Source organism: Centropristis striata, chromosome 14 (assembly GCF_030273125.1).
Source record: "Centropristis striata isolate RG_2023a ecotype Rhode Island chromosome 14, C.striata_1.0, whole genome shotgun sequence".
NCBI classification, from domain to species: domain Eukaryota; kingdom Metazoa; phylum Chordata; class Actinopteri; order Perciformes; family Serranidae; genus Centropristis; species Centropristis striata.
Genome location: NC_081530.1, coordinates 37,057,921 through 37,125,939, shown reverse-complemented (window position 1 = coordinate 37,125,939; position 68,019 = coordinate 37,057,921). Strand labels below are relative to the sequence as shown.

The 68,019-nt window shown below is 44.9% G+C and overlaps 5 protein-coding genes across 7 annotated transcripts in view; 4 read left to right on the top strand and 1 right to left on the bottom strand.

Annotated features, from left to right (window-relative positions):
• The window catches only part of rnmt (RNA (guanine-7-) methyltransferase), a 14,717-nt gene extending 11,214 nt beyond the window's left edge, over nucleotides 1-3,503 (top strand). The window contains exons 9-11 of the mRNA XM_059350749.1: nucleotides 530-631; nucleotides 1,754-1,787; nucleotides 3,330-3,503. Coding sequence (XP_059206732.1) covers nucleotides 530-631; nucleotides 1,754-1,787; nucleotides 3,330-3,367 — 174 coding nt within the window. The 3' untranslated portion in view covers nucleotides 3,368-3,503. The remainder of the gene's footprint in view (nucleotides 1-529; nucleotides 632-1,753; nucleotides 1,788-3,329) is intronic.
• Nucleotides 3,504-8,513: 5,010 nt separating this feature from the next.
• Nucleotides 8,514-22,645, bottom strand: hsf1 (heat shock transcription factor 1). Its single transcript, XM_059350670.1, has 14 exons — nucleotides 22,171-22,645; nucleotides 21,573-21,681; nucleotides 21,229-21,365; nucleotides 17,640-17,764; nucleotides 17,410-17,485; nucleotides 16,933-16,994; nucleotides 12,695-12,773; nucleotides 12,490-12,608; nucleotides 12,235-12,404; nucleotides 11,398-11,524; nucleotides 9,937-10,042; nucleotides 9,470-9,523; nucleotides 9,262-9,310; nucleotides 8,514-9,170 (listed from the first exon to the last, which is right to left on the bottom strand). The coding sequence occupies exons 1-14, from the start codon at nucleotides 22,294-22,296 to the stop codon at nucleotides 8,995-8,997; spliced, it is 1,515 nt and encodes a 504-aa protein (XP_059206653.1). The 5' UTR covers nucleotides 22,297-22,645; the 3' UTR covers nucleotides 8,514-8,994.
• Nucleotides 22,646-23,964: 1,319 nt separating this feature from the next.
• On the top strand, nucleotides 23,965-41,748 carry bop1 (BOP1 ribosomal biogenesis factor). Of its 2 annotated transcripts, none has more exons than XM_059350599.1 (14): nucleotides 23,965-24,140; nucleotides 28,112-28,285; nucleotides 28,620-28,736; nucleotides 30,679-30,833; nucleotides 30,920-31,037; nucleotides 33,958-34,269; nucleotides 34,470-34,631; nucleotides 34,724-34,874; nucleotides 36,097-36,229; nucleotides 36,507-36,690; nucleotides 36,804-37,095; nucleotides 39,124-39,208; nucleotides 39,524-39,631; nucleotides 40,769-41,748. In XM_059350599.1, the coding sequence occupies exons 1-14, from the start codon at nucleotides 23,979-23,981 to the stop codon at nucleotides 40,920-40,922; spliced, it is 2,307 nt and encodes a 768-aa protein (XP_059206582.1). In that variant the 5' UTR covers nucleotides 23,965-23,978; the 3' UTR covers nucleotides 40,923-41,748. The 2 variants fall into 2 exon arrangements, with proteins under 2 accessions (XP_059206582.1, XP_059206583.1); XM_059350600.1 differs by lacking the exon at nucleotides 23,965-24,140 and adding an exon at nucleotides 24,431-24,554 and having other exon boundaries at nucleotides 40,769-41,747.
• A 1,406-nt stretch (nucleotides 41,749-43,154) lies between these two features.
• ntaq1 (N-terminal glutamine amidase 1) lies at nucleotides 43,155-48,890 on the top strand. Of its 2 annotated transcripts, none has more exons than XM_059350602.1 (6): nucleotides 43,155-43,281; nucleotides 44,646-44,745; nucleotides 46,031-46,072; nucleotides 46,162-46,313; nucleotides 47,197-47,321; nucleotides 47,435-48,890. In XM_059350602.1, the coding sequence occupies exons 1-6, from the start codon at nucleotides 43,244-43,246 to the stop codon at nucleotides 47,545-47,547; spliced, it is 570 nt and encodes a 189-aa protein (XP_059206585.1). In that variant the 5' UTR covers nucleotides 43,155-43,243; the 3' UTR covers nucleotides 47,548-48,890. The 2 variants fall into 2 exon arrangements, with proteins under 2 accessions (XP_059206585.1, XP_059206584.1); XM_059350601.1 differs by having other exon boundaries at nucleotides 43,200-43,281; nucleotides 46,031-46,081.
• Nucleotides 48,891-65,163: 16,273 nt separating this feature from the next.
• Nucleotides 65,164-68,019, top strand: part of lrp12 (low density lipoprotein receptor-related protein 12) — a 13,405-nt gene continuing 10,549 nt past the window's right edge. The window contains exons 1-3 of the mRNA XM_059350273.1: nucleotides 65,164-65,861; nucleotides 67,321-67,377; nucleotides 67,452-67,587. Of these exons, the coding sequence (XP_059206256.1) occupies nucleotides 65,819-65,861; nucleotides 67,321-67,377; nucleotides 67,452-67,587 (236 nt within the window). The 5' untranslated portion in view covers nucleotides 65,164-65,818. The remainder of the gene's footprint in view (nucleotides 65,862-67,320; nucleotides 67,378-67,451; nucleotides 67,588-68,019) is intronic.

Here is a 68,019-nt window from a genome sequence, read left to right as displayed (position 1 = left end):
TAACGCGTGGTAAACGCTTAGTTAACGTGTGGTAAACGCTTAGTTAACGTGTGGTAAACGCTTAGTTAACGTGTGGTAAACGCTTAGTTAACGCGTGGTAAACGCTTAGTTAACGCTTAGTTAACGCGTGGTAAACGCTTAGTTAACGAGTGGTAAACGCTTAGTTAACGTGTGGTAAACGCTTAGTTAACGTGTGGTAAACGCTTAGTTAACGCGTGGTAAACGCTTAGTTAATGCGTGGTAAACGCTTAGTTAACGCGTGGTAAACGCTTAGTTAATGCGTGGTAAACGCTTAGTTAATGCGTGGTAAACGCTTAGTTAATGCGTGGTAAACGCTTAGTTAACGCGTGGTAAACGCTTAGTTAACGCTTAGTTAACGCGTGGTAAACGCTTAGTTAATGCGTGGTAAACGCTTAGTTAACGCGTGGTAAACGCTTAGTTAATGCGTGGTAAACGCTTAGTTAATGCGTGGTAAACGCTTAGTTAATGCGTGGTAAACGCGTGGTTAACGCGTTCTGTTTTATTTCAGCCGTTTCCCTGTGAGGACGGAGGTCGACAGGCAGTAGACAGCGGTGGAGAGTACTGCCATGCTAAAGAGCACTGTGGCAGAGCCGGAGTTAAACTACCACTGGTGAGTCTGGTTCAGTCTGGTACAGCCTGGTACAGCCTGGTTCAGCCTGGTTCAGCCTGGTTCAGTCTGGTTCAGCCTGGTACAGCCTGGTTCAGCCTGGTTCAGCCTGGTACAGCCTGGTACAGCCTGGTTCAGCCTGGTTCAGTCTGGTACAGCCTGGTTCAGTCTGGTTCAGCCTGGTACAGCCTGGTTCAGCCTGGTTCAGCCTGGTTCAGTCTGGTACAGCCTGGTTCAGCCTGGTTCAGCCTGGTTCAGCCTGGTTCAGTCTGGTTCAGCCTGGTTCAGCCTGGTTCAGCCTGGTACAGCCTGGTACAGCCTGGTTCAGTCTGGTTCAGCCTGGTTCAGTCTGGTACAGCCTGGTTCAGTCTGGTTCAGCCTGGTTCAGTCTGGTACAGCCTGGTACAGCCTGGTACAGCCTGGTTCAGTCTGGTACAGCCTGGTTCAGTCTGGTTCAGTCTGGTACAGCCTGGTTCAGTCTGGTACAGCCTGGTACAGCCTGGTTCAGTCTGGTTCAGCCTGGTTCAGTCTGGTTCAGTCTGGTTCAGCCTGGTTCAGTCTGGTACAGCCTGGTTCAGTCTGGTTCAGTCTGGTTCAGCCTGGTTCAGCCTGGTTCAGCCTGGTTCAGTCTGGTTCAGTCTGGTACAGCCTGGTTCAGTCTGGTTCAGCCTGGTTCAGTCTGGTTCAGCCTGGTTCAGCCTGGTTCAGTCTGGTTCAGCCTGGTTCAGTCTGGTTCAGCCTGGTTCAGCCTGGTTCAGCCTGGTTCAGTCTGGTTCAGTCTGGTACAGCCTGGTTCAGCCTGGTTCAGTCTGGTACAGCCTGGTTCAGTCTGGTTCAGTCTGGTACAGCCTGGTTCAGTCTGGTTCAGTCTGGTTCAGCCTGGTTCAGTGTGGTTCAGTCTGGTTCAGTCTGGTTCAGTCTGGTTCAGCCTGGTTCAGTCTGGTACAGTCTGGTTCAGTCTGGTTCAGTCTGGTTCAGCCTGGTTCAGTCTGGTACAGCCTGGTTCAGTCTGGTTCAGTCTGGTTCAGTCTGGTACAGCCTGGTACAGCCTGGTTCAGCCTGGTACAGCCTGGTTCAGTCTGGTTCAGCCTGGTTAGGACTAACAGTTTGTTTATTTGTGTGCAGGGCACTCTCAGCAGATCTGAATGGGAAGCAGCCAGTAAGTTATTTAAAAATTCACTCATTATTTACTGTTTACATTGAGAATGACTGAAGTTAAAACAGAAGTTAACATAATAGAGAGAGAGAGTCATACTGCAGTTAGTCTGTCCAGATGTTACCCAGTAGTAGTCTGACTCAGGTCCAGATGTTACCCAGTAGTAGTCTGACTCAGGTGCAGATGTTACCCAGTAGTAGTCTGACTCAGGTCCAGATGTTACCCAGTAGTAGTCTGACTCAGGTCCAGATGTTACCCAGTAGTAGTCTGACTCAGGTGCAGATGTTACCCAGTAGTAGTCTGACTCAGGTCCAGATGTTACCCAGTAGAAGTCTGACTCAGGTCCAGATGTTACCCAGTAGTAGTCTGACTCAGGTGCAGATGTTACCCAGTAGTAGTCTGACTCAGGTCCAGATGTTACCCAGCAGTAGTCTGACTCAGGTCCAGATGTTACCCAGTAGTAGTCTGACTCAGGTCCAGATGTTACCCAGTAGTAGTCTGACTCAGGTGCAGATGTTACCCAGTAGTAGTCTGACTCAGGTCCAGATGTTACCCAGTAGTAGTCTGACTCAGGTCCAGATGTTACCCAGTAGTAGTCTGACTCAGGTCCAGATGTTACCCAGCAGTAGTCTGACTCAGGTCCAGATGTTACCCAGTAGTAGCCTGACTCAGGTCCAGATGTTACCCAGTAGTAGTCTGACTCAGGTCCAGATGTTACCCAGTAGTAGTCTGACTCAGGTCCAGATGTTACCCAGTAGTAGTCTGACTCAGGTCCAGATGTTACCCAGTAGTAGTCTGACTCAGGTCCAGATGTTACCCAGTAGTAGTCTGACTCAGGTCCAGATGTTACCCAGTAGTAGTCTGACTCAGGTCCAGATGTTACCCAGTAGTAGTCTGACTCAGGTCCAGATGTTACCCAGTAGTAGTCTGACTCAGGTCCAGATGTTACCCAGTAGAAGTCTGACTCAGGTCCAGATGTTACCCAGTAGAAGTCTGACTCAGGTCCAGATGTTACCCAGTAGTAGTCTGACTCAGGTCCAGATGTTACCCAGCAGTAGTCTGACTCAGGTCCAGATGTTACCCAGCAGTAGTCTGACTCAGGTCCAGATGTTACCCAGTAGTAGTCTGACTCAGGTCCAGATGTTACCCAGTAGTAGTCTGACTCAGGTCCAGATGTTACCCAGTAGTAGTCTGACTCAGGTCCAGATGTTACCCAGTAGTAGTCTGACTCAGGTCCAGATGTTACCCAGTAGTAGTCTGACTCAGGTCCAGATGTTACCCAGTAGTAGTCTGACTCAGGTCCAGATGTTACCCAGCAGTAGTCTGACTCAGGTCCAGATGTTACCCAGTAGTAGTCTGACTCAGGTCCAGGTGTTACCCAGGTTAGGGTTAGGTCCAGGTCCAGGTGTTACCCAGGTTAGGGTTAGGTCCAGGTCCAGGTGTTACCCAGGTTAGGGTTAGGTCCAGGTCCAGGTGTTACCCAGGTTAGGGTTAGGTCCAGGTCCAGGTGTTGGGTTAGGTGCTCACCTGTCCTCTGTCTTTCAGGTATCTACCTGGTGTTTGTCTTTCAGAAGATGTCTTGATGCTGAAAACAAACTGCTGCTCACCTCTTCTGCATCTTGTGTTTGTACTGTTTTACTTTTTTCTTCATGTCATTTTTTGATAAACTATGAATTGCGGATTTGTTGTGGAAAAGAATTAAATGAAATGTCAACTTGTTTTTTGTGTCTTTGACTGGTGTTATTCTTATTATCTTCTTCTGATGTTATTGATGTTATTATATCTTCCTTCCTCCTTCCAGAGGGTTAGGGTTAGACTTTGATTCATTCAACAAGTGATCAATGTCAGAGCGAGGATCCATATTCCCAACTGAAAATACTGTTGTTCTGATCCACATCTGTCCTTTTCATTCTATATTCTGTTGAGTCGGGCTTTCTGTGGTCGGGTTTCTCTCTCCGACTCGTCCGTCCATTCACCAAGGCATGAATTTAAATCTGGTTTTAAAATATTTCCTTTTTTTACTAAAATCTTCTTTCGTATTTGTATTTTAATCAGAGTTCTTCATGATGTTTCCACATTGGAAAACAGTTCCAATCTCAGATAAAACCAGAACAAACTGCTGCTGGTCAGACCAAAAAAGACTCAAAATTATTTTTTTTTTAAAAATACTGTTGTAACTACGCAACAAAAGAGATTAATAAAGCTCTGGATTGTGGCGTTGCAATTACCACTGACGTGGACTGATGATTACAACAAACACACACATACACAGCATGTACCGGTCACTTCATCACTGAAGACTGGAAATTGAAGAGTCGCGTCATAACGACAGCTGAATTTGACTCTACTCTTAAAAAGACACACTGTGAGCCACAATATGGAGACCCGGTGTTCATGGTTTATATCCAAGCATGGGCAATGCAGCTCTTAAACAAGAAATCACCCACAAGCTGGGGACGTTTCAAGTCCCTCAAGATGTTTCCAGCTGAGGAGAGAAACGCTGTCCACGACCAGGCCGGACGCCCCCCCCCCCCCCCCCCCCCCCCCCCATGCCACGGTCCGAGGTAGGTAGCGCCAGCGATTATAATAAAAGATCTAATAATAAATACTCTATAGGCCCAATTTCATAATTGCATTTATATAATGGTTTATTTATCATCAATTTCCTACGCCGGAATCATGTAAAACTATATTATTCCATTTTATTTTTTAGTTGAACCTGAGAGAGCCAAAAGAAAAAGGGATGACTGCAGCGAGTGGGAGGATTATGGGGAAGAAGATGGCGAGAAAGACGAGGTTCAGCGCTACATTGACAGCCAGTTCTTGTGGGATGGGGATGATCTAAGTTTCTGGGAGTCGCAGTCAAAGGCCTTCCCTCTGCTAGGGTTAGGGTTAGCAAGGCAGCCAGGATGATTCTCTGCGTCCCAGCAACAAGTGCATCGAGCGAGCGGACGTTCAGCTCAGCTGGCCGGGTGCTCGAGTCCCGGCCAAACAGACTAAACCCCGGCACAGTTGATGCTATTGTTTTTTTGCACAGTGCCGCACGTTAAATGCCCGTGCCTTCATGCCATATGTGGTACTGGGACACTGTTTAAGCCTATGTGCTTAATATGTTCTTTTATTCCTTTTATTACAAATAATAGCCTACCTACACAAATGCAAGCCTAATTTTATTTTATTTTATGATTTATTAATTGTTTATTTTTATACGTAGGCTATATATATATTTTTATACATAGGCTATATATATTTATTTTTATTAGGATTTGAATTTGTTGTTGCCAGTCTCCAATGCCACTGGAAGGGCTGTTTTCAAGCACATTTGTCAGACCAAATAAAAGCCTTATTCAATGACATATTTAACGTGTATTTAATAGCGGCGGGGTGAGGCGGGTTGTGAAAATAGATGCGATTGTGCAGGCGGGATGGAGCGGGTCAAATTATTAAATAAATGCCCGACCCGCGCATCACTACAGACCAGTGGACCTCCTGTGGTGTCAAGAGTGCCTTGACCAATGATGTGACCTGGAAGGTGTCGTAAAATGCAAAGCATTCTGGTACATGAAGTTCTTGAGGAGACAAAATGAAGGTGACCTGTCATTTTGTCCACAAATGTTAAAGTCCACAAATGAACCCAAGATTCACCTGTAGTACAATCCCAACAAGACACATTAAGACCAAAAAAGACACACAAAGACCAAAAAAGACACAAAATGATTATTTTTTAAAAAGACACACAAAGACCAAAACAGACACAGAATGACCAAAAAAAGACACAAAAAGACCAAGTAAACATGGACTTCAGACTTTATAGTCATTCAGTTACACATAAACACATTCTGATGCGTCTGTCTCTCAGTTATTGTATTCTGGAATAAAGTCTAAATGTAGAACTGCATCATGCATATATTCTGATACTAATAAAGATTTGAAATCAAAGTTTAATGATCGATTGATAGATACAGATAATTGTCCAGTTAACCCTTTGGAGTTTGGGGCTATTTTGTTGTGTTTTGACTCTTTTCCATTCTGCCTGTTCAGTAGTGATCAATATAATAGCAGTCCAATGTGACTAACCAGATTAATCAGGTTTTTAGTATATTTTTTATTGCTACATGGTAACCAGGTAACATGGTAACCATGGTACCTACAAGGTACCAGTAGGTGCAGCAGATTCTCAGAAACCAACCAGACCAGCGTTGGTGATATGCAGCTCTTAAGGCTGTCACATTGGGCAACTAGTTGAAAAGGCTGTGTTCAAAATATAGCAGAGCCTGCTGTTGACTTTACAAACTCAAAACTGTTTTGTACAAACTTTTTGTTTCTATGATTTATGATTTGATTCTGTGATCACTAAACTAATATTTAGTTGTATGACCAGTTTTTTTTACCAACTTGTGGCTCCTTTCAGCTGTTATTCCATCCAAGATCCTCTAACAACATCCATCAATTCACTTACATTTCCTGGTTTTGCTTCAGAAACAGCATTTTTGATGTCAGCCCACAAGTTCCCAACTGGATGAAGGTCCACTCCAGAACATCAATGTTGCTGGTCTGAACCAGATCCTGCTGGTTTACTGGTGTGTTTGGGCTCATTGTCTTGGTGAAACACACATTTCAAGGCCGTGTCCTCTTCAGCAGAAGGCAACATGACCTCTTCAAGTATTCTGACAGATCAGACTGATCCATGATCCCTGGTAGAGATCAACAGGCCCAACACCATAGTAGAGGAACATCTCATGATGCTTCATGTCTTCACTGTGTTCTGTGGTTGAATTCAGAGTTTGGGGCTCGTCTCACTAATGCTGGGCTTACACCAAACGATTTTCCCAGTCCCAGACTAAAAACTGAAAGTCTTTAGTAAATCTAGGAGTCTTACTGGAGTCACGGCGCTCCGTCATCCCGATCGTTAAGTGTAAGGTAGTAATCTGGTTCATATCAGTCTGTTCCTAGTCTTGGTTTGGATCATATCAAACGTGTTTAATATTATCTCAAGTCGCAGTGACGGAACACAATCACCAACCAATAGATGAGCGGTCCAGACCGGCAGTAAAACCACTTTGACAGGAAAAAGTTACATCACAATAATGTTAGTAAGCTCAAGCCTAAATACAAATATAGAGATGTAATATATTTACGGCCACAAGCGGGATTTTGGGGGCGCTGTTCCTTAGTAAAGAGAACAGTAAGGAGACCCAGTTAAAATGTATAAATAAATGTATACATAAATAAGTAATAAATAATTGATGATGAATGTGTGATTAACTAAATGAAAGTTGATAGAGCTGATAAGTATAATTATTATTAAACAAATAAATTAAATATAATTAAATACAACATAAATGTATATCATGAATTATTTTCTAAACATTCCTTTCCTTTATTCTTCCTTATATCTATTTTACTGTAAAATAGTCAACTTTTCATGTCTGAAAAACAGAAACCCCTTTTCAGCTTTGTGAGGGGCACTTTGTGGCGTCTTCTTTTCTTTTTCTTTTTCCAACACAAACCACTGCACACACAAACATTGCATGGTAGGTAAAAAATGCTAAAGGAAATCTAGTTGTAGTCTTGTAAATAGTGACCCTGCAAGATTCACAGTCTTTGTAGAATCTCAGTCTGAGACTAGGCTGGGACTAAAAACTCTCAACACTTGTCTTTAGATGTGAGCAGGTGTGAGCTGATGAGTCTTTCCAAATCTTTTCAAAGTCTTCTGGTGTAGAGGGAGCAGAACTGTCTGCGGCCCTAAGACCCAGAACAGTTTGACTCTCATCAGTCCACTAAATGTTCCTCCGTTTCTCTTCAGGCCAGCTGATGTGTTCTCTGGCAGGTTGTAACTCTTCTTCATGTCTTTTTTTACCAGAGGGACTTTGTGGGATTCTTGTAACTAGATTATCTTCACACAGACGTCTTCTACCTGTCTCAGCACTAACAGGTAACTCCAGACTGTCTCTGATCACCTGGAGCTGATCATTGTCTCTGATCACCTGGAGCTGATCATTGTCTCTGATCACCTGGAGCTGATCATTGTTTCTGATCACCTGGAGCTGATCATTGTCTCTGATCACCTGGAGCTGATCATTGTCTCTGATCACCTGGAGCTGATCATTGTCTTTGATCATCTGGAGCTGATCATTGTCTTGGATCACCTGGAGCTGATCATTGTCTTTGATCACCTGGAGCTGATCATTGTCTTTGATCACCTGGAGCCGATCATTGTCTTTGATCACCTGGAGCTGATCATTGGCTGAGCCTTTACCATTCTGGTTATTCTTCCATCATTCTGATGGTTTCTTCTGTTTTCTCTGGTTTTCTCTCCATTTTAAAGCATTAGAGATCAATCCAATCAACGTTTTAATCAGAGTACGCTGTTCTTCTGAACAATGTCTTAACGACCCATTTTCCTCAACAAGTGCTGCTTCATCCTTAAATAGAGGAAACCTGATTCACACCTGGTTCTTCACTAAACTGATGACCTCACTGATTGAATGCCACACTGCTATATTTGTGAACACTCCCCTTTCAACTAGTTGCCCAATGTGACAGCCTTCAGAGCTGCATATCACCAATGCTGGTCTGGTTGGTTTCTGAGAATCTGCTGCAGTTACTGGTACCTTGTTTACCATGTAGCAATAAAAATATACTAAAAACCTGATTAATCTGGTTAGTCACACTGGACTGATATTATATTGATCACTACTGTATATATAATTATTATATATATATAATATAATGGGACTGAAAACCAAAAACCCAATATGGAGACAAAAACCTAAAAATGTAATAATTAAAGAATAATGTTAGTAAACATTTTACCACAGCAGAAGGTTCAGACTGGATTTAATGTGTTTTGTCTTAACGAGTCGAACAAACGGCAGATATTGATGGTTTTTTGTTGTTGTTGTTTATTGTTGACGACCAAAAACTTGTACAACATGTGAGATCAATGTCTCCATGGTAACAGGGTAAAATGTGGCTAAAGGCTTTAAATTCATAATAAACTTTTCAAAAATATTCAGATTCTCTTCATTTAGAATATTTTACACATGAAAACAAAGACTGAACATGCTGAGCACATCTGGTCACGTGACCTCACCTGGGTCACGTGACCTCAGGCCGGCTTCTGATTGGACTAAAATAACAAGAGTAGAAGAAGACAGGGGTATATAAACGAGTTAATATTGATCTGTCGCCATGGTGACTAATGACGTCAGAGGTCAGAGTCCAGGTGGGCGTGGCTTAGCAGGTCGGGGGGGTCGTCGGCGGGCGGTCCGGCGCTGATGAAAGGCTCCGCCTCCAGCTCCAGCAGGGAGGGCAGGTCGGCCACGCCCCCCTCCGAGCCGATTGGTTCAGACTGGACAGGTGTGTACTGCACCAGCTGCTTCCCTGGACCAATCAGAGGACAGCACGGTCACCATGACAACGCCTACTTCAGGGTCACAGGTTCAGAAGATAAAAGAGAGCGAGAGAGCGTTACCTGAGCTGATGACATCATCGGCGCCATTAGGGACGTCTCCAGTCAGCAGCTGGCAGGAAGTGACATCATCAACAACAACAACAACAACAACAACAACAGGTGGATATGAAAAACAACAATGTGTACACACCTGTGTATGTTTCTATAAGTGTTAACTTTATATACGATACATAACTACTTTAACTACATATACTATATATTAACTCACCATGTCCAGACTGTCCATGTCCATGTCGCCGGGGAAACAGGACGAACCGAAGAACTGAACACAGAGACAGTAACCATGACGACACACAATAACTCCCTGAATATTAATGAGGATTGGTTAATTATTAACCCATTTAGGCCTAAAACGGCTGTAAAAACTGCCAGTAAAACCTCTGATTGGTGATTTTAAAATCAGCCCCTAAAACCTGAAGTTTTCCTGTAAATTCAACAGAAGTGTCAACTCTTCCTACTAAAAAATAGATTTTTATAGAAATGAAATTCATAAAGTATTTGAGAGCTTGTAGCTGTTATATCTGAGCTCCTCCGCTATAGTCGTACGCTTTACGCTATACGCTATACGCTTTAATGGTAGAATAACACAACAGCGCCCCGGCTTTAATGGTAGAAATGCCGTAATGCTTTCCCGCCTTAAATGGGTTAACATTAGTGAGTGAAGGAGCTGCTGACCTCCATGAGCGGGGACGCGTCGAAGGAGAACGTTTGTGCGTTCAGGATCCCCTGCAGGTTCTCCAGACTGTTGTCGATGCTGTCGACGTGGTGAGACAGTTCAGACCTGAAGACACGTAAACACCTGGTTACTGTTTACACTCAGCAACAACAACAACACGTCAACACGTTACTAACAGGCGTCGGGACAGTTACCGACGGGTGTCTGGACAGTTACCGACGGGTGTCTGGACAGTTACCGACGGGTGTCGGGACAGTTACCGACGGGTGTCGGGACAGTTACCGACGGGTGTCGGGACAGTTACCGACGGGTGTCGGGACAGTTACCGACGGGTGTCTGGACGGTTACCGACGGGTGTCGGGACAGTTACCGACGGGCGTCGGGACAGTTACCGACGGGCGTCTGGACAGTTACCGACGGGTGTCTGGACAGTTACCGACGGGTGTCGGGACAGTTACCGACGGGTGTCGGGACAGTTACCGACGGGTGTCGGGACAGTTACCGACGGGTGTCGGGACAGTTACCGACGGGTGTCTGGACAGTTACCGACGGGTGTCGGGACAGTTACCGACGGGTGTCTGAACAGTTACCGACGGGTGTCTGGACAGTTACCGACGGGTGTCGGAACAGTTACCGACAGGTGTCTGGACGGTTACCGACGGGTGTCTGGACAGTTACCGACGGGTGTCTGGACAGTTACCGACGGGTGTCTGGACGGTTACCGACGGGTGTCGGGACGGTTACCGACGAGTGTCGGGACAGTTACCGACGGGTGTCTGAACAGTTACCGACGGGTGTCGGGACAGTTACCGACGGGTGTCTGAACAGTTACCGACGGGTGTCTGGACAGTTACCGACGGGTGTCTGGACGGTTACCGACGGGTGTCTGGACAGTTACCGACGGGTGTCTGAACAGTTACCGACGGGTGTCGGGACAGTTACCGACGGGTGTCTGGACGGTTACCGACGGGTGTCTGGACAGTTACCGACGGGTGTCTGAACAGTTACCGACGGGTGTCTGAACAGTTACCGACGGGTGTCTGGACAGTTACCGACGGGTGTCTGAACAGTTACCGACGGGTGTCTGGACAGTTACCGACGGGTGTCTGGACGGTTACCGACGGGTGTCTGGACAGTTACCGACGGGTGTCTGAACAGTTACCGACGGGTGTCGGGACAGTTACCGACGGGTGTCTGGACGGTTACCGACGGGTGTCTGGACAGTTACCGACGGGTGTCTGGACAGTTACCGACGGGTGTCTGAACAGTTACCGACGGGTGTCTGGACAGTTACCGACGGGTGTCGGAACAGTTACCGACGGGTGTCTGAACAGTTACCGACGGGTGTCTGGACAGTTACCGACGGGTGTCGGAACAGTTACCGACAGGTGTCTGGACGGTTACCGACGGGTGTCGGGACGGTTACCGACGAGTGTCTGGACAGTTACTAAGTGACTTACCTGTCAATACAGGCGACGGTCTGGCATTTGTGCTGAGGTCTGGCGGGACGTGGGGCTGAGTTCTGGGTGAGATTGGAGGCAGGCGATTGGCTGGCTGGGGATGATGGAAACACAACGAGGGGAGGGGCTAAAGACAGAAACAGAATCATCATTACAGCTGAGAACCTTAAATAAACGACACACCTTTAGTAACCTCTTCTCCTCTAAGGTGTTGTAGGATTGGTGGTGTAAGTCGCTTTGGATAAAAGCGTCTGCTAAATGACTAAATGTAAATGTAATGCTGTAGGATTGGTGGTGGAGGTGTTGCTATAGGTTACCTGCTGTAGGATTGGTGGTGGAGGTGTTGCTATAGGTTACCTGCTGTAGGATTGGTGGTGGAGGTGTTGCTATAGGTTACCTGCTGTAGGATTGGTGGTGGAGGTGTTGCTATAGGTTACCTGCTGTAGGATTGGTGGTGGAGGTGTTGCTATAAGTTACCTGCTGTAGGATTGGTGGTGGAGGTGTTGCTATAGGTTACCTGCTGTAGGATTGGTGGTGGAGGTGTTGCTATAGGTTACCTGCTGTAGGATTGGTGGTGGAGGTGTTGCTATAGGTTACCTGCTGTAGGATTGGTGGTGGAGGTGTTGCTATAGGTTACCTGCTGTAGGATTGGTGGTGGAGGTGTTGCTATAAGTTACCTGCTGTAGGATTGGTGGAGGAGGTGTTGCTATAGGTTACCTGCTGTAGGATTGGTGGTGGAGGTGTTGCTATAGGTTACCTGCTGTAGGATTGGTGGTGGAGGTGTTGCTATAGGTTACCTGCTGTAGGATTGGTGGTGGAGGTGTTGCTATAGTTTACCTGCTGTAGGATTGGTGGAGGTGTTCAGGATGGGCGGGGCCTCGTTCTCCTGCAGGATGGAGTTGATGAAGGTGGTGGGGGAGAGGGGCGTGTCTCCGCCCTCCAGGATAGGACACGCCTCCACGTCAGGACTGGACGGCTCCTCTTTGACGCTCACTGATTGGCTCTCTCTGGAGGTGAGACAGGTCACAGATTGGTTGTTAGTGGCAGCTGACCGACCAATCATAGCTCGTTAGAGAGTTAATCAGCCCTCACCCGGCATCCGTCCAATCAGCGACCACGCTCTCAGCTGTGGGCGTGTCCAAATCTGTGATGTCAGAGACAATCGGTCCAGAGGTCATCGGGGGGTCGGCTGAGAAGAGACTGGCTGCTGCCTAGCAACAGGAACACAGACAGGTGAGTGAGACAGACAGGTGAGACAGACAGACAGGTGAGTGAGACAGACAGGTGAGTCACTTACCTGCATGTGCTCCAATGAGAAGGGCCGGCTATATTTGGGCATGGAGTGGGCGGAGCTTGAGTCATTCAGCATCAACGGCCTGCAGACAGGAAGTAAATATAAATATCATAAATATCATAAATATCAAATCATATAACATAAAGTTAAATAGTCCAGCAGTGTGTACTACGGTGTGTAGTATTGTGTGTATTATTGTGTAGTATTGTGTGTATTATTGAGTAGTATTGTGTGTATTATTGTGTAGTATTGTGTGTAGTACTGTGTGTATTATTGTGTAGTATTGTGTAGTATTGCGTAGTATTGTGTAGTATTGTGTGTATTATTGTGTAGTATTGTGCAGTATTGTGTGTATTATTGTGTAGCATTGTGTGTATTATTGTGTAGTATTGTGTAGTATTGTGTGTAGTACTGTGTGTATTATTGTGTGTATTATTGTGTAGTATTGTGTGTAGTATTGTGTGTAGTATTGTGTAGTATTGTGTGTAGTATTGTGTGTAGTATTGTGTGTATTATTGTGCAGTATTGTGTGTATTATTGTGTAGTATTGTGTGTATTATTGTGTAGTATTGTGTAGTATTGTGTGTATTATTGTGTAGTATTGTGTGTATTATTGTGTAGTATTGTGTGTAGTATTGTGTAGTATTGTGTGTAGTATTGTGTAGTATTGTGTGTAGTATTGTGTATTATTGTGTAGTATTGTGTGTAATATTGTGTAGTATTGTGTGTAGTATTGTGTGTAGTATTATTGTGTAGTATTGTGTGTATTATTGTGTAGTATTGTGTGTATTATTGTGTGTATTATTGTGTAGTATTGTGTAGTATTGTGTGTATTATTGTGTAGTATTGTGTGTATTATTGTGTAGTACTGTGTGTATTATTGTGTAGTACTGTGTGTAGTATTGTGTAGTATTGTGTGTAGTATTGTGTGTATTATTGTGTATTATTGTGTAGTATTGTGTGTAGTATTGTGTGTATTATTGTGTAGTATTGTGTATTATTGTGTAGCATTGTGTGTATTATTGTGTATTATTGTGTAGTATTGTGTGTATTATTGTGTAGTATTGTGTGTATTATTGTGTATTATTGTGTAGTATTGTGTGTATTATTGTGTATTATTGTGTAGTATTGTGTAGTATTGTGTGTATTATTGTGTGTATTATTGTGTAGTACTGTGTGTATTATTGTGTAGTACTGTGTGTAGTATTGTGTAGTATTGTGTGTAGTATTGTGTGTATTATTGTGTAGTATTGTGTGTAGTATTGTGTGTATTATTGTGTAGTATTGTGTAGTATTGTGTATTATTGTGTAGTATTGTGTGTATTATTGTGTATTATTGTGTAGTATTGTGTGTATTATTGTGTAGTATTGTGTGTATTATTGTGTATTATTGTGTAGTATTGTGTGTATTATTGTGTATTATTGTGTGTATTATTGTGTATTATTGTGTAGTATTGTGTAGTATTGTGTGTAGTATTGTGTAGTATTGTGTGTAGTATTGTGTGTATTATTGTGTAGCATTGTGTGTATTATTGTGTAGTATTGTGTAGTATTGTGTAGTATTGTGCGTAGTATTGTGTGTATTATTGTGTGTATTATTGTGTAGTATTGTGTAGTATTGTGCGTAGTATTGTGTGTATTATTGTGTAGTATTGTGTGTATTATTGTGTAGTATTGTGTAGTATTGTGTGTATTATTGTGTTGTATTGTGTAGTATTGTGAGTATTGTGTAGTATTGTGTGTAGTATTGTGTGTATTATTGTGTAGTATTGTGTATTATTGTGTAGTATTGTGTGTATTATTGTGTAGTATTGTGTGTAGTATTGTGTAGTATTGTGTAGTATTGTGTGTAGTATTGTGTGTAGTATTGTGTAGTATTGTGTAGTATTGTGTGTATTATTGTGTAGTATTGTGTGTATTATTGTGTAGTATTGTGTAGTATTGTGTAGTATTGTGTGTAGTATTGTGTGTAGTATTGTGTAGTATTGTGTGTAGTATTGTGTAGTATTGTGTAGTATTGTGTAGTATTGTGTGTATTATTGTGTAGTATTGTGTAGTATTGTGTAGTATTGTGTGTATTATTGTGTATTATTGTGTTATTGTGTAGTATTGTGTGTATTATTGTGTAGTATTGTGTGTAGTATTGTGTAGTATTGTGTAGTATTGTGTAGTATTGTGTGTAGTATTGTGTAGTATTGTGTAGTATTGTGTAGTATTGTGTGTATTATTGTGTGTAGTATTGTGTAGTATTGTGTAGTATTGTGTATTATTGTGTAGTATTGTGTAGTATTGTGTAGTATTGTGTATTATTGTGTAGTATTGTGTAGTATTGTGTGTATTATTGTGTAGTATTGTGTGTAGTATTGTGTAGTATTGTGTAGTATTGTGTAGTATTGTGTGTTATTGTGTAGTATGTGTGTAGTATTGTGTAGTATTGTGTAGTATTGTGTGTAGTATTGTGTAGTATTGTGTAGTATTGTGTGTATATTGTGTAGTATTGTGTTAGTATTGTGTAGTATTGTGTAGTATTGTGTGTAGTATTGTGTAGTATTGTGTAGTATTGTGTGTATTATTGTGTAGTATTGTGTGTAGTATTGTGTAGTATTGTGTAGTATTGTGTGTAGTATTGTGTAGTATTGTGTAGTATTGTGTGTATTATTGTGTAGTATTGTGTGTAGTATTGTGTAGTATTGTGTGTATTATTGTGTAGTATTGTGTATTATTGTGTAGTATTGTGTAGTATTGTGTGTATTATTGTGTATTATTGTGTAGTATTGTGTAGTATTGTGTGTATTATTGTGTGTATTATTGTGTAGTACTGTGTGTATTATTGTGTAGTATTGTGTGTAGTATTGTGTGTAGTATTGTGTGTAGTATTGTGTGTATTATTGTGTAGTATTGTGTGTAGTATTGTGTGTATTATTGTGTAGTATTGTGTAGTATTGTGTATTATTGTGTAGTATTGTGTGTATTATTGTGTATTATTGTGTAGTATTGTGTGTATTATTGTGTAGTATTGTGTGTATTATTGTGTATTATTGTGTAGTATTGTGTGTATTATTGTGTATTATTGTGTGTATTATTGTGTATTATTGTGTAGTATTGTGTAGTATTGTGTGTAGTATTGTGTAGTATTGTGTGTAGTATTGTGTGTATTATTGTGTAGCATTGTGTGTATTATTGTGTAGTATTGTGTAGTATTGTGTAGTATTGTGCGTAGTATTGTGTGTATTATTGTGTGTATTATTGTGTAGTATTGTGTAGTATTGTGCGTAGTATTGTGTGTATTATTGTGTAGTATTGTGTGTATTATTGTGTAGTATTGTGTAGTATTGTGTGTATTATTGTGTAGTATTGTGAGTATTGTGTAGTATTGTGTGTAGTATTGTGTGTATTATTGTGTAGTATTGTGTATTATTGTGTAGTATTGTGTGTATTATTGTGTAGTATTGTGTGTAGTATTGTGTAGTATTGTGTAGTATTGTGTAGTATTGTGTAGTATTGTGTGTAGTATTGTGTGTAGTATTGTGTAGTATTGTGTAGTATTGTGTGTATTATTGTGTAGTATTGTGTGTATTATTGTGTAGTATTGTGTAGTATTGTGTAGTATTGTGTGTAGTATTGTGTAGTATTGTGTAGTATTGTGTGTAGTATTGTGTAGTATTGTGTAGTATTGTGTAGTATTGTGTGTATTATTGTGTAGTATTGTGTAGTATTGTGTAGTATTGTGTGTATTATTGTGTAGTATTGTGTAGTATTGTGTAGTATTGTGTGTATTATTGTGTAGTATTGTGTGTAGTATTGTGTAGTATTGTGTAGTATTGTGTAGTATTGTGTGTAGTATTGTGTAGTATTGTGTAGTATTGTGTAGTATTGTGTGTATTATTGTGTGTAGTATTGTGTAGTATTGTGTAGTATTGTGTATTATTGTGTAGTATTGTGTAGTATTGTGTAGTATTGTGTATTATTGTGTAGTATTGTGTAGTATTGTGTGTATTATTGTGTAGTATTGTGTGTAGTATTGTGTAGTATTGTGTAGTATTGTGTAGTATTGTGTGTATTATTGTGTAGTATTGTGTGTAGTATTGTGTAGTATTGTGTAGTATTGTGTGTAGTATTGTGTAGTATTGTGTAGTATTGTGTGTATTATTGTGTAGTATTGTGTGTAGTATTGTGTAGTATTGTGTAGTATTGTGTGTAGTATTGTGTAGTATTGTGTAGTATTGTGTGTAGTAACTTGCATCTTCCTCTTGACTCCCAGGATTCTGTTGGTTTGGACGAGAGACACCAGGAACTGGATCAACTGCAGAGAGAGAGAGAGTTTATTACTGCTGCTAACATGCTAACATGTCAAAGTATTGATCTGTTGATGTATTGATCTGTTGATGTACTGATTAGATGATGTATTGATCTGTCGATGTATTGATTAGGTGAAGTATTGATCTGTTGATGTATTGATTAGGTGAAGTATTGATCTGTTGATGTATTGGTTAGCTGAAGTATTGATCTGTTGATGTATTGATCTGTTAATGTATTGATCTGTCGATGTATTGATCTGTCGATGTATTGATTAGGTGAAGTATTGATCTGTTGATGTATTGATTATCTGAAGTATTGATCTGTTGATGTATTGATCTGTTAATGTATTGATCTGTCGATGTATTGATCTGTCGATGTATTGATTAGGTGAAGTATTGCTTAGGTGAAGTATTGATTACCTTGTTGACTACTTTCTGCTGCTGGGCGTGTTTCTGTCTCAGACTGGCGACCTCTCTCCACAGAGCCTCGTTCTCACTGCAACACACAGACACACTGATGGTTCATAGCTGCTGGTTCTGGTTCTGTAACTTTAGTTCTGAGACTTCGGGTTCTAGGACCATGTGGGCCCTGGTTCTGGTTCTAGGAACTTGTGGACCCTGATTGTGGTTCTGGTTCTAGTGGTTCTTACTGTTTCATGGAGCTGATCCTGGAGTCGATGTTCTCCTGCTTTCCTTTCATCAGCTGGACGTCGGTCAGGATTTTGTTCACGTCGTCGGCTGAGATCTTCACTTCCTCCTGACGCCCCGACGACACCTGAGAGCCAATCACAGCACAGACACACCTGAGAGCCAATCACAGCACAGACACACCTGAGAGCCAATCACAGCACAGACACACCTGAGAGCCAATCACAGCACAGACACACCTGAGAGCCAATCACAGCACAGACACACCTGAGAGCCAATCACAGCACAGACACACCTGAGAGCCAATCACAGCACAGACACACCTGAGAGCCAATCACAGCACAGACACACCTGAGAGCCAATCACAGCACAGACACACCTGAGAGCCAATCACAGCACAGACACACCTGAGAGCCAATCACAGCACAGGCACACCTGAGAGCCAATCACAGCACAGGCACACCTGAGAGCCAATCACAGCACAGACACACCTGAGAGCCAATCACAGCACAGACTCCAAGAAGCCAAGAGATACCTGGCAAGGTGTCAAAAGCCGAGCTGGCCTCCCAAAGAACAACTCCGCTCTCCCCACCTCCAGGGACAAAGACTGCGTTGACGTGGCAGAGAACCTGAACCAGTTCTACTGCAGGTTTGAGAAGCTGGACTACTGCAGGAGAGGGAGAAACTAACGGAGGAGCTCACTGCTAGGATGTGAATCAGGAGCTGCAGCAGGCGGAGGTTGAGCTGGTGTTGAGAAGGACCAGGCCAAATAAAGGACCAGGGCCAGACCAGACCTGTGGCCTGCTGGAGGCCTGCAGCGAGCAGCTAGCTGCTGGTTACTGCCAGCTCTTTAACCGCTCACTGCCTGAACACTCCCCTCAGTCTGGAAGTCTCCCATCATGCCCTGAGCCTAGAAAGAGTAACCCCACCTGTGACCTGTGGCCTTAACATCCGGGTCATGAAAGGCTTTGAGAGGCTAATGCTCACACAACTACAGGCAGAGGTCAGAGGTCAGAGGTCAGAGGTCAGTAAGTACGTTGACCCGCTTCAGTTCGCATATAAACGCCACAGAGGGGTCGACGACGCCACGCTGACGCTGCTGCATGGAGCCTCCACCCACCTGGAGGAGCCCAAGGCACTTCTACGGCTGGTGTTCAGAGACGTCTCAAGCACCTTTAATACTGTGAAACCCATCTAATGGGACAACATCTCATCCAGATGGAGGTCAACCCCATCTAATGGGACAACATCACATCCAGATGGAGGTCAACCCTATCTAATGGGACAACATCACATCCAGATGGAGGTCAACCCCATCTAATGGGACAACATCTCATCCAGATGGAGGTCAACCCCATCTAATGGGACAACATCTCATCCAGATGGAGGTCCACCCCATCTAATGGGACAACATCTCATCCAGATGGAGGTCAACCCAATCTAATGGGACAACATCTCATCCAGATGGAGGTCAACCCCATCTAATGGGACAACATCACATCCAGGTGGAGGTCAACCCCATCTAATGGGACAACATCTCATCCAGATGGAGGTCAACCCCATCTAATGGGACAACATCACATCCAGATGGAGGTCCACCCCACCTCATACTGCTGTGACAACCGCATTTCCCTTTGGGGATGAATAAAGTAATCTATCTATCATCTATCATCTATCATCTATCTATCTATCTATCTATCTATCTATCTATCTATCCATCTATCTATCCATCCATCTATCCATCCATCTATCTATCTATACTCTGGGTGCTCTCATTCCTAACAGACAGACACCAGAGAGTGAGAGTTAACGGACACCTCAGCTCCTCCAGGAGGATCTCTACAGGTGCTCCACAGGGCTCAGCTCCTCCAGGAGGATCTCTACAGGTGCTCCACAGGGCTCAGCTCCTCCAGGAGGACCTCTACAGGTGCTCCACAGGGCTCAGCTCCTCCAGGAGGATCTCTACAGGTGCTCCACAGGGCTCAGCTCCTCCAGGAGGATCTCTACAGGTGCTCCACAGGGCTCAGCTCCTCCAGGAGGATCTCTACAGGTGCTCCACAGGGCTCAGCTCCTCCAGGAGGATCTCTACAGGTGCTCCACAGGGCTCAGCTCCTCCAGGAGGATCTCTACAGGTGCTCCACAGGGCTCAGCTCCTCCAGGAGGATCTCTACAGGTGCTCCACAGGGCTCAGCTCCTCCAGGAGGATCTCTACAGGTGCTCCACAGGGCTCAGCTCCTCCAGGAGGATCTCTACAGGTGCTCCACAGGGCTCAGCTCCTCCAGGAGGACCTCTACAGGTGCTCCACAGGGCTCAGCTCCTCCAGGAGGATCTCTACAGGTGCTCCACAGGGCTCAGCTCCTCCAGGAGGATCTCTACAGGTGCTCCTCAGGGCTCTGTCATCTCACCACTTCTTTACACTCTCTACACCAACGACTGCAGAAGCACAAACCAGACGTTACATCCATCAGGTACTCTGACGACACAGTCATCATGGACTCCACCAACTCATCAGATCAGTTACAGTCTGAGCTGGACACATCTTCAGACTGGTGCAGTCGGAACTGCCTTGATCTCAATATCACCAAAACAAAATAACTAATAATAGAGTTAGAAAGGCCCGTCCACCGTCCCCACTCTGACTGCCACCACCAGCCCATAGAGAGGGTCGACACATACACATATCTTGGGACAATAATCCACCACAAACTCAACTTCACAACAAACACTGACACCTTCCACTCCAAGTGGCAGCAGCGTCTCTTTTTCCTTCACAAACTCCAGGTCCACCAATCCGTCCTGACAGCGTTCTGCAGATGTTTCATTGGATCCAGAATCACCTTCAACATCACTTCCTGGTTCGGAGCGCTGTCCAACATCCAGGAACCCACGAAACACAATCATCAAACTGAGCAGCAAAATGATTAAACAACAGCAGGAATCACTCATCAGCATAACAACAACAGGACGAAGCAAAAAGCAACTCAAATCACTTTGGACATCACACACACACACACACACACACACACACACACACACACACACACACACACACACACACACACACACACACACACACACACACACACTCTCCACAGCCAGCATTGGCTCTCAGCCTCAGACAGATACAGAGCAGCTCCACTGAGGACCAACAGAGCCTGTGAAGCTTCGTCCAGCCGTCTGCTCTCTCTTTTAACACCTGGACTCTTTTACTTTTATTTTTTTAACTGTTATTTATTGCCCCTCCACTATGGAGGTATTAATAACTTATTTATTCACTCGGCTCAGCAAAGACTTTATTATCTGCCATGTGTCTAGTGTGGGCTGATGATGTGTGTGTGTGTGTGTGTGTGGGTGTGGGTGTGTTTGTTTATTGTTTATTGTTTATTGTTGTATTGTTGCTGCTCCTCCACATGTGAAGTTCCTAACGGAAAAATAAAGTTCTTTGAATTGAATTGACAGACACACCTGAGAGCCAATCACAGCACAGACAGCCGTCACATGGACCAGAACACCTGGACACGCACAGGTGTGTGTGTGTGTGTGTGTGTGTGTGTGTGTGTGTGTGTGTGTGTGTGTGTGTGTGTGTCCTACGGTGGTGACTTTGCGTTTGATGTTCTCCAGCAGCGTTTCTTGTCCTCTGATGAAGAACGGATGCTGGAACTCTGTGTCGTCTCTCTCCGGTTTCACCAAACCGCCTTGTTCAATGTGGACCACCTTACGGAACCCGTCTGAGAGTAAACAACAACATAAACATTAACACAAACACATAAACACAAACATAAATACATAAACACAAACATGAACACAAAAACAAACATAGAAAAACGGCCGTAGATGACGCAGGAATACATTCTCAAACATTAACGTAAACAAACATAAACACAAACACGAAAACAAACACAAACATAAACAACCTGTGATGTGTTTGTACTTACACATGTTGAGCTGTCTGATGAAGCTGGCCATGTTGTTATGTTTGAAGAACTTTGGGAGAACTTCTTTAGAGAACCGACCCTGATCGAACACGTGGAAACTGGTTCCACTCTGACACAGAACGTAAATAAATAAATAAAACAGAAACAACACACAACGTCAATAAATAAATAAAACAGAAACAACACACAACGTCAATAAATAAATAAAACAGAAATAACACACAACGTCAGAACACAGAAGTCAGGAACCACAAGGTCAAACATAAACAACAATAAAGACCAAATAAAAACTCAAATCTAACTGGTTTCATACTGAGTTTAACTGGTTTTATTTACCTGGTTTAATGTAGATTAATAATTGTTTTGATGGTTCTTGTTCTCTAGTCAGCTGTTAGCATGTTAGCTGACGACATTAAGGGTGTTTAAAGAGTTAATAAACATAATAATAATAATAATAAACAGCTCTTAATTAAAGCTAAATGTTCCCTGCAGGCCTCAGCATTAGCTCCATGCTAGGCTAGGCTAGGCTGTGCTAACTGTACCGGGCGTCAGTATGCTCCCTGCTAGGCTAGGCTAGGCTAGGCTAAGCTAACCGTACCGGGCTCCAGCAGATGAGCGGGTCGGTGTCCGGGTCCTCTACCAGGGTCCACAGCTTGGTGAGGAAGGCCGGGACGTTGCCAGCGCTCAGCCCCGCCCCTGCTGCTCCTCCTCCGGGATACTCCATCAGGAACAACCGCAGCTAATCCGAGCTAACGATGCTAACGATGCTAACGGCGCTCTGCGGGCCGAGCCGGGCAGCTGCTGGTCCCGGACTGGACGGATCCGGTCTCTGCTGGTTCTCTGCTGACTGGAGGTCCGTGTTGTTGTTGTTGTTGTTGTTGTTGTTGTTGGAAGCAGCGGAGGAAAACAACAACAAACCAGCTCACAAACAAACTGCGCAGCGAGCTGACGGTCGCGCTCTGATGACGCAGACAGCTGGTCGGTCGCGCTGTTGTGACGCAACGAGTTTTAATCCGGATCAATTCTATTTTAAGAAACAGAAAGAGATTATTGATTATTTATCTGTTAATGAACTAATTATTGATCTGTTAATAAACTGATCACTGATTATGGAGCTGTTAATAAACTGATTATTGATTATCCTGATTATTGATTATCCTCTAAGAACCCAGTAACCTTAAAGGAACGTTATGGAGGATCTACAACAGACCAAGTGGACACATAGAACACATTTATGATGATTAAAGTAATAATTCTACCTCTAAATGTCAAAGATCTGTAATGTGACATAAACGGTACATTGGGCGTTTATGGTATTTATGTTCATGATATTTTTTATTTTAAAATAAATAAACTAGACACATTTTCTGCTTAGAAACACAATTTTCCCTTTTTCTTTGCATCTTCACAACATATATCAAAATTGTGACATTAATAGTGCTGTTAGACAACAGATTCCATTCCAGATTTGTTTTTAAGTAACAAAATAATAATAAATCAATAATAAATAACACTGCCTCGTTGGACGGCTTCTCAACAAGCTACTGTAGCTGCAGAACACTGAAAAACACACTTATGTATTTGAGAAAACATTCATGGTGCTAAAAAACAAAACATGCTGAAGGGAAACAGGACTTTTGTCTCATCAGCACCATGCCTCAACTATTTTTCTCTGTTCTTACGTCTATGAAGCATCTTCGGCAGTTTAGTCTCGGCCAGAAGGTGAGATGTTTTTTTATTATTTTTGTACTCATGTTTAATTGTTTTTCACAGGTGAATGTATGAATCAATACAAATGTCTGAAAGCATAACCTCTGAATTTACCCCCCACCACTCTACATGGGAATCAATAATAATTACAGCAGTTCACAAACAATCACACAGACCAGTCCATTAGTTTTTCTTTAGTAAAAACTCTTTAACTCTAGTCAATCCAGGTTTGGTCCATTTGGTTTGGTCCATTCAATCAATCAATCAATCAATCAATCAATCAATCAATCAATCAATCAATCAATCAATCAATCAATCAATATCCTTTATTTAACCAGGTAAAAGCATGACCATAAAGCAGAAACCATGGTAGTTTAAAGTCACTTACATCCCGCAGTGTCTTGGGGCAGTCCCACATTTTATATATATATATATATATATATATATATATATATATATATATATATATATATATATATATACATATATATATATATGTGTATATATATATATATATATATACACATATATATATATATGTATATATATATATATATATATATATATATATATAATGTACTCAGGTAGTTTACAGTCACGGCGGTAGATCAACCAGCGTTAAGGGGCGGAGCTATGACGTCACTGTTGTTGATGACGGGGCTGTGACCTCTGACCCCGGAGTACCCACGTGTTGTGATGGAGGAGAGCAGCAGCAGCACGAGGAGCAGCGAAAACATGAATAAAGTCCGAGAGAAGAAGAAGAAGAAGAGGAGTCAGGAGGACCTGGACCAGGAGCAGAACCCGGACCGGAACCAGGACCCGGACCGGAAACAGGACCAGGACCAGGACCAGGACCAGGTGAGACACCAGGAGGAGAGCTGGGCTAGCTGTTAGCATGCTAACAGGAGAAGGGTCTTTACACTGAGTTCTGAATGGACATGCTAATGTTGCTAAATGCTAAATACACTGAGATTAAACATCTAATAACACCGACCCGGTGCGGTCCGACCCGGTCCGGTCCGGTCCGGTCCGGTCCGGTCCGGTCCGGTCCAGTCCAATGTTTTACAGTTGAACCAACAGCTAACTCTGTTAGCTAACTGCTAGTTTACCACAGCGTTGTTTTCATTCTAGATGTTAGCATGTTAGCATGTTAGCTCTGCTGCTGATTCCTGTTGATGGAACATCAGAAACACCTGAAGAACCAGAGAACAGCTGAGGGATCTGGTTTATTTAGACTTTAAATCAATCAGAATGACTTCATTTCTCCTGAGGGTGAGTCCAGTGAGAGTTAATTCTGTTAGAATGAGAGAATGATGATGATAATAATAATAATAATAATAATAATAATAATAACAATAACAGGAGAGAAGGATCTTTATTATCTCTCCGTCCTGTAACGGAGAGAGAGGAGCCGTCCACTGCTGCTTTTTGTGATTTTACACCAAAAATAATAGAATTAACCTAAAATTATGTGAAATTACAAAAATATGTAATGTATAATATGTACCAATTTTTTGTAGAGAGTGTCAGTGTTTAGGGACCAGTCCAACTTATTATCCCGCTAAACACCTAGATACTTTTAGCACCACCTCCATGTCCACCCCACAGGTATTCACTGGCTGAAGGGGCAGAACCTGTGGAAATCTATGATAATTTCCTTTGTCTTTGAGGTGTTCAGTAGGAAATGGTTCTTCTGAAGGCTTTTATCAGATCCCTATATTCAGATTCCTGTCCAATCCAATCCACTTTATTTATAGAGCACAATTTTAGCTAAATGCAGAGAAGACAGAGGTGATCATTTTCGGCCCTAAAAATGAAAGATCTAAGATCAGCGCTCACCTTGGCTCTATGTCATTGACAGCTACAAATCAAGCCAGAAATCTTGGTGTAATTATTGACTCAGACCTGAACTTCAACAGCCATCTAAAGCTTATCACTAAATCTGCCTATTACCACCTGAAAAACATAGCTAGAATTAAGGGTCTTCTGTCCAAACAAGACATGGAAAAACTTATCCATGCATTTATTTTTAGTAGGTTGGATTACTGCAATGGCATCTTCACAGGTCTTAACAAAAAATCAATCAGGCAGCTGCAGCTGATCCAGAACGCTGCCGCCAGAGTCCTCACAAACACCAGGAACCTGGACCATATTACACCAGTCCTTGAATCACTACACTGGCTTCCTGTGAGTCAGAGGAGAGATTTTAAAATCTTACTGCTGGTCTACAAAGCTCTGAATGGTCTCGGACCAAATTACATGCTTGATCTGCTCCCTCTCTATGAAGCATCCAGACCCCTTAGGTCATCTGGAGCTGGCTTGTTGCGTGTCCCAAGAACAAGAACTAAGCGGGGTGAGGCAGCTTTCAGTTATTATGCTCCTCACCTGTGGAATAAACTACCTGTAGATCTGAGGTCTGCCCAAACGGTCAGCTCCTTTAAATCAGGACTAAAAACACTCTAGTTTACTGAAGCGTACTCTTAACTTTAACACTTATCTGCTCTACTCTACTGCCCTTACTTTTTAACTACACAATGTTTGACTTGTGCTTTTTATTATTTTATCTCTTTTTTTTATCCTGCTGTATCTTCCCTGTTTTAATTGACTGTTTTTATTGTTTTCAATTGTGTCTTGCTGTTTTTAATGTGTATGTAAAGCACTTTGAATTACCTTGTGTTGAATTGTGCTATACAAATAAACTTGCCTTGCCAAACACAAGGTTTCCAAAGTGCTGCACGAACAATAAATACATAACACAATACAAAGAGATGTAGTAAACAATAGAACAGTAAGATGCAATAAGATAAAATAAATTAAAAATGGGATAAAAATAAATAAAATAAAATGTAAAATGTACTGCCCGCACAAAATAAAAAATGCATGAATACAATAAAAACAAAAAATCATAAAATCAACACTCTACGTGGTGTTAAAAGCCAACGAGAAGAGGTGGTTTTAAGAAGAGATTTAAAATGAGACAGTGAGGAGGCCTGTCTGATGTGCAGCGGCAATTCATTCCACAGTTTTGGAGCTGCGATGGCAAAAGCTGGTTCCCCTCTGAGCTTCAGCCGAGCTCTGGTACCAGGAGAAGCTGGTCAGCTGACCTGAGAGAGGGGTAGGAGAGTAGGGGTGCAGCAGCTCAGAGAGGTAAGGAGGAGCAAGACCATTTAAAGCTTTAAAAGCAAATAAAACCATTTTAAAATGAATCCTAAAATGAACGGGCAGCCAGTGCAGTGAAGCTAAAACAGGTGAAATGTGCTCATACTTTTTGTGCCAGTTAAAAGACGTGCAGCAGCATTTTGTACCAGTTGATACACGCCACATTCCTGATACACGCCACAATAGCAGTGTCGTAGAGTACTTCTGGATGTGGCAGGAGTTGTATTTGAAGTCCGCTGTGTACAGTGTGAACAGGAGTGGAGCCAGAACAGTGCCTTGTGGAGCCCCTGTGTACAGTGAGAACAGGAGTGGAGCCAGGACAGTGCCTTGTGGAGCCCCTGTACAGTGTGAACAGGAGTGGAGCCAGAACAGTGCCTTGTGGAGCCCCTGTACAGTGTGAACAGGAGTGGAGCCAGAACAGTGCCTTGTGGAGCCCCTGTACAGTGTGAACAGGAGTGGAGCCAGAACAGTGCCTTGTGGAGCTCCTGTACAGTGTGAACAGGAGTGGAGCCAGGACAGTGCCTTGTGGAGCCCCTGTTGTGTACGGTGTGAACAGGAGTGGAGCCAGAACAGTGCCTTGTGGAGCCCCATGTACAGTGTGAACAGGAGTGGAGCCAGAACAGTGCCTTGTGGAGCCCCATGTACAGTGTGAACAGGAGTGGAGCCAGAACAGTGCCTTGTGGAGCCCCTGTTGTGTACGGTGTGAACAGGAGTGGAGCCAGAACAGTGCCTTGTGGAGCCCCATGTACAGTGTGAACAGGAGTGGAGCCAGAACAGTGCCTTGTGGAGCCCCATGTACAGTGTGAACAGGAGTGGAGCCAGAACAGTGCCTTGTGGAGCCCCATGTACAGTGTGAACAGGAGTGGAGCCAGAACAGTGCCTTGTGGAGCTCCTGTACAGTGTGAACAGGAGTGGAGCCAGAACAGTGCCTTGTGGAGCCCCTGTGCTGCTCATTAATGTCCCAGAAACACAGTTCCCCAACCTGACATACTGTGGTCTTCCTGTCAGCTAATCTGAGATCCAGGAGATTAAAGAAATCTCTGTCAGCTGGTTTTTGAGTATGTTGGGTTGGATGGTGTTGAATGCGCTTGAAAAATCAAAGAACATGATTTTCACATCAGCACCAGTTTCCTCCAGATGAGCAGAAAGGAACAGTGAAGCATGTAGAGGACAGCATCATGTTGTTTGTGTTCAAACTGTAGAGTTTGTCTTTGACTTTAGCTTTCAGTAGAATCAGCCGCTCCAAGTCTTCATGATGGGAGACGTGAGGGCTACTGGTCTCTCGCCATTAAGTTCAGCTGGACATTTTAGTTTTGGTACCGGCAAAACACAGGAAACTTAACTTTACCATCTTACCAAATTACCAAATTGGGGTAACTTTACATATTTTTTGGTTAATTTACATATCTTTTTAGGGTAATTTTACATCTTTTTTGGGGTAACCCAAAAACATACCAAAATTACCAAAAACAAGATGTAAAATTACCTTATTATTATACTTTAACATCTTAATATTTTAACATCTTTATATTTTAACATCCTTTTATTTAAACATATTTATATTTTATCATCTTTATCCTGGAGGTGAATCGTAATGTTTGATGATCTTGTTGGATGAGGAGTTTCTGATAGAATCAGCAGGTTGTCTGAGTGTTGCTTTTCTTCTTCAGATCTTCAACTTTAACAACAAATCTGCTGAGGACAGCGAGGACGGCGAGGACAGCGAGGACGGCGAGGACAGCGAGGACAGCGTGTTCTCAGGACTGGAGGATTCTGGGAGTGACAGTGAGGACGATGAAGACGAAGAGCAGGAGGAGCGACCAGATGAAGACGAGGCTCTGAAGGTAAACAAACCTTGTTCTTAAAGTTACAATGTAACTGCTGGTTTTTGGTAATTTTACATGTTTTTTGGGGTAATTTTTTTTTTTTTTAAGTGTTAATTTTTACACCTTTTTTGTAATCTTTTTGGGGGTAATTTTACATCTTTGTTTTTGCGTAATTTAGCTTTTTTGTAATTTCACATATTTTTTGGGTAATTTTACATATTTTTGGGGGTAATTACAAAAAAAAAGTGGTAATTTTTACACCTTTTTTTTGCAATTTTACATATTTTTTGGGTAATTTTACATCTTTTTGGGGGTAAAAAAACCTCACTTGAGTTCTGTTCTCCACCTGCAGACCAAGGAGGAGGAAGAGGAGGAGGATGAGGAAGAGGAGGAGGAGGAGGAGCAGCAGGATGAAGGAGCAGCACCCAAAGCAGGAGACGAGTACGAACACGACTCTTCAGACGAGGAGGTGAGACGACTTCCTGTCCTGATGCTCCAGTTCTACAATCTAGTCCATCAGGACTTAACGTAGCTGTCAGTGACACAAAATGACCAAAAAAGACACTAAATTACTAAAAAAAAAGATACAAAAAAGACACTAAATGACTAAAAAAAAAGATACAAAAAAGACACAAAATGAGTAAAAAAGTAACAACGGTAGGAGGAGCCATGATAGAGGAGGACTGGACCAGTGGGTTGGTGTAGACTGAGAAGAGAAGGGGGCCTAGCACTGATCCTTGAGGAACCCCAGAGGAACGGTTCTGTAGTTTGGACACTTCTCCCTTCCAGGATACTTTAAAGATCTCCCTGCTAGGTAGGACTGGAACCATCGGAGGGCAGAACCTGAGAGAGCAGCTCAGTCTAGAGGAGGATCTGGTGGTTAACAGCGTCTCGGTGTTCCACCTGGTAGAACAAATACCCCACAGGCATCGTACTCGTGAGCCGGCGGCCCGGTTCATGTGTCCTCAACTGATCCAGATCTTGTTGATTCTCCCTGAACAACATCAGAAGATCAGATCCTACCTGACCCAGCAATCCACCAACTCCTGGTTCAGGTCCTGGTGTTACCACGTCTAGACTCCTGCTTCAGGTCCTGGTGTTACCACGTCTAGACTCCTGCTTCAGGTCCTGGTGTTACCACGTCTAGACTCCTGCTTCAGGTCCTGGTGTTACCACGTCTAGACTCCTGCTTCAGGTCCTGGTGTTACCACGTCTAGACTCCTGGTTCAGGTCCTGGTGTTACCACGTCTAGACTCCTGGTTCAGGTCCTGGTGTTACCACGTCTAGACTCCTGGTTCAGGTCCTGGTGTTACCACGTCTAGACTCCTGGTTCAGGTCCTGGTGTTACCACGTCTAGACTCCTGGTTCAGGTCCTGGTGTTACCACGTCTAGACTCCTGGTTCAGGTCCTGGTGTTACCACGTCTAGACTCCTGGTTCAGGTCCTGGTGTTACCACGTCTAGACTCCTGGTTCAGGTCCTGGTGTTACCACGTCTAGACTCCTGGTTAACTCTCTACTGGCAAGTCTTCCTGCTGCACCACCAAGACTCTGATCCCTCTGGTCTTTTTGGGTCTTCTTCTGTGGGTTTTTGTGTCTTTTTTGGTCATTTTTTGTCTTTTTGAGTCTTTTTTGTTGCTTTTTTGATCATTTTGTATCTTCTGTGTCTTCTTTGGTCATTTTTTGTCTTTTTGAGTCTTTTTTGTTACTTTTTTGGTCATTTTGTGTCGAATCCGACTCAGTGCCCCTTTCACTCTGTCTCTCCCTTTCACTCTGTCTCTCCCTTTCACTCTGTCTCCCCCCTTTCACTCTGTCTCTCCCCTTTCACTCTGTCTCCCCCTTTCACTCTGTCTCCCCCCTTTCACTCTGTCTCCCCCCTTCACTCTGTCTCCCCCCTTCACTCTGTCTCCAACCTTTCACACTGTCTCCCCCTTTCACTCTGTCTCCCCCTTTCACTCTGTCTCCCCCCTTCACTCTGTCTCCCCCTTTCACACTGTCTCTTCCTTTTACTCTGTCTCCCCCTTCACTCTGTCTCCCCCTTCTCTCTGTCTCCCCCTTTCACTCTGTCTCCCCCTTTCACTCTGTCTCCCCCTTTCACTCTGTCTCCCCCCTTTCACTCTGTCTCCCCCTTTCACACTGTCTCCCCCTTCTCTCTGTCTTCCCCTTTCACTCTGTCTCCCCCTTTCACTCTGTCTCCCCCCTTTCACTCTGTCTCCCCCTTTCACTCTGTCTCCCCCTTCTCTCTGTCTCCCCCTTTCACTCTGTCTCCCCCTTTCACTGTGTCTCCCCCTTTCACACTGTCTCTCCACTGTCAATAAAGCCTTGAAAATGGTGTAAGAGGGCCTGGACATGGAGCTCCACAGAGAGTTAGCCGCAGCTAACGTTAGCGTGTGTGTGTGTTTGTGGTTCTGCAGGACATCAGGAACACGGTGGGGAACATCCCGATGGCGTGGTACAAAGACTTCCCTCACATTGGCTACAACCTGGACGGGAAGAAGATCTTCAAACCAATCAGGAACAAGGACGAGCTCGACGACTTCCTGGACAAGATGGAGAACCCGGACTACTGGTGAGCCGGCCAGCTAGCGAGCATGATGCTAACTGCCCCATTGGTTAACAGTGGGGATGCTAACGATGCTACCTACTGTTGTGCAGGAGAACCGTCCACGACGAGCAGACAGGAAGTGATGTGGTGCTGTCGGAGGAGCAGGTGGCGCTGGTGACGCGGCTGCAGCGAGGACAGTTCGGGGACGTCAACTTCAACGAGTACCAGGTAAGCCCCGGTAAGCCCCGCCCCTTCTTTAAAAAAAGGTTTTAAAAGGTAGAAAATTAAATTAGCCCAAAATAAGGCCATTAAATGTCCCAGTGGCACACCTGGTAGAGCGTACACCACATATTTTTTGGGGGGTAATTTTACAATTTTTTTTGGTTTCACCCTTTCACTCTGTCTCCCCTTTCACTCTGTCTCCCCTTTCACTCTGTCTCCCCTTCACTCTGTCTCCCCCTCACTCTGTCTCCCTTTCACTCTGTCTCCCCTTCACTCTGTCTCCCTTTCACTCTGTCTCCCCTTCACTCTGTCTCCCTTTCACTCTGTCTCCCCTTCACTCTGCCTCCCCCTTCACTCTGTCTCCCCTTCACTCTGTCTCCCCTTCACTCTGTCTCCCCTTTCACTCTGTCTCCCCTTCACTCTGTCTCCCCTTCACTCTGTCTCCCTTTCACTCTGTCTCCCTTTCACTCTGTCTCCCCCTTTCACTCTGTCTCCCTTTCACTCTGTCTCCCCTTTCACTCTGTCTCCCTTTCACTCTGTCTCCCCCTTTCACTCTGTCTCCCTTTCACTCTGTCTCCCCCTTCACTCTGTCTCCCCCTTCACTCTGTCTCCCTTTCACTCTGTCTCCCTTTCACTCTGTCTCCCCCTTTCACTCTGTCTCCCTTTCACTCTGTCTCCCTTTCACTCTGTCTCCCCTTTCACTCTGTCTCCCTTTCACTCTGTCTCCCCCTTTCACTCTGTCTCCCTTTCACTCTGTCTCCCCCTTCACTCTGTCTCCCTTTCACTCTGTCTCCCTTTCACTCTGTCTCCCCCTTTCACTCTGTCTCCCTTTCACTCTGTCTCCCCTTTCACTCTGTCTCCCTTTCACTCTGTCTCCCCCTTTCACTCTGTCTCCCTTTCACTCTGTCTCCCCCTTCACTCTGTCTCCCCCTTCACTCTGTCTCCCTTTCACTCTGTCTCCCTTTCACTCTGTCTCCCCCTTTCACTCTGTCTCCCTTTCACTCTGTCTCCCTTTCACTCTGTCTCCCCTTTCACTCTGTCTCCCTTTCACTCTGTCTCCCCCTTTCACTCTGTCTCCCTTTCACTCTGTCTCCCCCTTCACTCTGTCTCCCTTTCACTCTGTCTCCCCTTCACTCTGTCTCCCCCTTTCACTCTGTCTCCCTTTCACTCTGTCTCCCCCTTCACTCTGTCTCCCCCTTCACTCTGTCTCCCTTTCACTCTGTCTCCCCTTCACTCTGTCTCCCCCTTTCACTCTGTCTCCCTTTCACTCTGTCTCCCCCTTCACTCTGTCTCCCCCTTCACTCTGTCTCCCCCTTTCACTCTGTCTCCCCTTTCACTCTGTCTCCCCCTTCACTCTGTCTCCCCCTTCACTCTGTCTCCCCCTTTCACTCTGTCTCCCCCTTCACTCTGTCTCCCTTTCACTATGTCTCCCTTCACTCTGTCTCCCTTTCACTCTGTCTCCCCCTTTCACTCTGTCTCCCTTTCACTATGTCTCCCTTCACTCTGTCTCCCTTTCACTCTGTCTCCCCCTTTCACTCTGTCTCCCCTTTCACTCTGTCTCCCCTTCACTCTGTCTCCCCTTCACTCTGTCTCCCCTTCACTCTGTCTCCCCCTTTCACTCTGTCTCCCCTTCACTCTGTCTCCCCTTCACTCTGTCTCCCCCTCACTCTGTCTCCCCCTTTCACTCTGTCTCCCCCTTCACTCTGTCTCCCTTTCACTATGTCTCCCTTCACTCTGTCTCCCTTTCACTCTGTCTCCCCCTTTCACTCTGTCTCCCTTTCACTATGTCTCCCTTCACTCTGTCTCCCTTTCACTCTGTCTCCCCCTTTCACTCTGTCTCCCCTTTCACTCTGTCTCCCCTTCACTCTGTCTCCCCTTCACTCTGTCTCCCCTTCACTCTGTCTCCCCCTTTCACTCTGTCTCCCCTTTCACTCTGTCTCCCCCTCACTCTGTCTCCCCCTTTCACTCTGTCTCCCCCTTCACTCTGTCTCCCTTTCACTATGTCTCCCTTCACTCTGTCTCCCTTTCACTCTGTCTCCCCCTTTCACTCTGTCTCCCTTTCACTATGTCTCCCTTCACTCTGTCTCCCTTTCACTCTGTCTCCCCCTTTCACTCTGTCTCCCCTTTCACTCTGTCTCCCCTTCACTCTGTCTCCCCTTCACTCTGTCTCCCTTTCACTCTGTCTCCCCCTTTCACTCTGTCTCCCCTTTCACTCTGTCTCCCCTTCACTCTGTCTCCCCTTCACTCTGTCTCCCCTTCACTCTGTCTCCCCTTCACTCTGTCTCCCCCTCACTCTGTCTCCCCCTTTCACTCTGTCTCCCCTTCACTCTGTCTCCCCCTCACTCTGTCTCCCCCTTTCACTCTGTCTCCCCCTTTCACTCTGTCTCCCTTTCACTATGTCTCCCTTCACTCTGTCTCCCTTTCACTCTGTCTCCCCCTTTCACTCTGTCTCCCCCTTCACTCTGTCTCCCCCTTTCACTCTGTCTCCCCTTTCACTCTGTCTCCCCTTCACTCTGTCCCCCTTTCACTCTGTCTCCCCTTTCACTCTGTCTCCCCTTCACTCTGTCTCCCCTTCACTCTGTCTCCCCCTCACTCTGTCTCCCCCTTTCACTCTGTCTCCCCCTTCACTCTGTCTCCCCTTCACTCTGTCTCCCCATTATATGTAAAAATAACCAAAACTACCCCAAAAATATCCAAAATTACCCCCAAAAATATGTAAATTATAATTACCCCAAAAAACATGTAAAATGACCCCCTTCACTCTGTCTCTCTCAATAAAGCCTTGAAAATGGCCCAAAAAATATCTTAAAAAATATTGAAAGGTATCAAATTGAAGTTAAGTATTTCTGTATATAACGTGGTAAAGTCGTGGCGTTTCCCGTGTAACGCCCACCTATCTTGCCCCGCCCCCTGGCCCCGCCCCCAGCCTCAGGTGGAGTTCTTCTCCGGAGACGTGATGCAGCACCCCGTCACCGGCCGGCCGGCCGACAAGCGCAGCTTCATCCCGTCGCTGGTGGAGAAGGAGAAGGTGTCCAAGCTGGTGCACGCCATCAAGATGGGCTGGATCAAACCACGTCGCCACGACGACGACAGGGGGCGGTACTACGACCTCTGGGCCAATGAGGACGCTTCAATCCTGGCCAGGCACAAGATGCACCTCCCCGCCCCCAAGATCCCCTTACCTGGTCACCACGAGTCCTACAACCCCCCCCCAGAGTACCTGTTCACCGCCGAGGAGGTACCTGTCTGTCTGTCTCCTGTCTGTCTGATGTCTGTCTGTCTGCTACCTGTCTGTCTGTCTGTCCCCTTACCTGGTCACCACGAATCCTACAACCCCCCCCCCCCCCCCCCCCCCCCGAGTACCTGTTCACCGCCGAGGAGGTACCTGTCTGTCTGATACCTGTCTGCCCCCCCCCCCACTTGTCTCTCTCTCTGCAGAGCGCCCTCTGGGAGCAGCAGGACCCGTCAGACAGGAAGTGTCCGTTTGTCCCCAGGAAGTTCTCGGCGCTCCGCCAGGTTCCGGCGTTCCCTCGTTTCATCCACGAACGCTTCGAGCGTTGCCTCGACCTCTACCTGTGTCCCCGCCAGAGGAAGCTGAGGGTGAGACAGGCACCTGAGCCTGAGACAGGCACCTGAATCAGGACAGAGACACCATCAGTAACCTGTCTGTCTGCCTGTCTGTCTGCCTGCAGGTGAACGTGAATCCAGAGGATCTGATTCCTAAACTTCCCAAACCCAGAGACCTGCAGCCGTTCCCCACCACCCAGTCTCTGGTGTACCGAGGCCACAGCGGGCTGGTCCGCTCCATCAGCGTGTCTCCGTCAGGACAGTGGCTCGCCTCAGGTAACCACACCTGTACTAGTACTGGCTGTACTAGTACTGGGTCTATTAGTACTGGGAGAACTAGTACTGGGTCTATTAGTACTGGGTCTATTAGTACTGGGAGAACTAGTACTGGGTCTATTAGTACTGGGTCTATTAGTACTGGTCCGCTCCATCAGCGTGTCTCCGTCAGGACAGTGGCTCGCCTCAGGTAACCACACCTGTACTAGTACTGGGTCTATTAGTATTGGGAGAACTAGTACTGGGTCTATTAGTACTGGTCCGCTCCATCAGCGTGTCTCCGTCAGGACAGTGGCTCGCCTCAGGTAACCACACCTGTACTAGTACTGACTGTACTAGTACTGGGTCTATTAGTACTGGGAGAACTAGTACTGGGTCTATTAGTACTGGTCCGCTCCATCAGCGTGTCTCCGTCAGGACAGTGGCTCGCCTCAGGTAACCACACCTGTACTAGTACTGGCTGTACTAGTACTGGGTCTATTAGTACTGGGAGAACTAGTACTGGGTCTATTAGTACTGGGTCTATTAGTACTGGGTCTATAAGTACTGGGTCTATTGGTACTGGGTCTATTGGTACTGGGTCTATTAGTACTGGGTCTATTAGTACTGGGTCTATTAGTACTGGGTCTATTAGTACTGGGAGAACTAGTACTGGGTCTATTAGTACTGGGTCTATTAGTACTGGGTCTATTGGTACTGGGTCTATTGGTACTGGGTCTATTGGTACTGGGTCTATTAGTACTGGGTCTATTAGTACTGGGTCTATTAGTACTGGGAGAACTAGTACTGGGTCTATTAGTACTGGGTCTATTAGTACTGGGTCTATTGGTACTGGGTCTATTAGTACTGGGTCTATTAGTACTGGGTCTATTAGTACTGGGTCTATTAGTACTGGGTCTATTAGTACTGGGAGAACTAGTACTGGGTCTATTAGTACTGGGTCTATTAGTACTGGGTCTATTGGTACTGGGTCTATTAGTACTGGGTCTATTAGTACTGGGTCTATTAGTACTGGGTCTATTAGTACTGGTCCGCTCCATCAGCGTGTCTCCGTCAGCACAGTGGCTCGCCTCAGGTAACCACACCTGTACTAGTACTGGGTGTACTAGTACTGGGTCTGTTTATACATATATATAAATATTGTGTGTGTATACTTGTATACTCCAGGAGGTGATGTGTACTGTGTGTATAAATACTGCGTGTGTGTACTTGTATACACCAGGAGGTGATGATGGCTCCGTCAGGTTCTGGGAGGTTTGTTCAGCTCGTTGTGTCAGAACGATTCAGACGGGAGGAACCATCAAGAACCTCAGCTGGAACCCCAACCTGTCTGTCTGCCTGCTGGCTGTCGCCCTGTAAGGACCGGTCTGTCTGTCTCTCTCTCACTCTCACTCTCTCTCTCTCTCTCTTTCTCTGTTGACCTGGCTCTCTCTCTTTGATGACCTGTCTGTCTCTCTCTGATGACCTGTCTCTCTCTCTCTGTTGACCTCTCTCTCTCTGTTGACCTCTCTCTCTCTCATGACTTGTCTCTCTCTGTTGACCTGTCTCTCTCTCTCTCTAATGACTTGTCTCTCTTTGATGACCTGTCTGTCTCTCTCTGATGACCTGTCTCTCTCTCTCTCTGTGTTTCAGGGACTCGGTGGTGTTGATCCTGTCTCCCTCTCTGGCAGACAGACAGGTACTTGCGTCATCGGAGCGACTGCTCTCGGGTCAGGGGGCGGAGCCTGCGGAGGAGGAGGCGGGGCCTGTGGTCTGGAGCGAGGCAGAGGGGGAGGAGCTTAATCAGTGGATCCGGCTGAAGATCAAACACCCCAAAGTGAGAACCGTTCAATAACCGTTCAATAACCGTTCAATAACCGTTCAATAACCGTTCAATAACGGATCAGTAACAGATCAATAACCGGACTCTAACCCCCCTGTGTCTCTCAGGCCGTCCACCAGGTGGCGTGGCACGCCAAGGGGGACTACCTTGCGTCCGTGATGCCAGACCACTCCAGCCACCTGCAGGTGTTCATCCACCAGGTGAGCCGGAGGCGGAGCCAGAACCCGTTCAGGAAGAACAAAGGCCTGGTACAGCGCGTATCCTTCCACCCGGCCCGGCCCTACTTCTTCGTGGCTACGCAGCGCTCCGTCCGGATCTACAACCTCGTCAAGCAGGAAATGACCAAGAAACTCCAGGCCAACTCCAAGTGGATCTCCAGCATGGCCGTCCACCCGGGAGGTACGAGTCACCGAGTCCTCGAGTCCCTGAAACGCACCGAGTCCCTGAAACGCACCGAGTCCCTGAAACACACGAGTCACTGAAACACACGAGTCACTGAAACACACCAAGTCACTGAAACACACCGAGTCACTGAAACGCACCGAGTCACTGAAACGCACGAGTCACTGAAACACACGAGCCCCTAAAACGCACCGAGTCACTGAAACGCACCGAGTCACTGAAACGCACCGAGTCACTGAAACACAGGAGTCCCTGAAACACACGAGTCCCTGAAACACACGAGTCCCTGAAACACACGAGTCCCTGAAACACACCGAGTCACTGAAACACACCGAGTCCCCGAGTCGCTGAAACACACGAGTCACTGAAACACACCGAGTCACTGAAACGCACCGAGTCACTGAAACACACGAGTCACTGAAACGCACCGAGTCACTGAAACACACCGAGTCACTGAAACACACCGAGTCACTGAAACGCACCGAGTCACTGAAACGCACCGAGTCACTGAAACACACGAGTCACTGAAACGCACCGAGTCACTGAAACGCACCGAGTCACTGAAACACACGAGTCACTGAAACACACGAGCCCCTAAAACGCACCGAGTCACTGAAACGCACCGAGTCACTGAAACACACGAGTCACTGAAACACACCGAGTCCCCGAGTCGCTGAAACACACGAGTCGCTGAAACACACCGAGTCCCCGAGTCCCTGAAACACACCGAGTCCCTGAAACACACCGAGTCCCTGAAACACACCGAGTCCCTGAAACACACCGAGTCACTGAAACACACGAGTCACTGAAACACACCGAGTCCCCGAGTCGCTGAAACACACGAGTCCCTGAAACACACCGAGTCACTGAAACACACGAGTCACTGAAACACACGAGTCACTGAAACACACGAGTCACTGAAACACACGAGTCACTGAAACACACGAGTCACTGAAACACGCCGAGTCCCCGAGTCACTGAAACACGCCGAGTCCCCGAGTCACTGAAACACGCCGAGTCACTGAAACACGCCGAGTCACTGAAACACGCCGAGTCACTGAAACACACCGAGTCACTGAAACACGCCGAGTCACTGAAACACAGCGAGTCCCCGAGTCGCTGAAACACACGAGTCTCTGAAACACGAGTCCCTGAAACACACCGAGTCACTGAAACACACGAGTCACTGAAACACACGAGTCACTGAAACACACGAGTCACTGAAACACACCGAGTCCCCGAGTCACTGAAACACGCCGAGTCCCCGAGTCACTGAAACACGCCGAGTCCCCGAGTCACTGAAACACGCCGAGTCACTGAAACACGCCGAGTCACTGAAACACGCCGAGTCACTGAAACACACCGAGTCACTGAAACACGCCGAGTCACTGAAACACAGCGAGTCCCCGAGTCGCTGAAACACACGAGTCTCTGAAACACGAGTCCCTGAAACACACCGAGTCACTGAAACACACCGAGTCACTGAAACACACGAGTCACTGAAACACACGAGTCACTGAAACACACCGAGTCCCCGAGTCACTGAAACACGCCGAGTCCCCGAGTCACTGAAACACGCCGAGTCCCCGAGTCACTGAAACACGCCGAGTCCCCGAGTCACTGAAACACGCCGAGTCACTGAAACACGCCGAGTCACTGAAACACGCCGAGTCACTGAAACACACCGAGTCACTGAAACACGCCGAGTCACTGAAACACAGCGAGTCCCCGAGTCGCTGAAACACACGAGTCTCTGAAACACGAGTCCCTGAAACACACCGAGTCACTGAAACACACCGAGTCACTGAAATACACCGAGTCACTGAAACACACCGAGTCCCCGAGTCGCTGAAACACACGAGTCCCTGAAACATACCGAGTCCCTGAAACATACCGAGTCACTGAAACACACCGAGTCACTGAAACACACCGAGTCACTGAAACACACCGTACACGCCTGATGCAGCCAGGTGACATCACTGAGGGGCGGGGCTTGTTGTCACCTGTCTGTCTGTCTGTCTGCAGGTGATCATGTGATCTGTGGGAGCTTCGACTGTCGGCTGAGCTGGTTCGACCTCGACCTCTCAACCAAACCCTACAAGATGCTACGGTACCTGTCTCACACCTGTCCACACCTGTCTCACACCTGTCCACACCTGTTCACACCTGTCTCACACCTGTCTCACACCTGCCCACACCTGTCCACACCTGTCCACACCTGTCTCACACCTGCCCACACCTGTCTCACACCTGTCCACACCTGTCTCACACCTGTCCACACCTGTCTCACACCTGCCCATCACACCTGTCCCTCACACCTGTCCATCACCTGTCCATCACCTGTCCCACACCTGTCTCACACCTGTCTCATACCTGTCCCACACCTGTCTCACTGTCTGTGATCTTGTCTGTGATTGGTTGTCAGACACCACCAGAAGGCGGTGAGGGGCGTGGCCTATCATCGACTCTACCCGCTGTTCGCTTCGGCGTCCGACGACGGAACCGTCATCGTCTGTCACAGCACCGTCTACAAGTACTACTACACACAGTACACACAATACTACTACACACAGTACACACAATACTACTACACACAGTACACACAATACTACTACACACAATACACACAGTACTACTACACACAATACACACAGTACACACAATACTACTACACACAGTACACACAATACTACTACACACAATACACACAGTACTACTACACACAGTACACACAATACTACTACACACAGTACACACAATACTACTACACACAGTACACACAGTACTACGACACACAGTACACAGTACTACTACACACAGTACACACAGTACTACTACACACAGTACACACAGTACTACTACACACACTACACACAATACTACTACACACAGTACACACAATACTACTACACACAATACACACAGTACTACTACACACAATACACACAGTACACACAATACTACTACACACAGTACACACAATACTACTACACACAATACACACAGTACTACTACACACAGTACACACAATACTACTACACACAGTACACACAGTACTACGACACACAGTACACAGTACTACTACACACAGTACACACAGTACTACTACACACAGTACACACAGTACTACTACACACAGTACACACAATACTACTACACACAGTACACACAATACTACTACACACAATACACACAGTACTACTACACACAATACACACAGTACACACAATACTACTACACATAGTACACACAATACTACTACACACAGTACACACAGTACAACTACACACAGTACACACAGTACTACTACACACAGTACACACAATACTACTACACACAGTACTACTACACACAGTACACACAGTACTACTACACACAGTACACAGTACTACTACACACAGTACACACAATACTACTACACACAGTACACACAGTACAACTACACACAGTACACACAGTACTACTACACACAGTACACACAATACTACTACACACAGTACTACTACACACAGTACACACAGTACTACTACACACAGTACACAGTACTACTACACACAGTAGACACAGTACAACTAAACACAGTACACACAGTACAACTAAACACAGTACACACAGTACACACACAGTACTACAGAGTACGCGGAGTACTGCAGTAACGTGTGTTTTTCAGTGATCTGTTGCAGAACCCGCTCATCGTTCCTGTTAAAGTTCTTCGAGGTCACGTGAAGACGGACGAGCTCGGCGTTCTGGACGTGACCTTTCACCCCACGCAGCCCTGGGTCTTCTCCTCCGGCGCCGACGCCACCATCCGCCTCTTCACCTGAGACCGCTGACCCATAGATATCTATGAGAAATATAGATATCTATATCTTCACCTGAGACCGCCTCACCCATAGATATCTATGAGAAATATAGATATCTATATCTTCACCTGAGACCGCCTCACCCATAGATATCTATGAGAAATATAGATATCTATGTCTTCACCTGAGACCGCCTCACCCATAGATGTCTATGAGAAATATAGATATCTATGTCTTCACCTGAGACCGCCTCACCCATAGATGTCTATGAGAAATATAGATATCTATGTCTTCACCTGAGACCGCCTCACCCGTAGATGTCTATGAGAAATATAGATATCTATTTCTTCACCTGACGACCTCTTCACCCATAGATATCTATGAGAAATATAGATATCTATGTCTTCACCTGAGACCGCCTCACCCATAGATGTCTATGAGAAATACAGATGTCTGTCTTCACCTGACAGCTGGTCACCATGGAGATTTAGTTTTTAATAAAACTTGTTCACACGTTTGTTGTTTTATTTGTTTGAATAAATAAATAAAAAAGCTGAAAACATGAAATAATTGATGGTTTTTACTAACGGCTTTAATAATAAAATAGTTTGTTTGTTATTGAGAATAAAATAAATAAATCATGTTTAATGGATTATATACATTTTTTTACTTTTCGTACAAAATTCAAATATAAAAACTTTGCAGTTATAATCATTTAGATAAACAGACAAATTATTAAAAATGTGTTCAAACCCGAGAAATGGATCGATACGTTTTTTATTCTTGAGTCTTTATTGAAACTAATCAGTGAATTCTGGATCATTTTGTTGATTTTAAATTTCAGAATAAAATCAACAGATTTTCACTGAAAGCATAGTTTTATATATTATATATATTATTATATATATATATATATATATATATGATATAAAACAAGTCGCTTCACAGTTTCTTCAGTGTAAAAGCCAGAAATTTTAAAATTCATTGATCCTATCGGCACAACTGGATCAATACGACGTGCTCTTATTTTGAAGGTTGATGTTAGACTTCCTGTTTAATATTTACAGCTTTTCAGAACAAGAAACATAATAAATCTTTATATATATTCAGGAGGATTGCTGCAGGAATAATAATAAAAATGATGTAATAATAGTATTAATAATTATAATGTAGTAATAATAATAATAATGATGTAGTAATAATAATTATGATGTATTAATAATAATGTTATAATGATGTAGTAATAATAATTTAATAATAATGTATTAATAATAATGTTATAATGATGTAGTAATAATAATTTAATGATAATGTATTAATAATAATGTAATAATGATGTAGTAGTGATTTTAATGAGGTGGAGGTGCTTATTTTTGTTACTAGGCTCAGTTTAATGTTAATGTTCTTTATTACATTTAACTTGTTCTGATCAGATTTCCTGAACAAATTAAAGTCACAATTTTGATAAATGTTATGGAGACGCAAACAAAAAGGCAAATGGTTTTTTGTTGTTATTTATTATTGATTTATTATTTGTTACTTAAAAACAAATCTGAAAAATAATTTATTGGTAAACAGCACTATTAATGTCACAATTTGATAAATGTGGAGATGCAAAGAAAAAAGGCAAATTTGTGTTTCTGTCGGCAGAAAATGTGTTTAATTTTATTTAATTTTAAATAAGAAATATAAAAATAAATCCCCAATTTTTCAAACATCATAAATGTGTTCTATGTGTCCACTTGTTCTGTGGTAGATCCCCATAATGTTCCTTTAAGGAGATAATAATAGATGATACAAGTAATCTGTCCCTCATATTTAGAGTTATTATATTTAGAACGGATTATTGATGGTGAAAACGGCATTTTCCTCCGATGTCCGAGATTATAAACTGTAAACACGAAGCCAGCTGTGAAGTTTGAGTTGAGACATGAAACACGTTCTAAATAGAACATAAAGACAGAACGTTTCTGACAAACTGAAGTTTGTGGTTCCACCAAACGTTCTCACGGTAAGTTCACTTCTCAGACATGTGACGTGTTGGAGGAACAGCGAAGCAGAGTCCTCCAGCCGAAACTCTCATTATTATTATTATTATTATTATTATTATTATTATTATCAATGTCATTATTAATAATAATCTTCACACATTCTGGAATCATTATCACATGAGTCCTACATTTATATATTTATGTCACATTGTTAAAATACTCCTTAATATACCTATATATATATATATATATATGGTAATAAAACTAGAAAAAAAACAAAAGGTCACCGGTTGTGACGTCACGACACGTTGTTTTTGTTCCGACGGAAGATTTTCAGTGTGACACCAAAACATGAAGCGAGAGGACTGCGAGTACACGAGCTGCTACTGGTGAGTACTACAGTACTAGTACTACATGTACTACTAGTACTAGTACTACTAATCCTACTACATGTACTACTAGTACTAGTACTACTAATACTACTACATGTACTACTAGTACTACTAATACTAATCCTACTACTACTACTACATGTACTACAGTACTGCATGTACTATTACTACAGTACTGCATGTACTAATACTACAGTACTGCATGTACTATTACTACAGTACTGCATGTACTAATACTACAGTACTGCATGTACTATTACTACAGTACTGCATGTACTAATACTACAGTACTGCATGTACTATTACTACAGTACTGCATGTACTAATACTACAGTACTGCATGTACTATTACTACAGTACTGCATGTACTAATACTACATGTACCAATACTACTGGTGAGTACTACGGTACTGCATGTACTAATACTGCTGGTGAGTACTGCATGTACTAATACTGGGAGTAATGTGAGTTCTGTTTCAGGTTTGTGGTTCTGTTGATGGTTCTGATGGTTCTGATGGTTCTAACTGGGTTCTAGCAGTAACCACGGTGATAAATCCTGGTTTATGTCCTTTATTATTATTATTATTATTATTATTATATCTTTATTGTGTTTATTTCCATCATCATCAGAATCTTTACGGTCTTTATCATTTTTATTAGTTTTGTTTGTTATTACAGAACTAATAAAAATAATAAAGCCGCAAAGATTCTGATGATGATGGAAATAAACACAATAAAGATATAATAATAATAATAATTAGGAACCATAAACGCCTCAAATACAAACCAAGAAGAATCTGCAACAGTCAAAACTATTAAAATCACATAAACAATATTAGACGCTGTAAACTAATAAACCAGGACAGTAAAAGAGGTAAAATGATAAATGAGTTAGTTCAGTTTCAGCAACAATGAAACACTGTAAATGTTTTTAAATACATTACTCCACTGTAAAATACTCTGTAATATGTATTTAATGTAATATATATATATATATACAAGCCACCATTGTAGTTTTTGCATTTATCTTTAGTAAAAATACTTTTTCTCACTGTTAAATGTACTAAACACCATATCTCTAACAGAAATACACTGTAATATTTAATGGTGAAATCTATAATTTATGCAGCATTTATGAAGTATTTTCTTGTCGATTATATGGCAGAACAGTTCTACCGTATTTATTACGGTAAAGTTCTGCTGGTTCTTACCATAAAAACAACAAGAACACACAGATCAGGAACCAAACAGCTGAAATCACTAACTCAGAACACAGACGGAACCATGGCGCCACCTACAGGCCAAACAAGGTCCACACAACTGATGTTCTTCTGATGGTTCTGTGTGTTGTGGTTCCTCAGTGAGGAGAACGTGTGGAAGCTGTGTGAGTCTGTCCGGTCGGAGAGAACCGCCCCGCTGGAGGAACTGTTTGTGGTTTTCATCTCCAATGACAGCAGAACGGTGAGAACAGCAGGAGGAGAACCTGCAGAACGTCTCCGTCTCTCTGTCACTCTGGTTCTGTTTAAAACGTTCTCTGTGTTCTCCAGGTTCCTCTGTTTAAATGTTCTCTGTGTTCTCCAGGTTCCTCTGTGACTCTGTTTAAACGTTCTCTGTGTTCTCCAGGTTCCTCTGTGACTCTGTTTAAACGTTCTCTGTGTTCTCCAGGTTCCTCTGTGACTCTGTTTAAACGTTCTCTGTGTTCTCCAGGTTCCTCTGTGACTCTGTTTAAACGTTCTCTGTGTTCTCCAGGTTCCTCTGTGACTCTGTTTAAACGTTCTCTGTGTTCTCCAGGTTCCTCTGTGACTCTGTTTAAGTGTTCTCTGTGTTCTCCAGGATCCTTTGTGACTCTGTTTAAACGTTCTCTGTGTTCTCCAGGATCCTCTGTGACTCTGTTTAAACGTTCTCTGTGTTCTCCAGGTTCCTCTGTGACTCTGTTTAAATGTTCTCTGTGTTCTCCAGGATCCTCTGTGACTCTGTTTAAGCGTTCTCTGTGTTCTCCAGGTTCCTCTGTGACTCTGTTTAAACGTTCTCTGTGTTCTCAGGTTCCTCTGTGACTCTGTTTAAACGTTCTCTGTGTTCTCCAGGTTCCTCTGTGACTCTGTTTAAATGTTCTCTGTGTTCTCCAGGTTCCTCTGTGACTCTGTTTAAATGTTCTCTGTGTTCTCCAGGTTCCTTTGTGACTCTGTTTAAATGTTCTCTGTGTTCTCAGGTTCCTCTGTGACTCTGTTTAAACGTTCTCTGTGTTCTCCAGGTTCCTCTGTTTAAACGTTCTCTGTGTTCTCCAGGTTCCTCTGTGACTCTGTTTAAATGTTCTCTGTGTTCTCCAGGTTCCTCTGTGACTCTGTTTAAACGTTCTCTGTGTTCTCCAGGTTCCTCTGTGACTCTGTTTAAACGTTCTCTGTGTTCTCCAGGTTCCTCTGTGACTCTGTTTAAATGTTCTCTGTGTTCTCCAGGTTCCTCTGTGACTCTGTTTAAACGTTCTCTGTGTTCTCCAGGTTCCTCTGTGACTCTGTTTAAATGTTCTCTGTGTTCTCCAGGTTCCTCTGTGACTCTGTTTAAACGTTCTCTGTGTTCTCCAGGTTCCTCTGTGACTCTGTTTAAATGTTCTCTGTGTTCTCAGGTTCCTCTGTGACTCTGTTTAAATGTTCTCTGTGTTCTCCAGGTTCCTCTGTGACTCTGTTTAAATGTTCTCTGTGTTCTCCAGGTTCCTCTGTGACTCTGTTTAAACGTTCTCTGTGTTCTCCAGGTTCCTCTGTGGAAGCAGAAGTCTGGACGAGGAGACCAGCCGGTGATCTGGGTTTGTGATGTCACAGTTCATTCATAGTAGTACTGATGATGATGTCATGATGATGTCATGATGATGTCATAATGTTCCAGGACTACCACGTCGTCCTGCTGCAGCTCGGCCCGACCTCTTCTTCTTCTGTGGTTTACGACCTCGACTCAGAGCTGCCGTTCCCCTGCAGCCTGGAGCTCTACGCCACCCAGGCGCTCCGCTCAGACCGCCACATCAACCCCGCCTACCACAGGTAACTACCACAGGTAACTACCACAGGTAACTCACCTGGACAGGTAACTCACCTGGACAGGTAACTACCACAGGTAACTACCACAGGTAACTCACCTGGACAGGTAACTCACCTGGACAGGTAACTACCACAGGTAACTCACCTGGACAGGTAACTCACCTACACCAGGTAACTCACCTACACCAGGTAACTACCACAGGTAACTCACCTACACCAGGTAACTCACCTACACCAGGTAACTACCACAGGTAACTCACCTGGACAGGTAACTCACCTGGACAGGTAACTACCACAGGTAACTCACCTGGACAGGTAACTCACCTGGACAGGTAACTACCACAGGTAACTACCACAGGTAACTCACCTGGACAGGTAACTCACCTACACCAGGTAACTCACCTACACCAGGTAACTACCACAGGTAACTCACCTGGACAGGTAACTACCACAGGTAACTACCACAGGTAACTCACCTGGACAGGTAACTCACCTGGACAGGTAACTACCACAGGTAACTCACCTGGACAGGTAACTCACCTACACCAGGTAACTCACCTACACCAGTTAACTACCACAGGTAACTCACCTGGACAGGTAACTACCACAGGTAACTCACCTGGACAGGTAACTCACCTACACCAGGTAACTCACCTACACCAGGTAACTACCACAGGTAACTCACCTGGACAGGTAACTACCACAGGTAACTACCACAGGTAACTCACCTACACCAGGTAACTCACCTACACCAGGTAACTCACCTACACCAGGTAACTACCACAGGTAACTCACCTGGACACGTAACTACCACAGGTAACTACCACAGGTAACTCACCTACACCAGGTAACTCACCTGACCGTCTACCTGTCTCTGCTCCAACAGGAAGTTGCGTGTGGTTCCTGCTGACAGCTTCCTGTCCAGCTTTGCGTCCGATCGTTCCCACATGAGGAACGCCGACGGCTCGTGGAGGATGCCGCCGCCGCCCTACCCCCCCATCCACACCGCAGGTACCCTGGCCACTCACCTGTACCTGTACCTGTGATGATGTCATCGCTGTGATGATGTCATCGCTGTGATGACATCGCTGTGATGACATCGCTGTGATGCGTTTCCTCCTCAGAGTGTCAGATGAACCTGGACGACTTCATCAGTATGAGTCCGTCTGTCGGCGTGGGGACCGTCTTCAGCCTGGAACACTTCCTGCAGAGACAACTAGAGGGCTCCTCGCCGTAGCTCCTCCTCCTCGCCGTAGCTCCTCCTCCTCACCATAGCTCCTCCTCCTCGCCGTAGCTCCTCCTCCTCCTCGTCGTAGCTCCTCCTCCTCACCATAGCTCCTCCTCCTCGCCGTAGCTCCTCCTCCTCCTCCTCGTTGCTCCTCCTCCTCACCATAGCTCCTCCTCCTCACCGTAGCTCCTCCTCCTCCTCGCCATAGCCCCTCCTCCTCCTCGCCGTAGCTCCTCCTCCTCCTCGCCATAGCCCCTCCTCCTCGCCGTAGCTCCTCCTCCTCCTCGCCGTAGCTCCTCCTCCTCCTCGCCGTAGCTCCTCCTCCTCGCCATAGCTCCTCCTCCTCGCCGTAGCTCCTCCTCCTCCTCGCCGTCCTCCTCCTCCTCCTCCTCCTCCTCCTCCTCCTCCTCCTGGCCTCCAGCTGGAAACAGAACTGATTAGTTTACGGTCCCTGATTTCTTTTGTCTCTATGATAAAATGTTTTATTGTGAAAGGGTTAGGGAGCTTCCTGTTGCCCAACTGGAGACTGAATATTAAATATTAATGTTGTTATTATTTAAAGTCTGTTTTTAATATTTGAGTCTGATGTTCATAAAAGGTTCCAACAGTTCGTCTCAGACTTGTTTTACTGGTTTCATGTGAAAATAAAAGAGAGAAGAATCCGTCTCATGGAGGTAAAAACTACCAGACATGAGTCTGTTGCACTAAATTACCAGAAAAGATACAAAATGACCAATAAAACACAATAATAAGACAAAAAAGCTTTAAAATGACAGTACAAAAATACACAAAATTACTAAAAAGAAGACCGAAATTGACCAAAAATTACACAAAATGACCAAAAAATGTCACTAAATTGCCAGAAAAGATACAAAATGACAGTAAAACACAGTAAATGATCCAAAAGACAAAAAATAGCTTTATAACCAAAAATTACACAAAATTACACAAAATGACCAATAAAACATACAAATTGACCAAAAAGACAAAAAAGCTTTAAAATGATCAAAAATGACACAAAATGATGCTCTCCCTATCAATAAAATAAATCAATATATAATAATATAATTTAAATATGAAAATGGCCAAAATAAATAAATACTACCAGACATTAAATCATTTTCAGAACTTTAATCCTTATATGCCAGTTTATATATTTGAATTTTTCCATAATTTCTTCCAAAAGAACATAAAAGACATTAATCCATTAAACATTAATAGAAACAGAAAACACAGAAACATGATCAATAATTCATCAATCATTATAATATAATATTAATATTTATCCAAAAGAAAGTCAGTCTCTTCATAGAAAATGTTTCTGGACAGCGTTATATTACTTATTATTATATATTATTATTATTATTATTATATATTATTATTATTATTATTATTATTATTATATATTATTATTATTATTATGTGGAGATATTGACTGGAGGAAAATGTGGCTCGTTGGAATACATTTTTAAAGTTAAAGAGGATGAAACACATGGGAAAAAAAATTCAGTTCTGACTTTATTCTCAGAAATATTCTCAGAAATACACAAATAATAAATAAATCACAGTAAATTAAAGTTATTAGTAATGCCAATTAACTTAAAAAAGTATAGAGGATCATAAATAAATGAATAAATCAAATTAAACTTCTACAGTTGGCTGGAGTTTTGAAAAGTTTCTGAACTTTTCTATCCAACATGAACAGTTTGAATAATACAAAATACATAATCAAACTTCTACAGTCAATAAAATGTTTGTTTACACTAAATATTGTTCAAGTTGAGTCCAGAAGTCGATAGATTGAGTTCATATTGCAGAAACTGCATTTGTTTTCAATATTTAACAATGTAGAGAAATCTGAATTTGTTGGATATAAAGTGTGTAAAATGTTGGCGTGAAGCTCTTTTATTTTATTGGAAACACAATAATTATAAAGCAATGTGTCCATAAAGATAAAGAGTTATTTTCCTCTTTTCATAAAACGTATCACGTATATGTTTGTTATTGCATTTTGAATCCGTTTCATCAGAAGGTTTTATTCTCATCAGAGAGAAAGTTCCTCACGTCTTTCATTCTTAATAATTATAATAATTAATTCTTTATTGTAACGAAGGATTTCACACTTTATTATATCATGACAATCAAAATAATCTTCTTATCAATCCACTTCTGCTTAAATATGATTTCTCCCTGACAGAAATATCTTCATTATTCCATATTATTCATTATTATTATTATTATTATTATTAGGCTTCAGAGGGGAGAAGTTGTGTTTCCACTAAGAGACTTTAGATCATTTTAAGGTAATTTAAGAGACTTTAGATCATTTTAAGGTAATTTAAGAGACTTTAGATCATTTTAAGGTAATTTAAGAGACTTTAGATCATTTTAAGGTAATTTAAGAGACTTTAGATCATTTTAAGGTAATTTAAGAGACTTTAGATCATTTTGAGGTAATTTAAGAGACTTTAGATCATTTTGAGGTAATTTAAGAGACTTTAGATCATTTTAAGGTAATTTAAGAGACTTTAGATCATTTTAAGGTAATTTAAGAGACTTTAGATCATTTTAAGGTAATTTAAGAGACTTTAGATCATTTTAAGGTAATTTAAGAGACTTTAGATCATTTTAAGGTAATTTAAGAGACTTTAGATCATTTTAAGGTCATTTAAGAGACTTTAGATCATTTTAAGGTCATTTAAGAGACTTTAGATCATTTTAAGGTCATTTAAGAGACTTTAGATCATTTTGAGGTAATTTAAGAGACTTTAGATCATTTTAAGGTCATTTAAGAGACTTTAGATCATTTTAAGGTCATTTAAGAGACTTTAGATCATTTTAAGGTCATTTAAGAGACTTTAGATCATTTTAAGGTAATTTAAGAGACTTTAGATCATTTTAAAGTCATTCAGGAACACTGAAGGTTCAGGTGAGAACCACCTCATCTCTTAAAAATGTTATTTGGAATAAAAAAAACAAATTGAGTTTGGGGTTTTGAGACATTCCTTGATCCATTTTATTTTGAAAGTGTTATTTAAATCATTGAAATGTAATAATTCAAAGCTTCTTTGTTTCCTGGATTCTGTTTACATTACGTCACATTTAGCTGCTTGTTACAGCTACAATTTATAAATATTTTATTAATTTCTTTGGATGATGAATCCTCGACTAATAATGATAGAGCAGGATATACCAGTAATAATAATAATAATAATAGATAATAATAATAATAATAATAATAGATAATAATAATAATAATAATAATAATAAAGTATATTATATATTTATTTGGATGACTAATAATGATAGAGCAGGATATACCAGTAATAATAATAATAATAATAGATAATAATAATAATAATAATAATAATAGATAATAATAATAATAATAATAATAATAATAATAATAATAAAGTATATTATATATTTATTTGGATGACTAATAATGATAGAGCAGGATATACCAGTAATAATAATAATAATAATAATAATAATAATAATAATAATAATAATAATAATAATAATAATAAAGTATATTATATATTTATTTGGATGACTAATAATGATAGAGCAGGATATACCAGTAATAATAATAATAATAATAATAGATAATAATAATAATAATAATAATAATAATAATAATAATAGATAATAATAATAATAATAATAATAATAATATTAATAATAATAATAATAATAATAATAATAAAGTATATTATATATTTATTTGGATGATTAATTAGCATGGATGGCATTACCCTGGCCTCCAACACCACCGTAGGAATCTATGAGTTATCTTTGATCAGGATCTGTCATTTTTTACCTACGTAATATTACAAAAATTAGACACATCCTGTCTCAAAAGGATGCAGAAAAATGAGTTCATGCTTTTGTTTCTTCAAGGTTAGATGACTGTAATTCCTTACTGTCAGGCTGCTCCAGTAAATCCCTTAAAACTCTTCAGTTAGTCCAGAACGCTGCGGCTCGGGTTCTAACAAGAACCAAGAAAAGAGATCATATTTCTCCTGTTCTAGCTTCGCTGCACTGGCTCCCTGTAAAATCCAGAATTGAGTTCAAAATCCTTCTTCTTACTTCCAAAGCTCTAAATGGTCAGGCACCATCATATCTTAAAGACCTCATAACGCCATATTACCCTTCTAGAGCACTACGCTCCCACAATTCTATGTTACTTGTGGTTCCTAAAGTCCTTAAAACTAGATTGGGAGCCAGAGCCTTCAGTCATCAAGCTCCTCTCTTGTGGAATCATCTCCCAGTCTCAGTTCGGGAGGCAGACACCCTCTCTTTATTCAAGAGGAAACTATAAACTTTCCTCTTTGACAGAGCCTATAGTTAGGGCTGGCCGAGGCCTTGGACCAGGTCCTCGTGATGCCGCTATAGGCCCAATGTGTCGGGGGACACGATACACCGGGGCCCTCTTTCTCTCTGAGGTCCCAATAATACAGGACACAAGCTCTGTCTCCTCCCAGAACTCCTGCTCCTCTCTGTCTCCTCCCAGAACTCCTGCTCCTCTCTGTCTCCTCCCAGAACTCCTGCTCCTCTCTGTCTCCTCCCAGAACTCCTGCTCCTCTCTGTCTCCTCCCAGAACTCCTGCTCCTCTCTGTCTCCTCCTAGAACTCCTGCTCCTCTCTGTCTCCTCCCAGAACTCCTGCTCCTCTCTGTCTCCTCCTAGAACTCCTGCTCCTCTCTGTCTCCTCCCAGAACTCCTGCTCCTCTCTGTCTCCTCCCAGAACTCCTGCTCCTCTCTGTCTCCTCCCACAACTCCTGCTCCTCTCTGTCTCCTCCCAGAACTCCTGCTCCTCTCTGTCTCCTCCTAGAACTCCTGCTCCTCTCCGTCTCCTCCCAGAACTCCTGCTCCTCTCTGTCTCCTCCCAGAACTCCTGCTCCTCTCTCTCTGTCTCCTCCCAGAACTCCTGCTCCTCTCTGGCTCCTCCCACAACTCCTGCTCCTCTCTGTCTCCTCCCAGAACTCCTGCTCCTCTCTGTCTCCTCCCAGAACTCCTGCTCCTCTCTGTCTCCTCCCAGAACTCCTGCTCCTCTCTGTCTCCTCCTAGAACTCCTGCTCCTCTCTGTCTCCTCCCAGAACTCCTGCTCCTCTCTGTCTCCTCCCAGAACTCCTGCTCCTCTCTGTCTCCTCCCAGAACTCCTGCTCCTCTCTGTCTCCTCCCAGAACTCCTGCTCCTCTCTGTCTCCTCCCAGAACTCCTGCTCCTCTCTGTCTCCTCCTAGAACTCCTGCTCCTCTCTGTCTCCTCCCAGAACTCCTGCTCCTCTCTGTCTCCTCCTAGAACTCCTGCTCCTCTCTGTCTCCTCCCAGAACTCCTGCTCCTCTCTGTCTCCTCCCAGAACTCCTGCTCCTCTCTGTCTCCTCCCACAACTCCTGCTCCTCTCTGTCTCCTCCCAGAACTCCTGCTCCTCTCTGTCTCCTCCTAGAACTCCTGCTCCTCTCCGTCTCCTCCCAGAACTCCTGCTCCTCTCTGTCTCCTCCCAGAACTCCTGCTCCTCTCTCTCTGTCTCCTCCCAGAACTCCTGCTCCTCTCTGGCTCCTCCCACAACTCCTGCTCCTCTCTGTCTCCTCCCAGAACTCCTGCTCCTCTCTGTCTCCTCCCAGAACTCCTGCTCCTCTCTGTCTCCTCCTAGAACTCCTGCTCCTCTCTGTCTCCTCCCAGAACTCCTGCTCCTCTCTGTCTCCTCCCAGAACTCCTGCTCCTCTCTGTCTCCTCCCAGAACTCCTGCTCCTCTCTGTCTCCTCCCAGAACTCCTGCTCCTCTCTGTCTCCTCCCAGAACTCCTGCTCCTCTCCGTCTCCTCCCAGAACTCCTGCTCCTCTCTGTCTCCTCCCAGAACTCCTGCTCCTCTCTCTCTCCTCCCAGAACTCCTGCTCCTCTCTGTCTCCTCCCAGAACTCCTGCTCCTCTCTGTCTCCTCCCAGAACTCCTGCTCCTCTCTGTCTCCTCCCAGAACTCCTGCTCCTCTCTGTCTCCTCCCAGAACTCCTGCTCCTCTCTCTCTCCTCCCAGAACTCCTGCTCCTCTCTGTCTCCTCCCAGAACTCCTGCTCCTCTCTGTCTCCTCCCAGAACTCCTGCTCCTCTCTGTCTCCTCCCAGAACTCCTGCTCCTCTCTGTCTCCTCCCAGAACTCCTGCTCCTCTCTCTCTCCTCCCAGAACTCCTGCTCCTCTCTCTCTGTCTCCTCCCAGAACTCCTGCTCCTCTCTGTCTCCTCCCAGAACTCCTGCTCCTCTCCGTCTCCTCCCAGAACTCCTGCTCCTCTCTGTCTCCTCCCAGAACTCCTGCTCCTCTCTCTCTCCTCCCAGAACTCCTGCTCCTCTCTGTCTCCTCCCAGAACTCCTGCTCCTCTCTCTCTGTCTCCTCCCAGAACTCCTGCTCCTCTCTGTCTCCTCCCAGAACTCCTGCTCCTCTCCGTCTCCTCCCAGAACTCCTGCTCCTCTCTCTCTCCTCCCAGAACTCCTGCTCCTCTCTCTCTCCTCCCAGAACTCCTGCTCCTCTCTGTCTCCTCCCAGAACTCCTGCTCCTCTCTGTCTCCTCCCAGAACTCCTGCTCCTCTCTCTCTGTCTCCTCCCAGAACTCCTGCTCCTCTCCGTCTCCTCCCAGAACTCCTGCTCCTCTCTCTCTCCTCCCACAACTCCTGCTCCTCTCTGTCTCCTCCCAGAACTCCTGCTCCTCTCTGTCTCCTCCCAGAACTCCTGCTCCTCTCTGTCTCCTCCCAGAACTCCTGCTCCTCTCTCTCTGTCTCCTCCCAGAACTCCTGCTCCTCTCCGTCTCCTCCCAGAACTCCTGCTCCTCTCTCTCTCCTCCCAGAACTCCTGCTCCTCTCTCTCTCCTCCCACAACTCCTGCTCCTCTCCGTCTCCTCCCACAACTCCTGCTCCTCTCTCTCTCCTCCCACAACTCCTGCTCCTCTCCGTCTCCTCCCACAACTCCTGCTCCTCTCTGTCTCCTCCCAGAACTCCTGCTCCTCTCTGTCTCCTCCCAGAACTCCTGCTCCTCTCTGTCTCCTCCCAGAACTCCTGCTCCTCTCTGTCTCCTCCCAGAACTCCTGCTCCTCTCTGTCTCCTCCCAGAACTCCTGCTCCTCTCTCTCTCCTCCCAGAACTCCTGCTCCTCTCTGTCTCCTCCCAGAACTCCTGCTCCTCTCTGTCTCCTCCCAGAACTCCTGCTCCTCTCTGTCTCCTCCCAGAACTCCTGCTCCTCTCTGTCTCCTCCCAGAACTCCTGCTCCTCTCTCTCTCCTCCCAGAACTCCTGCTCCTCTCTCTCTGTCTCCTCCCAGAACTCCTGCTCCTCTCTGTCTCCTCCCAGAACTCCTGCTCCTCTCCGTCTCCTCCCAGAACTCCTGCTCCTCTCTGTCTCCTCCCAGAACTCCTGCTCCTCTCTCTCTCCTCCCAGAACTCCTGCTCCTCTCTGTCTCCTCCCAGAACTCCTGCTCCTCTCCGTCTCCTCCCAGAACTCCTGCTCCTCTCTGTCTCCTCCCAGAACTCCTGCTCCTCTCTGTCTCCTCCCAGAACTCCTGCTCCTCTCTCTCTCCTCCCAGAACTCCTGCTCCTCTCTCTCTGTCTCCTCCCAGAACTCCTGCTCCTCTCTGTCTCCTCCCAGAACTCCTGCTCCTCTCTGTCTCCTCCCAGAACTCCTGCTCCTCTCTCTCTGTCTCCTCCCAGAACTCCTGCTCCTCTCTGTCTCCTCCCAGAACTCCTGCTCCTCTCTGTCTCCTCCCAGAACTCCTGCTCCTCTCTCTCTCCTCCCAGAACTCCTGCTCCTCTCTCTCTCCTCCCAGAACTCCTGCTCCTCTCTGTCTCCTCCCAGAACTCCTGCTCCTCTCTGTCTCCTCCCAGAACTCCTGCTCCTCTCTGTCTCCTCCCAGAACTCCTGCTCCTCTCTGTCTCCTCCCAGAACTCCTGCTCCTCTCTCTCTCCTCCCAGAACTCCTGCTCCTCTCTCTCTCCTCCCAGAACTCCTGCTCCTCTCTGTCTCCTCCCAGAACTCCTGCTCCTCTCTGTCTCCTCCCAGAACTCCTGCTCCTCTCTGTCTCCTCCCAGAACTCCTGCTCCTCTCTCTCTGTCTCCTCCCAGAACTCCTGCTCCTCTCCGTCTCCTCCCAGAACTCCTGCTCCTCTCTCTCTCCTCCCACAACTCCTGCTCCTCTCTGTCTCCTCCCAGAACTCCTGCTCCTCTCTGTCTCCTCCCAGAACTCCTGCTCCTCTCTGTCTCCTCCCAGAACTCCTGCTCCTCTCTCTCTGTCTCCTCCCAGAACTCCTGCTCCTCTCCGTCTCCTCCCAGAACTCCTGCTCCTCTCTCTCTCCTCCCAGAACTCCTGCTCCTCTCTCTCTCCTCCCACAACTCCTGCTCCTCTCCGTCTCCTCCCACAACTCCTGCTCCTCTCTCTCTCCTCCCACAACTCCTGCTCCTCTCCGTCTCCTCCCACAACTCCTGCTCCTCTCTGTCTCCTCCCAGAACTCCTGCTCCTCTCTGTCTCCTCCCAGAACTCCTGCTCCTCTCTGTCTCCTCCCAGAACTCCTGCTCCTCTCTGTCTCCTCCCAGAACTCCTGCTCCTCTCTGTCTCCTCCCAGAACTCCTGCTCCTCTCCCTCTCCTCCCAGAACTCCTGCTCCTCTCTGTCTCCTCCCAGAACTCCTGCTCCTCTCCGTCTCCTCCCAGAACTCCTGCTCCTCTCTGTCTCCTCCCAGAACTCCTGCTCCTCTCTGTCTCCTCCCAGAACTCCTGCTCCTCTCTCTCTCCTCCCACAACTCCTGCTCCTCTCTGTCTCCTCCCACAACTCCTGCTCCTCTCTGTCTCCTCCCACAACTCCTGCTCCTCTCTGTCTCCTCCTAGAACTCCTGCTCCTCTCCGTCTCCTCCCAGAACTCCTGCTCCTCTCTGTCTCCTCCCAGAACTCCTGCTCCTCTCTCTCTGTCTCCTCCCACAACTCCTGCTCCTCTCTGTCTCCTCCCAGAACTCCTGCTCCTCTCTGTCTCCTCCCACAACTCCTGCTCCTCTCTGTCTCCTCCCAGAACTCCTGCTCCTCTCTGTCTCCTCCCACAACTCCTGCTCCTCTCTGTCTCCTCCCAGAACTCCTGCTCCTCTCTGTCTCCTCCCACAACTCCTGCTCCTCTCTGTCTCCTCCCACAACTCCTGCTCCTCTCTGTCTCCTCCCAGAACTCCTGCTCCTCTCTGTCTCCTCCCACAACTCCTGCTCCTCTCTGTCTCCTCCCAGAACTCCTGCTCCTCTCCGTCTCCTCCCAGAACTCCTGCTCCTCTCTGTCTCCTCCCAGAACTCCTGCTCCTCTCTGTCTCCTCCCAGAACTCCTGCTCCTCTCTGTCTCCTCCCAGAACTCCTGCTCCTCTCTGTCTCCTCCCAGAACTCCTGCTCCTCTCCGTCTCCTCCCAGAACTCCTGCTCCTCTCTGTCTCCTCCCAGAACTCCTGCTCCTCTCTGTCTCCTCCCAGAACTCCTGCTCCTCTCTCTCTCCTCCCACAACTCCTGCTCCTCTCTGTCTCCTCCCACAACTCCTGCTCCTCTCTGTCTCCTCCCACAACTCCTGCTCCTCTCTGTCTCCTCCTAGAACTCCTGCTCCTCTCCGTCTCCTCCCAGAACTCCTGCTCCTCTCTGTCTCCTCCCAGAACTCCTGCTCCTCTCTCTCTGTCTCCTCCCACAACTCCTGCTCCTCTCTGTCTCCTCCCAGAACTCCTGCTCCTCTCTGTCTCCTCCCAGAACTCCTGCTCCTCTCTGTCTCCTCCCAGAACTCCTGCTCCTCTCTCTCTGTCTCCTCCCAGAACTCCTGCTCCTCTCCGTCTCCTCCCAGAACTCCTGCTCCTCTCTCTCTCCTCCCAGAACTCCTGCTCCTCTCTCTCTCCTCCCACAACTCCTGCTCCTCTCTGTCTCCTCCCAGAACTCCTGCTCCTCTCTGTCTCCTCCCAGAACTCCTGCTCCTCTCTGTCTCCTCCCAGAACTCCTGCTCCTCTCTCTCTGTCTCCTCCCAGAACTCCTGCTCCTCTCCGTCTCCTCCCAGAACTCCTGCTCCTCTCTCTCTCCTCCCAGAACTCCTGCTCCTCTCTCTCTCCTCCCACAACTCCTGCTCCTCTCCGTCTCCTCCCACAACTCCTGCTCCTCTCTGTCTCCTCCCAGAACTCCTGCTCCTCTCTGTCTCCTCCCAGAACTCCTGCTCCTCTCTGTCTCCTCCCAGAACTCCTGCTCCTCTCTGTCTCCTCCCAGAACTCCTGCTCCTCTCTGTCTCCTCCCAGAACTCCTGCTCCTCTCTGTCTCCTCCCAGAACTCCTGCTCCTCTCTGTCTCCTCCCAGAACTCCTGCTCCTCTCCGTCTCCTCCCAGAACTCCTGCTCCTCTCTGTCTCCTCCCAGAACTCCTGCTCCTCTCTGTCTCCTCCCACAACTCCTGCTCCTCTCTGTCTCCTCCTAGAACTCCTGCTCCTCTCCGTCTCCTCCCAGAACTCCTGCTCCTCTCTGTCTCCTCCCAGAACTCCTGCTCCTCTCTCTCTGTCTCCTCCCACAACTCCTGCTCCTCTCTGTCTCCTCCCAGAACTCCTGCTCCTCTCTGTCTCCTCCCACAACTCCTGCTCCTCTCTGTCTCCTCCCAGAACTCCTGCTCCTCTCTGTCTCCTCCCACAACTCCTGCTCCTCTCTGTCTCCTCCCACAACTCCTGCTCCTCTCTGTCTCCTCCCAGAACTCCTGCTCCTCTCTGTCTCCTCCCACAACTCCTGCTCCTCTCTGTCTCCTCCCAGAACTCCTGCTCCTCTCCGTCTCCTCCCAGAACTCCTGCTCCTCTCTGTCTCCTCCCAGAACTCCTGCTCCTCTCTGTCTCCTCCCAGAACTCCTGCTCCTCTCTGTCTCCTCCCAGAACTCCTGCTCCTCTCTGTCTCCTCCCAGAACTCCTGCTCCTCTCTGTCTCCTCCCAGAACTCCTGCTCCTCTCCGTCTCCTCCCAGAACTCCTGCTCCTCTCTGTCTCCTCCCAGAACTCCTGCTCCTCTCTGTCTCCTCCCAGAACTCCTGCTCCTCTCTCTCTCCTCCCACAACTCCTGCTCCTCTCTGTCTCCTCCCACAACTCCTGCTCCTCTCTGTCTCCTCCCACAACTCCTGCTCCTCTCTGTCTCCTCCTAGAACTCCTGCTCCTCTCCGTCTCCTCCCAGAACTCCTGCTCCTCTCTGTCTCCTCCCAGAACTCCTGCTCCTCTCTCTCTGTCTCCTCCCACAACTCCTGCTCCTCTCTGTCTCCTCCCAGAACTCCTGCTCCTCTCTGTCTCCTCCCACAACTCCTGCTCCTCTCTGTCTCCTCCCAGAACTCCTGCTCCTCTCTGTCTCCTCCCACAACTCCTGCTCCTCTCTGTCTCCTCCCAGAACTCCTGCTCCTCTCTGTCTCCTCCCACAACTCCTGCTCCTCTCTGTCTCCTCCCACAACTCCTGCTCCTCTCTGTCTCCTCCCAGAACTCCTGCTCCTCTCTGTCTCCTCCCACAACTCCTGCTCCTCTCTGTCTCCTCCCAGAACTCCTGCTCCTCTCCCTCTCCTCCCAGAACTCCTGCTCCTCTCTGTCTCCTCCCAGAACTCCTGCTCCTCTCTCTCTCCTCCCACAACTCCTGCTCCTCTCTGTCTCCTCCCACAACTCCTGCTCCTCTCTGTCTCCTCCCACAACTCCTGCTCCTCTCTGTCTCCTCCTAGAACTCCTGCTCCTCTCCGTCTCCTCCCAGAACTCCTGCTCCTCTCTGTCTCCTCCCAGAACTCCTGCTCCTCTCTCTCTGTCTCCTCCCACAACTCCTGCTCCTCTCTGTCTCCTCCCAGAACTCCTGCTCCTCTCTGTCTCCTCCCACAACTCCTGCTCCTCTCTGTCTCCTCCCAGAACTCCTGCTCCTCTCTGTCTCCTCCCACAACTCCTGCTCCTCTCTGTCTCCTCCCAGAACTCCTGCTCCTCTCTGTCTCCTCCCACAACTCCTGCTCCTCTCTGTCTCCTCCCACAACTCCTGCTCCTCTCTGTCTCCTCCCAGAACTCCTGCTCCTCTCTGTCTCCTCCCACAACTCCTGCTCCTCTCTGTCTCCTCCCAGAACTCCTGCTCCTCTCCCTCTCCTCCCAGAACTCCTGCTCCTCTCTGTCTCCTCCCAGAACTCCTGCTCCTCTCCCTCTCCTCCCAGAACTCCTGCTCCTCTCCCTCTCCTCCCTCCCTCTCCCCCCCCAACCTCTCTCTATTCTCCTCTGTTGATCTGTACAACGACATCTATTGTCGTCTGTCCGTCCTGGAGATGATCCTCCTCTGTCTCTGGTCTCTTCTTCTTTTTCCCTGTTAAAAGGGTTTTTGAGGAGTTTTCCCCTGTTAAAGGGTTTTTAAGGAGTTTTTCCCTGTTAAAAGGGTTTTTGAGGAGTTTTCCCCTGTTAAAGGGTTTTTTGAGGAGTTTTCCCCTGTTAAAAGGGTTTTTGAGGAGTTTTCCCCTGTTAAAGGGTTTTTAAGGAGTTTTTCCCTGTTAAAAGGGTTTTTGAGGAGTTTTCCCCTGTTAAAGGGTTTTTTGAGGAGTTTTCCCCTGTTAAAGGGTTTTTAAGGAGTTTTTCCCTGTTAAAAGGGTTTTTGAGGAGTTTTCCCCTGTTAAAGGGTTTTTTGAGGAGTTTTCCCCTGTTAAAGGGTTTTTTGAGGAGTTTTCCCCTGTTAAAAGGGTTTTTTAAGGAGTTTTTCCCTGTTAAAAGGGTTTTTAAGGAGTTTTTCCCTGTTAAAAGGGTTTTTGAGGAGTTTTCCCCTGTTAAAGGGTTTTTTGAGGAGTTTTCCCCTGTTAAAGGGTTTTTTGAGGAGTTTTCCCCTGTTAAAAGGGTTTTTTAAGGAGTTTTTCCCTGTTAAAAGGGTTTTTGAGGAGTTTTCCCCTGTTAAAGGGTTTTTTGAGGAGTTTTCCCCTGTTAAAAGGGTTTTTAAGGAGTTTTCCCTGTTAAAAGGGTTTTTTGAGGAGTTTTCCCCTGTTAAAGGGTTTTTTGAGGAGTTTTCCCCTGTTAAAAGGGTTTTTAAGGAGTTTTCCCTGTTAAAGGGTTTTTTGAGGAGTTTTCCCCTGTTAAAAGGGTTTTTAAGGAGTTTTCCCTGTTAAAGGGTTTTTTGAGGAGTTTTCCCCTGTTAAAGGGTTTTTTGAGGAGTTTTCCCCTGTTAAAAGGGTTTTTAAGGAGTTTTCCCCTGTTAAAGGGTTTTTTGAGGAGTTTTCCCCTGTTAAAAGGGTTTTTAAGGAGTTTTCCCTGTTAAAGGGTTTTTTGAGGAGTTTTCCCCTGTTAAAGGGTTTTTTGAGGAGTTTTCCCCTGTTAAAGGGTTTTTTGAGGAGTTTTCCCCTGTTAAAGGGTTTTTTGAGGAGTTTTCCCCTGTTAAAAGGGTTTTTTGAGGAGTTTTCCCCTGTTAAAGGGTTTTTTGAGGAGTTTTCCCCTGTTAAAAGGGTTTTTTGAGGAGTTTTCCCCTGTTAAAGGGTTTTTTAAGGAGTTTTTCCCTGTTAAAGGGTTTTTAAGGAGTTTTTCCCTGTTAAAGGGTTTTTGAGGAGTTTTCCCCTGTTAAAGGGTTTTTAAGGAGTTTTTCCCTGTTAAAAGGGTTTTTGAGGAGTTTTCCCCTGTTAAAGGGTTTTTTGAGGAGTTTTCCCCTGTTAAAGGGTTTTTTGAGGAGTTTTCCCCTGTTAAAAGGGTTTTTTAAGGAGTTTTTCCCTGTTAAAAGGGTTTTTGAGGAGTTTTCCCCTGTTAAAGGGTTTTTTGAGGAGTTTTCCCCTGTTAAAAGGGTTTTTAAGGAGTTTTCCCTGTTAAAGGGTTTTTTGAGGAGTTTTCCCCTGTTAAAGGGTTTTTTGAGGAGTTTTCCCCTGTTAAAAGGGTTTTTAAGGAGTTTTCCCTGTTAAAGGGTTTTTTGAGGAGTTTTCCCCTGTTAAAAGGGTTTTTAAGGAGTTTTCCCTGTTAAAGGGTTTTTTGAGGAGTTTTCCCTGTTAAAGGGTTTTTTGAGGAGTTTTCCCCTGTTAAAGGGTTTTTTGAGGAGTTTTCCCCTGTTAAAAGGGTTTTTAAGGAGTTTTCCCTGTTAAAGGGTTTTTTGAGGAGTTTTCCCCTGTTAAAGGGTTTTTAAGGAGTTTTCCCTGTTAAAGGGTTTTTTGAGGAGTTTTCCCCTGTTAAAGGGTTTTTTGAGGAGTTTTCCCCTGTTAAAAGGGTTTTTAAGGAGTTTTCCCTGTTAAAGGGTTTTTTGAGGAGTTTTCCCCTGTTAAAGGGTTTTTTGAGGAGTTTTCCCCTGTTAAAGGGTTTTTTGAGGAGTTTTCCCCTGTTAAAAGGGTTTTTTGAGGAGTTTTCCCCTGTTAAAGGGTTTTTTGAGGAGTTTTCCCCTGTTAAAAGGGTTTTTTGAGGAGTTTTCCCCTGTTAAAAGGGTTTTTTGAGGAGTTTTCCCCTGTTAAAGGGTTTTTTGAGGAGTTTTCCCCTGTTAAAAGGGTTTTTAAGGAGTTTTCCCTGTTAAAGGGTTTTTTGAGGAGTTTTCCCCTGTTAAAGGGTTTTTTGAGGAGTTTTCCCCTGTTAAAGGGTTTTTTGAGGAGTTTTCCCCTGTTAAAAGGGTTTTTAAGGAGTTTTTCCCTGTTAAAAGGGTTTTTGAGGAGTTTTCCCCTGTTAAAGGGTTTTTAAGGAGTTTTTCCCTGTTAAAGGGTTTTTGAGGAGTTTTCCCCTGTTAAAGGGTTTTTAAGGAGTTTTTCCCTGTTAAAAGGGTTTTTGAGGAGTTTTCCCCTGTTAAAGGGTTTTTTGAGGAGTTTTCCCCTGTTAAAGGGTTTTTTGAGGAGTTTTCCCCTGTTAAAAGGGTTTTTTAAGGAGTTTTCCCTGTTAAAGGGTTTTTTGAGGAGTTTTCCCCTGTTAAAGGGTTTTTTGAGGAGTTTTCCCCTGTTAAAGGGTTTTTTGAGGAGTTTTCCCCTGTTAAAAGGGTTTTTAAGGAGTTTTTCCCTGTTAAAAGGGTTTTTGAGGAGTTTTCCCCTGTTAAAGGGTTTTTAAGGAGTTTTTCCCTGTTAAAGGGTTTTTGAGGAGTTTTCCCCTGTTAAAGGGTTTTTAAGGAGTTTTTCCCTGTTAAAAGGGTTTTTGAGGAGTTTTCCCCTGTTAAAGGGTTTTTTGAGGAGTTTTCCCCTGTTAAAGGGTTTTTTGAGGAGTTTTCCCCTGTTAAAAGGGTTTTTTAAGGAGTTTTTCCCTGTTAAAAGGGTTTTTAAGGAGTTTTTCCCTGTTAAAAGGGTTTTTGAGGAGTTTTCCCCTGTTAAAGGGTTTTTTGAGGAGTTTTCCCCTGTTAAAGGGTTTTTTGAGGAGTTTTCCCCTGTTAAAAGGGTTTTTTAAGGAGTTTTTCCCTGTTAAAAGGGTTTTTGAGGAGTTTTTCCCTGTTAAAAGGGTTTTTAAGGAGTTTTTCCCTGTTAAAAGGGTTTTTGAGGAGTTTTCCCCTGTTAAAAGGGTTTTTTAAGGAGTTTTTCCCTGTTAAAAGGGTTTTTGAGGAGTTTTCCCCTGTTAAAAGGGTTTTTAAGGAGTTTTCCCTGTTAAAGGGTTTTTTGAGGAGTTTTCCCCTGTTAAAGGGTTTTTTGAGGAGTTTTCCCCTGTTAAAAGGGTTTTTAAGGAGTTTTCCCTGTTAAAGGGTTTTTTGAGGAGTTTTCCCCTGTTAAAAGGGTTTTTAAGGAGTTTTCCCTGTTAAAGGGTTTTTTGAGGAGTTTTCCCTGTTAAAGGGTTTTTTGAGGAGTTTTCCCCTGTTAAAGGGTTTTTTGAGGAGTTTTCCCCTGTTAAAAGGGTTTTTAAGGAGTTTTCCCTGTTAAAGGGTTTTTTGAGGAGTTTTCCCCTGTTAAAGGGTTTTTAAGGAGTTTTCCCTGTTAAAGGGTTTTTTGAGGAGTTTTCCCCTGTTAAAGGGTTTTTTTGAGGAGTTTTCCCCTGTTAAAAGGGTTTTTAAGGAGTTTTCCCTGTTAAAGGGTTTTTTGAGGAGTTTTCCCCTGTTAAAGGGTTTTTTGAGGAGTTTTCCCCTGTTAAAGGGTTTTTTGAGGAGTTTTCCCCTGTTAAAGGGTTTTTTGAGGAGTTTTCCCCTGTTAAAGGGTTTTTTGAGGAGTTTTCCCCTGTTAAAAGGGTTTTTTGAGGAGTTTTCCCCTGTTAAAAGGGTTTTTTGAGGAGTTTTCCCCTGTTAAAAGGGTTTTTAAGGAGTTTTCCCTGTTAAAGGGTTTTTTGAGGAGTTTTCCCCTGTTAAAGGGTTTTTTGAGGAGTTTTCCCCTGTTAAAGGGTTTTTTGAGGAGTTTTCCCCTGTTAAAAGGGTTTTTAAGGAGTTTTTCCCTGTTAAAAGGGTTTTTTGAGGAGTTTTCCCCTGTTAAAAGGGTTTTTGAGGAGTTTTCCCCTGTTAAAAGGGTTTTTTAAGGAGTTTTCCCCTGTTAAAAGGGTTTTTAAGGAGTTTTCCCTGTTAAAGGGTTTTTTGAGGAGTTTTCCCCTGTTAAAGGGTTTTTTGAGGAGTTTTCCCCTGTTAAAGGGTTTTTTGAGGAGTTTTCCCCTGTTAAAAGGGTTTTTAAGGAGTTTTTCCCTGTTAAAAGGGTTTTTTGAGGAGTTTTCCCCTGTTAAAAGGGTTTTTGAGGAGTTTTCCCCTGTTAAAAGGGTTTTTTAAGGAGTTTTCCCCTGTTAAAAGGGTTTTAAGGAGTTTTTCCCTGTTAAAAGGGTTTTTAAGGAGTTTTCCCCTGTTAAAGGGTTTTTTTAAGGAGTTTTCCCCTGTTAAAGGGTTTTTTAAGGAGTTTCCCTGGCCGATGTGAGGGTCAAAGGTCAGAGGGAGTCGTACCATGTACAGTCTGTGAAGCCCTTTGAGGCAAATCTGTGATTTGTGATTTTGGGCTATATAAATAAAATTGATTTGATTTGATTTGATTTGATTTGATGACTAATAATGATAGAGCAGGATATACCAGTAATAATAATAATAATAATAATAATAGATAACAATAATAATAACAATAATAATAATAAAGTATTTTATATATTTATTTTGATGACTAATAATGATAGAGCAGGAGATACCAGTAATAATAATAATAATAATAATAGATAACAATAATCATAACAATAATAATAATAAAGTATTTTATATATTTATTTTGATGACTAATAATGATAGAGCAGGATATACCAGTAATAATAATAATAATAATAATAATAATAATAATAATAGATAATAATAATAATAATAATAATAATGATAGAGCAGGATATACCAGTAATAATAATAATAATAATAATAATAATAATAATAGATAATAACAATAATAATAATAATGATAGAGCAGGATATACCAGTAATAATAATAATAATAATAATAATAATAGATAATAACAATAATAATAATGATAGAGCAGGATATACCAGTAATAATAATAATAATAATAATAATAGATAATAACAATAATAATAATAATGATAGAGCAGGATATACCAGTAATAATAATAATAATAATAACAATAATAATAATAATAATAATAATAATAATAATAATAATAATAATAACAATAATAATAATGATAGAGCAGGAGATAAACAGAGACACTTTCTGCTTTAGATAAAAGAATTCTGACAAAAATAGAAAAAAATAAAAAAAAATGTTTTTAACTGGTTTTGTATCGAGGGTTAGTGACGTCACGGGGAGGGCGGGGCCTGGTGTCTGACGTCACTGGGAGGCGGGGCCTGCCGTCTGCTGCGGACTGTTGTTCTCCTGCTCGACCTGAAGCTAGCAGCTAACAGGCTAACAGGATTATAACCTGCTCCTGGTTCCGATATTAACCCGCCTCGGCTCTCACTAACCCGGGTCAGATTAACCCGGGTCAGCTCTCACTAACCCGGGTCAGATTAACCCGGCCCTGTGTCCTGGCTGTGGAGGAGGGCTAGCTCACCGCTAGCTCCGTTAGCATGTCCCGCTAGTCGCCCTGTTGTTAGTGTTAGCTGCTATCTGTTAGCTCGGAGCTAGCTGCTCCTGCTGCAGCTGTTGTTGTTGTTGTTGTTTTAACAACACGTCCGTCCCGGGTTCTTTACGGTATTATGTGTGTTCGTCGTGTTCAGAGGCGGACAGATGTTCCTCTGAGCTAACGGCTAGCCGGAGCTAACGCTAGCTGCTAGCCGGAGAGCTAACGGCTCTTTGTCTGGAGATGAGAGAGAGCTAGCTGTTAGCATAGCTAGTTAGCCTGTAGGACAGCTGTTAATGTGTGTTAGCTCATGCTAGGCTAACAGGAGACTGTAGAGTGATTGACATGAAGCCTCCAGCTGCTCCAGCTGTTCTCTGACTTCATCCTCCTCCTCCTCTTCATCATGGCGCTCAGACTGGCTGCCGTCCAGGTGCTGCTGCTCTCAGGTGAGTCTCTTATTATTATTTATATCTTTATTAATACTGCTCCAGGTGAGTCTCCTCCCATATTATTATTATTTATATCTTTATTAATACTGCTCCAGGTGAGTCTGGTCCCATATTATTATTATTTATATCTTTATTAATAATGCTCCAGGTGAGTCTCCTCCCATATTATTATTATTTATATCTTTATTAATACTGCTCCAGGTGAGTCCCATATTATTATTATTTATATCCTTATTAATAATGCTCTCAGGTGAGTCTCCTCCCATATTATTATTATTTATATCTTTATTAATACTGCTCCAGGTGAGTCTGGTCCCATATTATTATTATTTATATCTTTATTAATACTGCTCCAGGTGAGTCTCCTCCCATATTATTATTATTTATATCTTTATTAATAATGCTCTCAGGTGAGTCTCTTATTATTATTATTTATATCCTTATTAATAATGCTCCAGGTGAGTCCCGTCCCATATTATTATTATTTATATCCTTATTAATAATGCTCCAGGTGGAAAATATTCACACAAACTCATTCAGGGTTCAGTGCCGGGGTTCCCCAGGGTTCAGTGCCGGGGTTCCCCAGGGTTCAGTGTCGGGGTTCCCCAGGGTTCAGTGCCGGGGTTCCCCAGGGTTCAGTGCCGGGGTTCCCCAGGGTTCAGTGCCGGGGTTCCCCAGGGTTCAGTGCCGGGGTTCCCCAGGGTTCAGTGCCGGGGTTCCCCAGGGTTCAGTGCCAGGGTTCCCCAGGGTTCAGTGCCGGGGTTCCCCAGGGTTCAGTGCCGGGGTTCCCCAGGGTTCAGTGCCGGGGTTCCCCAGGGTTCAGTGCCGGGGTTCCCCAGGGTTCAGTGCCAGGGTTCCCCAGGGTTCAGTGCCAGGGTTCCCCAGGGTTCAGTGCCGGGGTTCCCCAGGGTTCAGTGCCAGGGTTCCCCAGGGTTCAGTGCCAGGGTTCCCCAGGGTTCAGTGCCGGGGTTCCCCAGGGTTCAGTGCCAGGGTTCCCCAGGGTTCAGTGCCGGGGTTCCCCAGGGTTCAGTGCCGGGGTTCCCCAGGGTTCAGTGCCAGGGTTCCCCAGGGTTCAGTGCCGGGGTTCCCCAGGGTTCAGTGCCGGGGTTCCCCAGGGTTCAGTACTGGACCTGCTATTCTCTATCTACACATCTGGCTCTGCCCCCCGTTGGTCCAAGACAATCTCTTTGTGTTTGTTGTTCCCCGTTGGTGGAACCACTACCAGTTCCTACCAGAGCCTTTAGAACCTCCTGAAGACCTTCAGAGAGGAGCTTCTCTCCTAGAACCACACCACAACTCTACTCCTTAGAGAACCTCTCTAGACCTTACTGCTGCACTAACACCTCTTATTGTTCGATAACTTGGTTGGTTCTGTTTTTCTATAAGTCTCTTAATAAAAGCGTCTGATAATTGAATAAATGACTAAATGTAAACTTCCTGCGTCCGTATTTCCCAGGGTGCATTGCTGCGTCTCAGAGGAACGACAACGTCTACGTGTCGGGGATCTCTAACGGTGAGTTTACGACCACGATGATGTCACAGCGGTGATGATGTCACAGCGAGCTAACCGTCTCTCTCCGTCCTCAGCCTGCGGCGAGGTGGCCGAGCTGCTGCGGGCGTCCAGCGGCGTCATCACGAGTCCCGGCTGGCCGTTCCAGTACCCGTCCAGACTGAACTGTAGCTGGAACATCAGAGCTCGACCCGGAGACACCATCACCATCAGGTACCAGAACCAGTCAGGACCAGTCAGGACCAGTCAGAACCAGTCACAACCAGTCAGGACCAGTCAGGACCAGTCAGAACCAGTCAGGACCAATCAGAACCAGTCAGGACCAGTCAGAACCAGTCAGGACCAGTCAGGACCAATCAGAACCAGTCAGGACCAGTCAGAACCAGTCAGGACCAGTCAGGACCAATCAGGACCAGTCAGAACCAGTCAGGACCAATCAGAACCAGTCAGGACCAGTCAGGACCAATCAGGACCAGTCAGGACCAGTCAGAACCAGTCAGGACCAGTCAGGACCAATCAGAACCAGTCAGGACCAGTCAGGACCAGTCAGGACCAGTCAGGACCAATCAGGACCAGTCAGGACCAGTCAGGACCAATCAGGACCAATCAGTACCAGTCAGGACCAGTCAGGACCAATCAGAACCA

Excerpts from the sequence above, each read along its gene's own strand:
- hsf1 (XM_059350670.1), bottom strand. The coding sequence starts at position 22,296 with ATGGAGTATCCCGGAGGAGGAGCAGCAGGGGCGGGGCTGAGCGCTGGC. Across the intron at positions 17,765-21,228 it reads TCAAACGCAAAGTCACCACC|GTGTCGTCGGGGCGTCAGGA; the intron begins GTAGGACACACA and ends ATTGGCTCTCAG. Across the intron at positions 11,525-12,234 it reads CTCCACCAATCCTACAGCAG|CCCCTCCCCTCGTTGTGTTT; the intron begins GTAAACTATAGC and ends TTCTGTCTTTAG.
- bop1 (XM_059350599.1), top strand. The coding sequence starts at position 23,979 with ATGGAGGAGAGCAGCAGCAGCACGAGGAGCAGCGAAAACATGAATAAA. Across the intron at positions 36,230-36,506 it reads TGCCTGCTGGCTGTCGCCCT|GGACTCGGTGGTGTTGATCC; the intron begins GTAAGGACCGGT and ends TCTGTGTTTCAG. Across the intron at positions 36,691-36,803 it reads TGAAGATCAAACACCCCAAA|GCCGTCCACCAGGTGGCGTG; the intron begins GTGAGAACCGTT and ends TGTGTCTCTCAG.
- ntaq1 (XM_059350601.1), top strand. The coding sequence starts at position 43,244 with ATGAAGCGAGAGGACTGCGAGTACACGAGCTGCTACTG. Across the intron at positions 44,746-46,030 it reads TCTCCAATGACAGCAGAACG|GTTCCTCTGTGGAAGCAGAA; the intron begins GTGAGAACAGCA and ends TGTGTTCTCCAG. Across the intron at positions 47,322-47,434 it reads CCCCCCCATCCACACCGCAG|AGTGTCAGATGAACCTGGAC; the intron begins GTACCCTGGCCA and ends TTTCCTCCTCAG.